Consider the following 71,147-nt stretch of genomic DNA (forward strand, 5'->3'; position numbering starts at 1 on the left):
AATACCAAATACTGTTGTGTGCCAGACTTTGAGGTGAGCACTATAAATACATATATGTGCATGTAAATATATATTCATTCTTATAACCTCACAAAATAGAATTGATTATATTTTACAAAGAAGAGACTGAGAATTAGAGTAATTGACCTGAGGTGAAATAGCAGAGGAGAAGGAAATAGTGTGTGTGTGTGCTCTGTTCTATCCCAGCTTTCACTGGTCTCTTGGCTATTGGCCCCAGAGTGGTTTTGAGATCAAGTCCTAAACCCCTGGACGTGCTAGTTCAACCATCATTGACATACTCTAAGAGTTTTATGGCTCTGATAGAAACAGGTTCTCAGATAGCCAGTGACTAGGTTAGAGTCAAGATTAGAAAGAAGAGTTAAAGGGTAGGGACCACAATGCCATTCTCTCCTCCTCTTCTTTTGCCTTCTGAAATTTTTCTTTCAAGGTCCAAATCAAGGCTTGCTTCCTCTGGAAACCCTCCCAGTCTTAAGACTCATTCCAGAGTATTTGGCGCTCTTTTCCAAAGAGCTTATATGTGGGTGAAGCACTCCCAATCACCCTGAGAGGAGGTAAGGGAGGATATCATTTTTCTACCACCCCTACATTTCCACTGTAGCCTTTTGACTTACTATACTTGGAGAATGTTTATAGAGCATCTAGTTTAAGAGTAGGTGGGCCCATTGTAGAAGTCCTAGATAAAATCATAGTAAGCCAGATATAGTGGGTATTCAATACCAATTTCTTTTCTGTACCTCATCATGCACTATCTTATGAGGCAGAGTCCACCTGCTGCCAGAGAAGTTGAGAAGATCAGAAAAGCTACATATTTGCCTTGTATTCTTTGAAACAAGGGCTTGGGCACATGAGTAGTTTCCATTAATTAAATTAATTTATCACTTTGAATCAGGTTTCAAATCTTAAGGAAAAAAACTATATGGAATCTTTTCTGGTGCTGGATATATGCAGCTGCAGCAGCTCTATTTACTATCCACAGGCAGAAGAGTCCAGTATCAGTGATGTGGTCACTAAAATGGTGCCATCCAGTTTATAGTGGCATCATGAGCAGTGTTTCCTCTTGGAAATTTCTTAGATGGGATTTGGGGCATCATTTTTGACTACACAGCCTCTGTACCTGATTCTCTGGCCCATCCAGGCTCTTTGGGCTACCCAATACTTGTTTACCCAATTCCTTCTGCTTAATCCAGTCAAAGTTTATTTCTATTGTTATTAGCTAAGAAATGACACATTGGGGATTCTAGTCCTATCTCTGTCATTGCCTTGTTTTGTCCTCCAAAGTAAATCACGCACCTCTCTTAGTATCACTTTATCTTCTGTTAAGAGTGGCATTGCCAAATTGCAGATTCTACCTGACTTACATAAAAGAGGAAGGGGCTGTGACAGTCATTGGTTACTATGAAGAAATAGCTACATGAAGATCACCCTCAAAGTCATCACTATTTTGTTACTTTATGCCCTACTTCTTAAGAAGCTCAAGTTTTGGGGCTGCATAGTTATAGTTTTAACTTCCTTGAATCTTTTGGTATAATTACTACTCCATCATTACTGTGTACTTATTCCTTTAATTTGGTTATAGTGTTTATTAGTGTTTTATTTAGTGTTTATTATATTAATTCTAATATAATGACTTGCTTGATATTCTATTCAGCATCTATTTCCTCCCTTATCCAATATGTAGAAGTCATATAGTTGGATGGGGTTGACACAATCCTTTGATCCATTAATGGGCCCAAATTTCCACTAGGCTAGTTACCACAAACACATATTCCAGGACCCAATTATTGATTCTGAGATGGGCATGTACCCAAGGTAAAGTGAAGCTCAGTACTTTTGTTCAGTGGTTGTTGCCAATGTCAGTCACCCTGTTATCAGGAGAGCCAACCTTAGGATAGAGTGGCTTTGTGGAGAGAGAGAAAAAAGCTGGATTCTTATTTAGTGACATCATTAAGCAGTTGGACTGGTTCAGTATTCTTCTGAAGCCCATCTTACTTCTGGATTCTTTTTTAATTATATGAGCCAATAAATTCCTCCTTATTAAAGCAGTTTGAGCTGGATTTTCCATTACTTGCAACCAAAAGCATCTTAACAAAGAAATCTATGAAATTTCAAAAGATTTGGAGAAAGAGGTAAGATTGAATAATGAACAAATACTTGGGAGACCTCAGATACCTTAAATGTATTCTCACCAAAGTCCGCTTCTTCTCCTGTGTTCCTCTATCTTAGAAAATGGCTTCAACATTCACCCTATTGTTCAAGCTAGAAATAAACATGGAAGTCATACTATACTTCTTTCTCTCCCTCACCTCCAATCAAGTAATCCATCATGACACCTTCTACTTTATCATTTATGCAAGGTTCCTTTATTTCTCTAATCCATTGCTTCTGGCTTAGTTCAAATACTATGGTCCATAATAATCTCTGTGACCTGGCTCCTGTTTCTTTTCACATATCTTCTCATGCTTCTCTCCTTCCCTGATTTCTCTATTCCTTTTATGCTGAACTATTTCCTGCACAAAATTTGGCAGTTTCATCTATTCCTTTGTAGAAGGTAAACTCTATGGAGTCCATGGACTGTATTCATTTGTTCACTTCTGAATTCTCAGCATCTAGCACATTGCTTGGTACATACTATGTGCTCACTAATATTAGTAGAATTAATGAATGAAAGAATGAATCTTTCAGACTTTACTCAAGATAACCTCTATATCTGAAATATTATTTCCTTCCATTGTCTCTTCTTTGACCACTTCTTTGTCCTTCTCCACTAGACTTGGATCTTGCCTCCTCTGGTAATCCTGCTCTGACTTTTGGGCTGGATTCTTTGATCATTAAGTATTCCCACAGACTCTTGTGTTCACCTGTGTCCTAGCATCGGTCATATTATATCATCATTGTTTCAAAGTCTATATCTCCAAGTGGGCTTATTGTACTAGAAGACAGGGCCTAGGGCACACAACTGTTTTACTCTGGAAGCCCACAATGAAAGTTTGTTGAATGAAGACTGTGCATGTGAGTGGAAGATGGAACATTTGTATGTATTTGTTCCCACTTCCTAACACCTCAACTTGCTCTTCTCTCCCCTCTCTTCTCCCTCATTTGGTTCCAAACACCTCCATTCTTTTCCACAGACTACATTTTGTTCTCCTGATGGCAGGAGAAAGCTTACATTTATTGTTCACATTCCCTCTTTCCAATTTACTCCTGCCATCCACCTTCCACTCTAATCACCACTCCCTCACACAGAGCACTCTCATGCCCTCTCCACTCTCAAGACTCAGAATTAGGTCCTTCTTCTGCTATATTTTCTTTTTCTCCTCTTTGCCAGAAGAACACTGATTTTGCAAGGCTTAGAATTGGGAGCAGCTCAGATTCTTTGTATTCTGTTGTCTGCATATCCTACTGCCGGTGTGTCCCATTTGTGAATCTCAGTGTCTTTGTGCTCCAATGTCTGAGTGATGTAGTATTGAGTAGATCTCAGTGACTGTGTGTCCAAGTGTCAGTATGTTTCAGCTACTGTGCATTCTGGTTTCTTTATGTCCTAGTGTCTGGGTTCCAGTGTCTCAGTATTCCAATGACTTGTGCCCAAGTTTTTCTCTATCTGCATCCAAGTGTCTATGTGTCTTTAGAATCAGTGTTTATGTATTCTAGCATCTATATTTCCTGGCATTGGTATTTGCCTCTTTGTATAGACGTCAGTATCCCTGCACCCCAGTGTTTGTGCACGTCCCAGTGATTGTATTGGGCAGTGTTTGTGTGTCTCAAAGTCTGTATATATCTCAGTCCCTTTGTTTTTCCTGTTTTCAATAAGTCCCAGTGGCTGTGCCTCTCATTGTCTGTGTTTCCTAGTGACTGTCACAGGGTCTGGGTATGTTCCAATAATTATGTCTCAGTTTTTGTGTTCCAGTGTCTCTTTGACCCTGTGTTTGTGTGTTCTAGGGTCTTAGTGTCTGTCTTTTGACCACATATGCTTGGGTTTGTGTGTCCCGGTCAATGTGTTCCATATCCCGATGCTTATTTCTCTTTCGTTTTTTGGGGAGAGGGGGGATACCAGGGATTGAACCCAGGGGCACTCGACCACTGAGTCACATCCCCAGTCCTATTTTGTACTTTATTTAGAGACAGGGTCTCACTGAGTTGCTTAGAGCCTCACCGTTGCTGAGGCTGGCTTTGAATTGCAATCCTCCTGCCTCAGCTTCCCGAGCTGCTGGGATTACAGGCATATACCACCGTGCCTGGCTCCAATGTCTGTTTCCCAGTGCCTGTGTATCTCATTGTATATGTGTCTGAGGGTTGTGTATTTCTCAATGACTATATATCTCAATGTGTGTCTTGGTGTCTTTTGTGAGTTCAAGTGTGTGTGCATGTATGTATGTGTTTATGAATCTCAGTTTCTGTGTCACAGTGTCTATGTACCCTGGTGTCTGTATACCCCAGTGTTTCTGTGCTCCAATGCCTTTTTCCTGGTGCCTCTGTGTCCTAGCATATTTATGCTCAAGAATCTGTGTATCTTGATATGTGCATATTACCATGTCATTATGTCCCAGATTATATGTGTGTGTCAATGCATTTGTATTTCTGTGCCTATATTTCTTTGTGTATTTATGTCAAAATGTCTGACTTTCTCAGATTCAGTGTCCCAGTGCCTGTGTATGTACCTCAGTGTATATGTATGTTTCAATGTTTGCATATCTCAATGTCTGGGTGTCTGATGGGCTATAAGTCACAATGTGTATTTATCAGGTCTGAGTCTGTGTGTCCCAGCGCCTGTGTGTATCTGGGTATCTGTATCTGAATTGTAGTATCTGTTTTTCATTATCATTGTGCCCTAGCATCAGCATGTCACATTTTGTCTTTCAGTTCCTCTGTGCCTCTATGTATCCCAGTGTCTGTGTGCTCTGCATCTGTGTATCCTAGTATCTGTGTGCCCCAGTATCTATGTGTCTCAGATGTATATCCCCCAATGTTTATTTTATTCCATATCTTTAAGTAGCAGTGTTTTTGTGTCCCAGTGTCTATGTTTTAATGACTATATGCCTCAGTGTCTCTGTGTCACAGTATCTTTGTAGTCTTAGTGTCAATATTGTTAAGCGTGTGTGTGACCAAGAATCTTTGTGTTTCTACAAGTCAGTTTCAGTGTATTCCAGAGCCTGTGTTTCTAATATATCAGTGTCTGTATGTTTCTGGACCTGTGTATGTTTCATTGTCTATGTTTCTCAATGTCAGTGTGTCCCATTGTCAAAATTCTAGTGGCAGCATGTTTCATTGAGTCTCCAGTTTCAGTAGTTCTGTGCTAAGTGTCTTTGCATCTCTGTGTCCCTATGTATCAGTGTTCTACATATATGTTTATATATGTTCAACTGTCTCTATGACCCAGTGTCTGTATATTCAATAATTTTGTCTTTGTGTCTGTTTATCCTTTTTTTTTTTTTTTTACCCAGCGTCTGGCATGTCTCAGTGTCTGGAATGCTAATAATCTGTATATCTCAGTGTCTGTGTATGTCCTGGAGTCTGTGCTATTTAGATTCTGTATATCCCTTTTCCTGTTTATTAGTTACTATACATCCAGTGTTTGTGTGCTCCAGTGGCTGTGTATTCCAGAGTAAACATGTTGTGGTGTATCTATGACTGTTTTTGTGTGTGATGGTTTCTGTACCTCAGTTTCTACATGTTTTTGTCTACATATCCCTGTGTCTACGTGTCCCAGTGTTTGTGTGTCCCAATGACTGTGTATCCTAGTGTGTGAATATTTTCCAGAGCCTGCATGTCCCAATTTCTGAGTACTCCAGAGTTTGTGATTTTCAGTATCTGTGTAGTAATGCATGTGTTTCTGTGTCTCTGTGTCCCAGTGTTTGTTTGTCCCATATCTGTGCACTACTACTTTTTTGTTCCCAGTATCTGAGTGTCCCAATGACTGTATCCTCCAGTATCTTTACATCCAATTGTCTTTGCATGTCATGGCTGTGTCCCAGTGTCTGTGTATCTCAAAGTTTCTGTATCCCAGTGCCCGCCTACTTCAATAGCCATAAGTTCTAATATTTGTGTTTACCCCTATGTACCAATGTTTATGAATCCCAGTGTTTTTGGATCTATGTGTCTGCTCTCAAAGTCTATAGGCACCAAATGACTGTGTATCAACAGTGTCTGCATATTCTTCAGTGTCCGAACAACACAACCTCTTTATCTGCCTGAATAACCCAGTGTCTGTTTGTTCTAATGATTGTGTCTTCCAGTATCCATCTCAGTGCCTGTGTATGTCCTAGTATCTGTGCTCCTCAGTTTCTGTATGCCAGTGTTTGCATATCCAGATGAGCTGCATGTCACTTTGTATCTCTTAATTTCAATCTGTCTGTGAATTTCCATATCTGTGTCCTAGTGTCTGTGTCACAATGTGTAGAAACCCAGTTCTATGTAATTCCGTGCCTGTATGTTTATGCCTCAATGACTATACGTCCCAGTGTTTATGTGTCCCAGTGCCTGTGTACTTCAGTGTATATATATATATATATATATATATATATATATATATATATATATATATATATCAGTGTTTGCTTGTTCCATTGTTTGTGAATCTCAGTGCCTGTATGTCTCAGTTATATATATCTCCTTGTGTCTGTGTGCCTCAGTATCTATATGTCCCAAGGTCAGCACGTTTCTGTGTCTTTGAGCTTCATTTTCTATGCCCCAGTTTCTTTGTGCTCTAGTGGTATGTGTGTCCCTCTGTCTGTATATGCCAGTGAATGTGTGTACCTGTACCTGTGTACCAAGGTCTCATCCCATTGTTTTTGTATGTCTTGCATCTGTTCTAGTGTTTGTGTGTGTTGAGTATTTGTTCATACCAGTATTGCTGTGTGTTTTAGTGGTTGGCTATATTTCCTTTTAGCTATAGGGATCTTATTATTCGTATGACAAGTGTCTTGCTGGGATCCAGTGTCTACATATTTCATATTTCAGTTTCTGAAGGTTTTTTATGTCTCAATGTCTCTGGAGCTTTCATTGTATACTGTGGTCCAGGATGTATGTCCTTGGTTCTTTAAGCCTGTGAATTTCTGTGTCACATCCTTTATGCATCTCTGTGTCATCATACAGCTTACAAGTCTCTGTTTCAGTATCTGTATATCCCCGTCTCTGGGTGACTCTAAGATTCTTATACTCTTTATGTCTGTTCTTTGTCTCTGTGTCCCAGGTCTCTGTGTTTTAGTGTCTCTTATCCTTGAGTTTTGCATATCTTGAGCCTCTGTTCTAGTATCTGTATCTCAGAGTCTGGTCATTCAGTGAGCTTATGTGTTTGAGAGTGTGTGTGTTCCTTTTGCTGTAGATCACTGAGTTTGTGTGTTCATGATACTTGACATGTCCCTGAATCTGCATATTCCTGAATCTTTGTCTATCCTTGAATCTTTGTGCATCCTTGAATCTACATGTCTCTGAATCTTTACATGTCCCCAAGTATATAGCATATGACCTAGTAGCTATATACCTCTATGGCTGGTTGCTTATGAAATTTTGTGTTCCATTATCCATATGCCCCATCTCTGTGTACTCCCAAGTCTTTTGTGCCTCTGAAACACTGTAATCCAGTGTACATGTGTCTCTGAGTCTCTATATTCTTGTATCTGGGTATCACTGAGTCTTCGTGTTCCAGTGTCTTAATGCTCATGGGTCTGCATATGCCTCCTTCCATGTACTTGGTGTCTGTATATCTCCAGAACTTTGTTGTCCATGTCCATGCCTCTATTGGTGCTTTGGTAGTTATCCTCTTGTCCATCTATTTCTCCCTTATTTTGTCAGTGTCTCTGTAGTTTTGCTTCATTTTGTTATTGTGGCTGTGTCTTAAGTTGCTCTGTTACTTGATGCCTTTCTTAGTCCCTAGGTCATTTTCTCTGGGTCTCTATGAATATGTTCCAGTTTCTATGGGTTTGTCTAGGTGTCTCCCTGTATCTCTTTCTATCTTACTCTATCGTGGTTTTGTTTTGATCTGATTCACCACATCTGAGTTCTCTGCCTCTCTGTATCTAGTTCCATGTTTTTTTTTAAATCCTTGAACCACTATCTTTAGGTTCCTGTGTTGAATTCACTGTTCCCATCCCTTCATTTGTGATATTGGTTTCCTGTTTATGTGTCACTATTCTCGGTGTCCCTTCATTCTGTGTGTCTTTGTATTCCTGCCTCTCTGGATAGATTTCTTTGTCTCTGTGTTTCTGCCCATTTGCTTATATTCTGTGTCTAAGTTTGTTTGTACCTGTCTCTACCTTTCCAGTTGTGTTCCTGTGTCTATCCTCTGTCTCATGTGACTGTGTTTGTGGGTTAACATTCCCATGTCTAACTGTTCTGGGTCTCTGTATTTGAATTCCTGTGTTCTTTTTGTCACTGGTCACAATGTACCTGGGTCTGCACCTTGCCTATCCTTCCTTATGTTTCTCTTATATGGCCTAAACCCTATCTCTTCTGTCGTCACTGTTCAAGTACCTTAGACTCTTTTCTTTGTCTCTGGATCTCTGAATATATGAATCTGTGTTCCTGTCTGACTCTTTGTGTTCCTTTGCATGTGTCTATGTCTCTGAGTCTTTGTTATCAAATCTAGGACCGTGTAATGTCTCTGTTTTTACATCTTTGTATGTCTTGGCTCTGTGTCTCCATGTTCTTTCATCTTCTTCCCTGTCTGCAGGTCAACATGTCAGTGTATCTCTGTTTTTTTTTTTTTTATCTTTCTGTCATTGGTATCTTGAACTTAGGTCCTGACCAGTGTCTCCCTAGTTGCCTTTGTGTCCCCGTATCTCTGTGTGTTTTGATTTTTCTGTTCCTATGTCTAGATCTCTTTGTGTATCTATTTCTAAGTTTATATGTTCTTATGGCTAAGTGTCTTCACATTAACCATTGAATGTATGTCCCTGAATTACCTTGTTTTTATCTCCTTGCATTGTTGTGACAGGGACAGTAACTCAAAATCATGGGGTCATAGAGGCTCAGCAAGAGAGCATCTGTTTTTCTCTCTAGATTTTTATTCCTGATTCTGTTGCCTTTGTATGTCTGACTCTTTCTTTGTATGTCTGTATGTTCCTATATCCATGGTTTCTTTTGTTCTGATATCCCTGTGGCTTGTGTTTCCATAGTCTCTGTCCCTGTATTTCCATGTTTGTGTCCTTGTTGCTATCTTTCTGTGTGTAATTCTGTGTCTTTCATTGTGAGCATATATATTTGTGTGTGTACTGCTATTTCATGGGATCTCTTTGTTTATTTCATTCATCAGCAGATATTTACTAAGCACCTACTATGTGCCAGGCACTGGGGCTACATGGATAATTCATAAAAGGCCCTTGCCCTGAAAGAGCTTACATTCTAAGTTAGGGATCCAGATGAGTAACTAGATGATTATTACACTGTATGATAAGTGCTGTAAACTAGGAGGGGGTGGGATTAGGTATAGGAACATGGAAGAGGGAGCCAAACTCAATCTAAGGAAAGGGTCAGAGAAGGCCTCTTAGAAGAGGTGGCAACTGAGAGGTGAAGGGTGAATTAAATTTACTTATATAAAGTAAAGAAAGAGTGTCCCATGCAGAAGGAAGAAATCATGCAAAGATCCAGTGATGGGAGGGAGTGTGGTTTGTTATGGAAACTCCAAGAGCCTTAAATATACCCTGAGAGCCAGAGAAAGTTGTGACCAGGACAAGAGACTCAGTTTTTGTTTTAAGAAAGTCACTTCCAGGGGTGTTGTGAAGTATGGATTTGGCGGGAGTAGAGACTGGAGACAGGAAGGACTGTGCAGAGATAGGAATCCCTAAGCCTGTAGGTCCACAGGTCTGCATATCTATATGTTTATATATCATAGTATATGTATCTCTTAGCACATGTGTGAGTGTATGTCTTTGTGTCACTAGGTCTTTGTCCCTGGATCACTCTATGTGCTGCCTTCTGGATGTCCCAAATTCAAGTCTTCTTGTTTTGGTGTTCAGGAACCATCACAGGACATAGGCAAGGTAGGGCTGGCCCAGCAGCTGCTCTACATGAGAGCGTTTCACCAGCCAGCAGGAAGCCCAGCGGGGCAGCAGCCTTGGTGACTCCTTCAGCAGCCTTTTGCCTAGAACTACAGGCACATCTGGATCTTGGTGCCTCCGCAGACAAGGCCCATTGGGCCCTTTCACTAGTTGGATATCTGTGTGCTGGAACTGTCCTGAGAAAGAAAATATCAGAGTTGTGTCCTTAGTCCCTGATCAGAGCTCTGAGAAGATCCTAAAGTAGGAAAACCAGAAAGAAAAGTAGGGAGGTGGATGGGAAGCAAAAGCATGGAGAAGGGAAGAAGATGGTCACTGTGGGAAATATGGAGGATCCAGATGTGACAGGGGTGTAGTATGGAAGTAGGAAGCTAAGACAGATAAGATAGCAGAGGAAGGAGGACAGCCAGATTTGGAGGAGAGATAGAGAAGATTGGAGGGAAGGAGAGAAGTACAGGGAGACCCAGAGGAGGAAAAAGTATCTATCCAACCCAATGTCACTGTCCAAACTGTTGGGGGCCTCTTCCTCAGGTTCTACTAGTATCTCTGAACCTGCAGTCTCCTTCACAGTAGGATAAAGATCCAGAGAGAACTTAATAATACTCTCATCTGACTGTGTCTCTTCTCTGCTTATAACCTTTCATGGCTTCTCATTGTCTTTAGGATAAAACCAAATTCTTCATCTTGGCACCGAGTTCTGACCACTCCAGTTCTAGCTTCTCCAATCTCTATTCCTTTCACCCATATTCTTGCTCAGCCTTCTAATGCAATGTAGGCAGTTCTCTTTTTCTCCTGTAGAAGGTCTTTCTTGAGCTTTAAGGCTGAGCAAGATCTCCCTTCCTGGGTTCTTCTAGTTCCCTAGACTACTTTCTATTCAGGATTGATCCCTCCCTGTGATCACTGTTCATGTCTGGACCTTTCTTTTTCTCAGACCAGGAGTTCCTCAAGGGTAGAGCCTGCTCTGATTCCTCTTTGTGATTGGGTATTCAGAGTGCTGGGAGCCCACTGGCCTTTCATCCTGCCAAAGGTCTCTCTTGGGACTGGTGTCCCTTTGCTCCTATCAGCCTTAGCAGTACTTACCTATTAGGCCACGGGCTGAGGAGCTGAGACCTGAGCCATTGGCCACATAGAATCCCAAGTGGGGTAGTTGTAGTGTGCTGGGATGTCTGTAGCGGTGCCGGAGGATGAGGAACTCAAGGTAGTTTCCAATGTGGAGAGTGAGGCGGGCTGCAGCAGCTACTTGGAGCTTTAGTTGGGGCTTCCTCACCAGTGCAGGCTGGTCCCAGGACAGGCGCAAGGTGCTCTCACCTTGCACAGATATGGAACTACGGCTGATGGTGATAGTGTAAGCCTGAGGTTTGTCTGTAGTGATTTTGATGATCTGGAAGTAGGTGCGGGTCTGGTCCTTGTGGCCTGGTCTTGGTGGTGCTCCAAGCAGTTTCCCAGTGACATGCAGCCCTGGAGCAAGGGGAGTATAGGTCCAGAGCATGGGCTTTCACCTGAGCATTCACATCATTATCCACAGTATGAGCAGGGATGAGGTCTTGGGGCCCAGGGTCCAGATGAACTACTACAGATTTGTGGCTAGAAGTCTAGCTTGAGAGAAAATAATTCCACCATGGTCCACCCTTAGTTTTTTGTGTGTGAGGACAGGCAATATGTGTGCACATGCTCACCCCAGTGTGGTGATTTGCACATATATGTATGTGTTTATGAGAGAGAGAGAGAGAGAGAGAGAGAGAGAGAGAGAGAGAGAGAGAGAGAATATGTTTGGTTATATTGGGAGGAGTATCTCTGGGCATGTAAGTGTATCTCCATGTTTGAAGAAGGTGGCATGACAGAGTGTGTCTTTTGTTGTATGTTAATGTATGCCTTGGATATGTTGGTGTTCTATGATTTGGTACAATAGTGTATGTTATGTGTGCCTGGTTGTGTGTTGTATATACCGATGTATATCTGGGATGTCAGTGTGCAGGATATGGATATGTGTCATCACATGTGTGAATATGTCTGTGCACCATTGCATTTATATGTCTAGAGTACTAGATAATGTGTGCTGTCTTTGTGTGCTGAATTCCTAGAAATTGGGATGAATCTGGGAGTATCAGTTCTTGTGTGTCTGAGTGTGTTTATTGTGTATATCTGGACATGTATCATGTGTTGCTGTGTGCCTGGATGCATATTTGCATATTTTAGTATGAGGAATGTAAAAATAATTTACCATATGCCCCAGTGTGTGTGTTTCTGACCTGGTGAATTTGATAGTTCAGTCAGAGAGGCAGGCATAAAGAAAATCATAATTACAAATGGTGATAAATGCTGTACACAAAACAAATGTTTTTGTGCATTTTTTTGTGTGTGTCCTCATGTGTTTTTATGGGTTACTGGGTGTTAGTGAGGTGCCAAATATCTGGGGATATTGACATGAGAATATTGGCTGTGGTGTTGTGTGGAGCTGAAGTTACTGTGACTCTCACCTGCCTTCGGGTCCTCTATGAGCTGCAGCAGATCTCCTGGGCGTCCATCAAGTGTGAAGCAGATCCTCTCTTCTGAGTGTGGGATGTGGATCACAAAGTGGGGGTCCCCATCCACTGTAAGGCAGGAGATGTAACTCTGAAGTTATGGTCTTGGAAAGAATGGGATGGAGGAGAAGGGAAGTGGCTATATCTATTGAGAGAGAGACAGAGAGAGAGAGAGAGAGAGAGAGAGAGAGAGAGAGAGAGCCCAGCCCTATCCAGTGCATGAGTTGTCCTGTACTAAAGAAGGAGGGTGATGGAGATGGCTGGCTTACCAGAGGATGAGAAGGTGAAGATTCTTGGAAATGTGCCTGCAAAGGAGAGAGAGCCTGAATAGTGAGGGACAGATCTAACACATTACTAGGAACCCTGAGACACCATGGCCTCTGAATCACCTCATCCCACACAAGGGCCAAATTCCTGAGCTCATCATTTCAGGTTTTTCTAGAATCTAGCCCCTTCCTAACTCTCCAATGTTTTCTTTATGCTGTAGCTCAGCTGAACTGACTATTCTTATGAGTGCCCTGCCTTCTGGAGTTATCTTTTTCTCCTGTTTTTCCTGCCACCTGGAATGTTTTCTTTTTCCTTAACTACCAAGGAGAAGTTCCTAGTTATTTTTCAAGGCCGGCTCTATTAATGGATTAATGGGTTATCAAGAGATGACTTTGTTATAAAAATGAACTCTGTCTACTTTGCTCTGTTTCACTGAACCACTTTGGGACTCTGCACAGGGTTCCTGTAACAAGGAGGTTCTCAGAAATATAGCTCTTCAACCTTGGACTTCTCAGAATTCAGAACTGTTGGATGAACAAACCTTTACTCTTTATAAATTACCTAGTCTATTGACATTCAGTTATAGCTACCTAAAATGGATTGAGATAATGGGAATTGCATTAAGCTGCAAAATTTATGGTTATTTACTATGTAAGCAATAGAAAATTAATACTTCAATTTTTCTCTGAGTTCCCATAATGACATTAAGAATTCTAATTAAGTGGAAATGAAGGCTTAAGGGCTCCTTGCTTACCTTTTGCTGAATCCACAGAACTTCCCTGAGTGTCCATGCTCCCTCCAGTTCCTCCCAGAGTTTCCTCAGAATCGCCATCCCAATGTGGATTTCCTGCCACACTCAAAGAAATAAGAGAAATCCTTCATACTCTCAGGGCAAAAGTTCTCTGTTCACCAAAGGGCCCGTCTTCCTTCTGACTAGGAAAGCCCACACTGGCTTCTCAAAACGACCATATCTAGGACTGGGAGTTTATGTTCTTAACAATTTCTTTGTCTTTCAAGCCCAGATATGTACAACGTTCTTCTTCATAGCATTCATACATACATAATACACTAATTCATTCAAGCATTGCTTAGGCTTCAGGGATATGATGTTGGAAAAGACAGACATGGTTTCTGACCTGGTAAATTTGATAGTTCAGTCAGGGAGGCAGGCATAAAGAAAATCATAATTACAAATGGTGATAAATGCTGTACACAAAACAAATAATGGATTGAAGTGGCCTGCGGGGGAGGGCTGATAAGGAGATCTGATCTAAGATCTAAGGCAGAACTGGAATTTTAGAGGCAATGGAAAGGAATGAAAGTAGTAGGAAGGGGGAGGGCAAGTAGAGAAAGTAACTTGAAAGAAGTTCCTGAGTGGAGGCTAGGAAAGAGCCCATGGGAGGAGCAGAGAGAAGACCAGTGGGGCCCTAAGTCTAGAAAATGAGTGGAGAGTGGGAGAAGATGAGGACAGAGAGTTATAGGGGTAGGGATCACTGAATGCAAGGCTTTGAAGGCCATGAAGAGGACTTTGGATTTCATCCCCAATGTGATGGGAAATGCTTGGGGGAAATTAAGTAGAAAAGTAACCTTAAGAGACTTGTGACTTTAAAAGATTCCTTTGGCTGCAGGGGGAGAATGACTTGTACCAGGACAGGAGAGGAAGCAGAGACCAGTGATGAGGATGGAACAGTTTTCTAGATGAGATGCAATGGTGTTCTGCTCTGAGATAATGACAGGGTTGTGATAAGTGGGTGGATTGGGGAAATATATTAGAGGTAACATTGCCAGGAACTGGGGATGGATGGGATATTGGGGGCGGGTGAGGGAGAGGGATGTGTTGAAGAAGATGTCATTTCCAAATTTGCATCTCTATAATTTACTGCCACACTCAACTGTTTTAAATCTTTCCCTATAAGATCACCCAGGACGTGTCACTCTTTCCTATAGGAAGACAGAAGAGTGGAGTGGTGAGGCACATTTATTTTGGGACCAGATTTTATGGGTTCAAATCTCTGACTAGCTGTGTAACATTAAAGAAGTTATTTTACCTCTGTGTAATTTAGTTTCCTTATGTGTAAAGCATTTATAAACAGTCTCTTGTGAGAATCAAATGAGAGACAACCAAGTACAATATGTAGAAAAGTACCTGCACATGGAAAGAGCTAAAAATGTTATTACATTATAGTCTTTGGGAAACTTAAAGGTAATTATCATCATCTTCCCAAATTTGTATGCCCCTCTTATTAAGCAGGGATGTTCCTGGAACACAGAAAAACCAATCAGACCTCTGCTGCCAGAGATCCTCCAATTTATAATCCTATATATCTCTCTCGCTTTGGAATTATCATAAATTCTCTTGTCCAACAATGCAAATTTCAAGACTACAGCTTGACTAGTTTGTTTTTGTTCAACTTTCCCAAGGTCTTTAATTCTGTGCTTATGTACTGAGGCCCAGAAATGTTAAGCAACTAGTCCAAAGTCCCAAAGCAACTAAGCAAACAGCTAGAATCTGCACATGCCTTTTAGATTCCCAGCTCCTAGTGGTCTTCATTCACACTCTCTTTTGCCCACCATGACTTGCCCTTTTGCTCACGGCACTTACCATCTTTATCAGGAGTGAGGAAGGTATAGAAAGCTGGTGGGTTCAAAGACTCCACAAACTTGGACTCCATCATTGACTCAGATAGCAGCTCTAGCTCCTCTGGAAGAAGGAGCAGACCGATGGCCTCAGAGAGGGTGCTGGAAGGCAGCAAGATTGGCAGGTTTGGAGGGCTGCCTTCTTGCTTAGAACTGGAGTTGTTGGGTAGGACCATTGTTGGGACCCCCAGCATAGATGGTCCCAGTGCTTGCCTTGTGCCCTGGGGCCTTAACAACAGGTCTTGCTGAGGCCAGAGCCTTCCAGTGAGTAGCAGAGAAGGTGGAGTAGGGGTAAGGCGGGCAGGGAGGGGTTCTTCAAGGACAGAGGTGGTCATGGTACTGCTGGGACCTGTAGAACTTGAGACTGTGTTTGAGAATGTGTTAAAGCTCTGAGAAGGTGGGGGCCTGGGTCTGGCAGGTCTAGGGGGTAGTGGAGTTTTCGGTGTATGGGGGGTTGGGGTTCCAGGTTTGGAAAGTGATAAGTTTATAGAAGTTTGGTGAGGTAAGGTACTAGGTTTAAGAGGTGATAGGATTTTAGGGGTCTTAGGCAAGAGGATACCAGGTCTAGGGTGTGGCAGGTTATTTGGGGTCTTGGGAGCAGTAATTTTAGGTCTGGTATGTGGCAGGTGTTTGGGGATTGGAAGTATAGAAACTCCAGGTCTGGGCTGTGACAGGCTTTTGGGTGATTGTGATGTGACTACCCCAGGTTGTGAGTGTGATGGGGAGTCTGTTTTAGGTCGTGATGGATTATCAGGTTTAGAATGCTGTGGGCCACCTTTAGTCTGGGCCAGGAAGCCAGAACTCAGAGGTAGAACTTGTGTCTTAGAATTCATGGGTGATGTAACACCAGGATTCTGATGTGATGGAGTGCCAGACTTTGTAAGCAATAGAGTACTAGAATTTGAGGGTGTAAGGGCAACATGTTTTGTCTTGAGAGTTGGGTGGGCCAAGGTGCCAAAATCTTGCACTAGAGTTTTGGGCTTTGGGTGTGCTGAGGTGGATAAGGCACTAGAGCTCTGACCCAGTGGCTCTAACTCGTTGGAACTGGACATCTTTGTAGAAGTCATAGCAGTTGAAGTTTGTTTTATAGGCCTTGATTTGGGGGAGACCTTGGGTACCAAGGCTGGCTGAGCTGTGCCAGTCCCTAAGCCATGGTTGCTGCTGGATGAGGGCATGATGGTGGTTGGCCCGGCTGTGGTGGATGGCTGTCTCTTGGCTTCCTCACTGGCTTCCTTGGGCTGCACCATGACCAGTGAAGTCAAAGGTGTGACAAAATTGTATTCCAGGGATAGGTTGAGGATTTTGGCAGCCAGCAGATGGCGAGTGGTGGTGTCACGGGCTTGAAAGCGTGCCTCCAGCAGCTCTCTAATGGTGACATAGGCCCAGAGGCGGCGGATGAATAGGGCTATGTTGAGGGCTGGCTCTCCTGGGCAACCAAATGCCTTCTGGCTGCTGTTGGTGGCTCCTTCACTGTGGCGTGCCACAAGAAGCTGACCCTTGGGGCCACGGGCTGCTAGGTGGATGCCCAGTTCATGCTCACCTGGCTGTACCTGGCCAGCTACCACTAGTTCTGAGCCACCAAAGTAGTTGGGGAAAAGAGTCCAAGAGGAGGTCCCAACCATGCCGCCCAGATAGTCCAGACGCACATCTGCCAGCAGAGGCATGGATATCTCCTCATAGAGGCCCTCTAATTGCAGGGCTGCATCAGTGTCCTCATATATGCGTCGGGCTACTCCCCGGTTCTCCAGGGACAGGCGACGCAGCAGTGGGAAATCAGCATCATCCCCAAAGGCCAAACTGAATAGGGATACTTTATGGCCCAGTGCCTGACGAATGTTGGAGAGGATCACACTGGGGGTCGTCACGCCGGCTGTGGGCTCCCCATCTGTTAGGAAGATGATCAGAGGGATCCTCCCCATACTGGGGCCCCTCCCAGGTTCCTGGTTGCTATGGTTCAGCACTGAAGCAGCCGCCAGCAGAGCTGCATTGATGTCAGTCCCTAATTGGAGAGAAGATTGTGAGACCACGTTCTCTAGTCACTTCTACCCCCACTGCAGACACACTGGATACTTCACCAATCTCCCAGGCTTAGTCATATCTCATCTTCTCTCTTTTTGCTGCTTATCCTTCCCAACTCCTTTGGCCCCATCCATATCTCTGAGACCTGATGGTAGGGCCCATACATCCTTGGCTTTTATAATTTTCTGTCTTTGATTGTTCTTCAATTGTTTTTTTTTGGGGGGGGAGTGTCTCATTTCCTAGTCACACTGGCAGCTACCCAAAGATAGCCTCCCCACTTTCTTGCTACAGGGGAAGAAGTTGACAGGAGGGGTGGGTGGGAGAGACTTCAGTAATTGAGAGGGGATTGATCAAAAGCAGAAATCTGCTCAAATACTTAAAAATAAATATCTAGATTATTGATTTTAAAAGTCTTAGCAAATTCTTCTGAGTATTTGCTTTGAGGAGGAAGAAACTCAGGACCTAAGATAAATGTGCCCTAAGATACATAGGGAATCAGCTTTCTATTGGGAAAGGGAGATGGGAGGGTAACACAGAGCATGAAGGGACATATTTATATAAAATGAGACGGTTTCAGGCACTGTGAGAGGTGAGGAGGATGGGAAGTAAAGAGAGGGTTTTGGGAATTTTCAAAATCACCAGTCTGCCCATTTGGGTAGGGAGGTCTAACACTTACAGCCATCAGCTTCCATGCGACCCAAGTAATCCTTGGCACTGTGGACATTCTGGATAGTAGCCTGGATCGAACCTCCAGCTTTCCAGACACTAATTGTGTCAGAAAAGGAGATGATGTTGAAGTAGTCATTGGCTTGCAGGTCACTGAGGATCACATTCATGGCTTTTTTAGTCTGTGGGATATGGATGAAGTAAAGAAGATGGGACAAGACTTGAGTTTTGTGAGCTTGAAAGGCTCTTTCTATGCAAGGCACTAAGGTCTAAATGCTGTATGGCTTTAAGACACTCTGACTTCAGCATTCAGTAAGTCTAGTATTATCAAGTCAAGATGCTCTATGGGCTTTTCAGTTCAAGGCCTAGAATTGTATTATCCAATATGGCAGCCACTAGTCACATGTAGCTATTTAGATTGAAATGTGAATTAGTTAAAATTAAAGAAAAATTTAAAATGTAGTTCTTTACTTGCAATAGCCACATTCCAAGTGTTCAATAACTACATGTGACCAGTGGTTACTATAACTAGATAGCACAGAATTTTAGAATATTTTCATAATCAAAGAAGTTCTAATAGACAGCAATAGTCTAAAAAGTCAAACTCTGTTTTTAGAGCCCTAGAATCCATGTGTTCTATGGTTCCTAACCTTATGACCCAGGACTCAATGAGTCCAGGACTCTAAAGTTCAGGAGTCTTCAGATTTCAGGTCTGTGTAGCTATCTCTCAATGACTTTGTTTTGGTTTTGCTCTAATCTGTTATCATTCTCACTCTCTGTTTATTCTAGGCTAGTCTTCTCAGCAGCCTCCAGATAACCGAGATTCTGCTTTATCTCTAAAACTATGTTCTTGTTGTGCCTTTTAGCACACCCTCCCACTTCCTCTTTATTTATTCAGATCTTCATTATTCTTTCAGGTGTTCCTTCTCCAGAAAGATCATCTTTGAGATGTCTACTTTTACCCTTCTCACCCAGATAGTCCTTGTCACAGACTGTTCACTCTTCAGACACTTATCAAATCCTCTGAGAACAGGGCTTAGAATGCTGCTTCTTCCTGTCTCTTTCCTCCATGACAATACCTAACATAGGGCCAGGCACATAGTAGGTTCAGGGAATAGGTTATGCACATTATAGTATTGAGTATCATTTATAGAACGCTTACTGTGTTCCAGACACATATTAAATACTTTAGATGCATCAGCTCATTTGATCTTTACAGAAACATAATGCAGAAGGCACTAATGTCACTCCTGTTTTTTACTGAGGCTCAAAGAGGCAAAGTGACTTTCTTATAATCACACAGCTAGTAGTTAATGTGTCAGGCACTTAAATTCCTATTTGAGAGATGCCAAATCCAGCGATCCTAAGAAAATATTGTACATCCTTTAGACAGGTATGGATTTCAGAGACCACAAGAAGGACATTTGAGATTTGCCTTCATGTACTCCTTAAACTGATAGATGTCTTGAATGCTGCTACGTGGTGTCTTTCTTACCACTGGGAGAGCTCATGGTTAGGTCATGGATCCTGGAGTAGGGAGCTGACTGTTGTTTCCCTTGTGAGAGGGCTGAGGCTTAAAATTATGGCCTTTCATATGACTATGCCACCAGTGTAAATCCACATTATGTACACCCACAAGAATGGTATCCTAATTGGAATGGGTTGTACTCCATATATGTCAAAATATACTCTACTGTCATGTATATCTAAAAACAACAAATAAGATTTTTTAAAAATGAAAAAAATATGGCCTTTCCCGAGAACAACAGTAGAAAAGTGAGTGGCTGGGGACCAAGAAGGTTGAACCTCTTGTCAATCAGGGACAAAATATGTTTTTAGAAGTCTGTTGTTTAATATCCACTTGTTTTGAAATTTCCCAGCTATCTTAGTTATTGACTACTAGTTTAATCCCACTTGGTCTGAGAGCATAGTTCGTATGATTTATATTGTTTTACATTTGTTAGGCTGTGTTTTATGGCCCAGAATGTAATCTGTTTGTAAATGTTCCTTGTGAGCTTGAGAAGAATGTGTATCCTGTTGTTGGTAGAGGAAGTATTCTACAAATGTCAATTAGATTCTGTTGATTGATGGTGCTGTTCAGGTCAACTCTATCCTTACTGATTTTCTGCCCGTGAGATTTGTCAATTACTGACAGAGGGATAGTAAAGTCTCTAATTATAATAGTGGATTCATCTTTCTCCTTTCGGTTATATTAATTGTTACCTCATGTATTTTGGCACTGTTGTTATGTGCATTCACATGAAGCATTGTTATGTCTTCTTGGGGGATTGGATTCTTTATTAAAATAGTATGCATTTGCTTCTCTGTTAATTTCCTTGCTCCAAAGTCCATTTTATCTTAAATGAATATATCTTCCCCAGTTTTCTTTTGCTTTGAGTTTGTATGGTATATCTTTCTCTTTTTCTTTACTTTTATTCTACCTGTGTTTTTATATTTGAAGTTTCATATTTTTAGAGGAAGAGAGAGAGAGAGAGAGAGAGAGAGAGAGAGAGAGAGAGAGAGAGTTGAATTTTGTTTTATTATCTGCATTGGCAATGCATCTCTCTCTCTTTCTCTCTCTCTCTCTCTCTCTCTCTCTCATACTGGGGATTGAACCCAGGGGTGCTTAACCACTAAGCCACAACCCCATACCTTTCTTTATTTTTTATGTGTTATAATTAGTTATACATGACACTAGAGATAGGGTCTCACTAAGTCACTCAGGGCCTCACTAAATTGCTGAGGCTGCCTTTGAACTTGTGATTCTCCTGCCTCAGCCTTTCTAGTTGCTAGGATTACAGGAGTACACCACCATGCCAGGGAATCTGTCTTTTAATTGGCATATTTAAAACATTCATTTTTAAAGTGATTTACTGATATACTTGGATTAATATTTGCCATATATAACTGCTTTCTGTTTGTTGCCTTATTCTTTATTCCTATTTTTGTCTTCTACTCATTTCTAAGTTCTGTAGTTTTAATTGAGTATTTTACACTATCTAATTATTTCTCATCTCTTATCATATCCAGTTGAAAAAAATTTAGGGGTTGTCCTAGATTTTGCAATGTGCACCTGCAACTAATTCAAGGCCACTTTTAGATAATACTGTACAGCTTCATGCATAGTGCAAGTACCTTGCAACACAGTATTCCTAATACTTCCCTCGCATCCCTTATAGCATTGTTTCATTAATTGTACATATACATAAGTCATGTTCACTTAGTGCATTTTGCTATTATGATTTTGAACAAATTGTTATCTGTTAGATAAATTAAAAATAAAAATAAAATATTTTATTTTACCTTCATTTATTCCTTCTCTAACACTTTTTCTTCCTTTATGTGATCAAAGTATTTAAATATACTATTTTTCTCCTTACCAAAAAACTGCTTTCAAAAATTCTTGCAAAAAAAGGTCAACTGCTGGTGATTCCTACAATTTTTGTTTGAGAAATTAAGTTCTTAGTTCTTTTACACTGGAAGGAAAATTTTGAAGTATTGACAATGCTAAGCTGGGGTGGTTTTCTGCTTTGACACAAAATATTTCACTCCGCTCTCTTTTGTTTCCATGATTTCTGAAGAGAAGTATCATGTAATTCATATCCTTATCCCCCTAGAGGTAAGGTGCTTTGTTCCTATGGCTTTTTTTTCAAGATTTTCTCTTTCTCTTTGATTTTCTACAGTTTGAATGTGTTATATATAGGTGTAGTATTTTTTTTTATTTTATCATGCTTGGTGTTCTTTGAGCTTCTTGGAGCTGTATGCTTTGGTGTCTGTCATTTCTTTTGGAAAATTTGCATCCATAATTACTTCAAATATTTCTTTTGTTACTTTCTCTATTTTTTGTTACTTTTTCTTCTCATTTTATTATTCCTATTCCATATGCATCATGCTTTTGTAAGGGTCTTAGGGTTGTTTCATGTTCTGGGGTATTTTTTCCATTCATTTTTGAGAAGTTTCTATTGATATATTTTCAAGCTCACTGTCTCTTTCCTCAACCATGTCCAATCTCCTGATGAGCTCAACAAAGGCAGTTTTCATTCTTTTTTTTTTATTTCTAGCGTTTTTATAGGGCTTCCATATCTCTGATACTTACATTAACCATCAGTTTTTGCATTCTGTCCAATTATTTCATTAGAACCCTTGGCATTTTAATCATATATATCTTAAATTCCTGCTCCGAAAATTCCAGCATCTTCTACAAATCTGAGTCTGGTTCAAATGATATAATTATGTCTTCAGATTTCAGGATTTTAAACCATTTTACATCCTTTTTAATTTTATGTTAGAGTAGACATGATGAAACCAGTAAATGGAAGTGAAGCAGATAGACTTTTAATGTGAAGTGTTATATCATCTACCTGAGACTACATTTGTTGTTGTCAGTAGTTGAAAGGGTCAGAGGCTAAAAGGTACTCCAGTGTTTGTATTTTCATCTCATCTATGTCTTTTGTTTTCCCTAAGGACTTTCTTCTTAAGGTCTAAAGCTTCTAGTGCTTTCACCTGTAGCCTCCATATATTGTGCAGTGATTGAGTTGATGTGTTCCAGTGTACGGTGAGAAGAAGTGATCTACAATATTTTGGTTAGGTCTACCTTTTGGTGAGCTAATGGCTCAAAACTGATTTTGAGACCCTACCCCATGCACTGTAATGGACACAAGAAGGCTGAAAAGTTCTGAAATTGAGTACATCCCTTTCCCTACACTGAAGACTGGGGATCTTACTACAGGTTGACTGATTGCTAAAACATAACTCAGTCTTAGGTCTCAAGTGCTCTGTGATTGAAAGCTTTAAGACACAAAGACACTACTTTATCAGGACATTCAAACATCATTCTAGAGCCTCTGAGTATTATGGTTTGAAATGCTGCTTCTAGAACTTTATAGATCAAGGCACAATGTCAAAGTTTCTGTTATCTATGACCCTAGAATGCTGAGTCAAGGGTGACTAATAGAAGTGGTATCATTAAAATTAATGAATCCCAGAACTTTTAAACCTATAACAAGGGTACAATATAAGACTAGGTCTTTACATTTAAAAACTTAACTAAGAAAAATCACACCAAAACTCATGACTTTGGTAAAAAAAAAAAAAAAAAAAAAAAAAAAACCCGTCTCCATTATCTAAAGTTTTATTGATTCAGAATTCTATGAACACGGGGCGATCTGGATTGAGGGTTTTATGACCTAAAGATAAACTGGAAGGGAGAGTTACTAGAATTTTCTGTTTTCATGTCTACATGGTTCCTGTTATGTAAGGTGCCAGGGACCAAGAGGAGACCTCGCTATAGGAGACTAAAGGGTATGGGAAGGAAGGACATTGAGACTTGGGGAACCTAGAGTTCCAGCACTCACAGCTTTATGAGCTTTATGAACCATCTAATGCCAAAACAGGGTCCTTCTTACCTGCTTCATCTTGGTACCAAACATGGAGCCACTCACATCAATAACAAACACCACATTCTTTTCCACAGGCTGGAGGCCTCGGGGGGCAAAGTAATGAATAAAATAGCCACCATAAATCTGAACAAAAAGAAGGGAAACCAAAAAGGACTGTGAGAGCAGATTTAATCAGGCCCATCTTATCCTCCTGCACGACAGCCCGCTAGGACTGCCAGGATCCTAGGACTTCTTTCTCACTGTTTCTAGTTAGAGGCATGTGTGCAATTGTTTGCTCAATGTCCTTCTCCCCCCACCAGAACTCTTCTGTTCAGACCTTCATCCCAGGCCTTGCCCAGAGCTGTGGAGTGAAGGAGACTGGCTTGTGGCCCAGGGCTCCAAGGATCAGGATTTCTGTAATATGTGAGTTCCTGTCCGTGAGAGAGCTGGGCTTGCACAGTCTTCAGGGTCCCCAGGGACACTTTGCCTGGGCTCCAGGAACTGTAAGTATTGTTTTAACCTCCCTCAATAGAGTGAGCCTGGGGCCCAGCTCATTGCTGCCAAGGGCTGGGAATTTGCAGGGCCTCCCTCTCCTCCTAAAACCTCCTTTCTGCTGTTGCTGGGCAGAGCAGGAGGGGAGGAGGCAGCAGAGGCCAATTGAGCTGTGTGTGCAGAGGGGATTGGTTACACCAGGTACAAATGCCTTGGGCTGCCCTGGCTGTGATTGGCTGCCGAGTCTCTCCCCCTACTCCATCTCTCTCTGGCTCTCTCTGCAGAGCCAGGGGGCTGGGCAAGCTGAGCAAAGGGGAGGGGGCCAGAAGGTCCCTCAGCACCAGTGTCTGCTCAGCCCAGGGTTGTCTGGGCTTGCTGAGCCTCTGAGATCCCTGAAGCCTGAAGCAGGCCTGGCTCTGGGAGACTGGCTCATCCTCCACTTGGCCCTCAGGTGCTCTGTGACCAGAAGGCTGGACACTGGCTCCTCCTACCTCACTGGGGAGAGAGGAGATGGGAGGCCCTTGCCCCCCTTTGAATGAGTCCATAGGTGCACATGCGGCTTCTGTCTCCAGGTGATCCTGGCTCTCTGTCACAGTTCCCCAAGGCATGAATCACTCAACCTACCATTGCTTAAGCCATGAGAGAACTCAGCTGGCCTCGAGTATGACACCCTACAGGGGTAGGGAGAACTGTCATGCATATCATGCCACCCATGCTTGGTCCCAAGCTAACCATATCCTATTGTGACACCTGGAGCAGTACCCAGCTCACCAACCTCTCGCTGGCTCCTCCACAATCACCCCACCCCACCTTCTCAATTCAGGAAGAATGTGAAGGGCACCAGGACACACACTTGCACCACCCACCTGCCCATGGCCCCATCCATCTTCTGAAGACCATGCAGTCTTAACACAGACCCTAGGCAATTAGGGCTCTCAGCAGTCTCTATCTCTCGTCTTCCTTTCACCATCTCCCCAAAGTGCAACCCACTGGATGTCCCTTAGAATATAAAATCAGGCGTCTTTCCCATCCATGGAGGCAACCCCTTGCTCTCAATCCCCCTCAAACTTCTATCCAGCCTCTTCTCTCCCCATGGCATTCCAGACTAAACACTGGGTCTCCTGAGATGGTCTCTCTTCTCCAGTTCACACCTGCACAACCACCAGGACTGATCCTGCTCCCAACTCATGGGGACACTGCTTTGCTCAAAGGCAGCTAGCTATGTGCTAGCTTACCTCCAAACTCAGTGTGTGTATTAGGAATCTCACCAGATTAGGCCTCACTGATGAGTTTCAGACTTGACAATGACTTCCACTCTCTCCCAAAGCCTTTCCCCTGGCATTCTGAGATCATCAGCTGTCCACATTTTCCTAACACCTCTCAGGCCACTTCATCCAGTTTCTCTCTCTAGGACCCATTGCCCACCTGCCCCTTTTCAGTGCTTCCAGTCGGCCAGATCAGAGTGTGCAAAGACAGTGATTAGGATTGTCTCCCACTGGAGTAAACTAGCGAGGCTCGGGGTGCTGAGCAGGCTTTCTGCTGTTGGTGGGGCCTGGCAATCTGAAGCCCCAGATCAGTGGCTGCTGAACAGGGAACTCCACCTGACGTGACATCACAGCCCGGGCCTCTGACTCCACTCATTCTCCCTGTGTGGACTCACTCTCTAGCTTGAGTTACACCGCTGAATCTCTACCCGTGTCCCACATCTCTTTCTGGGCCTCAGGGTACCCGTTCCCCCACCACAACTGCCAACACACTAGCTGTGGACCTCTTCACCTGGAAGGCTGAAGATGCTTCCAATAGATGCTGCTCAAACAACAACCTCATCAACTTCCCATGACGCAGCCCTGAGATTTTCTCAGGTGGGAGCCACATCATTGAGCCTAACCTGGATAAGAGTGTCACCTTCAATTCTGTGCCCAGCTAGTCTGCCACCAATTCCTGCTGGTTTTATCTGCTGGAGACTTCTCGGGCCGCCCCACCTCTCCCTCCAAAACAAAACAATCTCAAATTCAGGGCTACTTTTCCTTGGGTTCCCTGCTCTTTTGCAAAGTCCTCCATCTCTACAGCTTGGCCACAGCTAGCTCCTGGGTGGCCATACACACAACCTCATAATGTACTGCCTGATCACGGCTCCCCAGTCACCTACAGGACAAATAGTAGCTTCCTTTTCATGCCACTGCAGGAAATGCCAGCCATTTTCTGATCTCTTACCATTTTGCATCTGAAATCCATGCTCCCTGGTTCCCAAGCCATTTCTGACTCTGTGCGCACACTCAGAGATGTCAGGCCTCTGTTGCTTTTACCCTGCGGCCCCACTTGGCCAGCATGCCTTTCCCTTCCCTCACGGCCCCCACACATGGCCTGTTTCTGGCATTCCTTATGTCCCAGGTCAGCTCGACATCCTGCAGGGTGCCTTCCCTGGCTCCCTTTCCCCCTCATCTTGCTGGCCGCACACCTTGTGCTCTCATGGAAAGGGTATGTCTCATCCTGTGTCAGGGTTGTTTCCATCTGTGTGGCACAGAAGAGGCAGGATGCGTGTGGAATCCTCCAGAGTTCCCTGCACCAGCCCAAACTGGAAACAACGTCAATTAGGGGCCTAGGGAGTCCTGATGGAAGAAGTAGGTGAACGCACTGGGCTTGAAAGGTGGGCACAGTCAGGCAGGTAATGGTATGGGGATGGAGTGCTCCTGGCAGATGGCAGGAGGAGTCAGAGTTCACAGTTAGTGGAAGTCCTCATTGTCCAATTGAATGCCCAGTCCCATGTACCCAGTCTCTATGCTCACTCCAGGCCATGTGGAAAAGGTAAAGAACCAAGCAGCAGAGGATGTCTCCATGAACTAAACATACCCGGGTAGGTGACAGAAGGGCAGGTTATGCCCCTGATGCCACCTGCTGAAAGGGTACCCTCACTACTCCTCAGGGTAGGTCAAATGCTTCCTTCCCTCCTGCACAACAGGCTTGCCATACCTCTGCACCACTGCACATGCTGTTCCCTCTCTGGTGTGCTTTTCCCTCACCATGATCACTGACGTGGAAGCAATGCCATTCATTACCCTCATGCTCTCTGAAGTGCCAACTCCTTCTGGAAGACTGTTCTGAACCAGCCTTCTCTGGAACCCCCACTTTGCCCCACAGATATACACACAGTGCCTAGGGATTTGATGCACGTGATGACTATGTGGATCTGGCTGCATCAGAATGGGGAGATTAGGGGGTTGAGGCCACAAATCTCTGAGTTTCTAGAGTCTGAGGGCAGGATTTGTGTAGAGGGGCTCTGCTGAGTGGCCATGTGTCCAGGTAGAAGTGAATGCACAGCACACAGGAAGAGCCTGGATGAAAGCAGAATGTCTGGCAGGGGAGAGAGAGGAATTTCAGATGGGATGGAGTCATGAAGAAGAAGGGATTTGGCCCAGGATTAAGAGGAGGATGCTGACTGGTGGAGAAGGAGGAGAAAGACCCTCCCAGGGCAGCAGCTGGTCTGAGAAAATGATGGATCATACACAGAAGAGGGATCACGTGACCCGGGAGAAAGGAGTGTGTTGTGCGCTGGGGCTGCTGGAGGGTGGTCTTTGTGCTGGCTGCTGGGAGATGTGTGGCCCAAAGGCAGGCCAGGACCAGACCTATCAGGCTGTCTCCATCCCCCTGGAAAGTCAAGGTCTTGGGTCAGAGCTCCACGGCTCAGAAGGAGTAGGGATCTCTCAGGGTGTTCATGAGTGGGTGGGCTCATAACTGAAGGGCTCCCTCTTTAGGCATGTGGCTCTTTCGACAGGAAAGGCCTTTGCAGCAAATAAGAGACAGCAAGAAAGCCCACAAGAGCAGGACAGTATCAGAGCCACAGAAAGTCTGAGAGTCTAACTGCTGGACAGTGGTTCACTTTGCCAAAGGGCTAGCTCTGAGTGGGCTATGCCTTGGTCCATTCTGGGAATGGGTTCATTTGGTCCGTGATTCAACTCCTGTGGTTCCAGGTTCCCATCCCTTTGGGTATACACGTGGGTCCCAAGGTCAGAAGCTTTGAGACCTTACACATCATCCTATCCTTGCTTCCTAGTTCCCACTCATTCCCAATTGTGTACACCAGGACATTGTCCAGACCTGTCCCACTTCAGAACCCATGTTCTCTCCGAGTACCTGCACGTCCCCAATGATGTCCTCCATGACCACATCATATTGGACCATGAAGTCAGCCATGATGCCTGAGCTGGAGAAGGCAGACTGGTCTTGCAATGTGGGGCAGAAGATGATTCGGACACAGGTCTCTCCCTTCTCGATCCTGGTGGATGGGGGTGAGTCAGCCTCACCTGTGTGGAAGGGGACAGTTGGGGCAGTGTGGCATGGAAGGCTCTCACAAACAGAAAATCCAGGGACACAGACAGCACAAGGGCACCATCAGGAAAGGTGAGAAATCCAACCCTTACCACCACCTGCGTACATCACCCTTCCACCTGCCCCCATGCCACTCTCTCTCCCAATCCTGCAGCCAGCTCCTGCTTCACCTCCTCCATCACACCCAGCCTGACAGACCCAGGCACGTCCTCAGCTCCCAGCGCTGACTGTCCCTCACTCACAACCTCACCCTGCCATGTTTCCCATCCTCACTGGGCCAGCCTGGAGGAGTGTCACTGCCGAGCACACCCAGAAGCCCGGGTTCCCCTCCAGAGAGGCACTGTGGTGCATGTTAGGGCAGAGACAGACACATCCACAGGGCCGGGGTCTCCTCCCACCCCCTTCCCTCTGTGGGAAATGGCAGTCTAGCAAGGTTCTCCTGTGGCATAGAATTGCCTGTGCTTTCTTCCCCCGTGCCTCTGACTCCCAGCATCACGTGTGTGAATAAGCCTTTTAGCGTCTCATGAAATCACTGATGACTTTCTGGTCCCGGATGTTTGCTGAGCTGGCCACAAGATCAACTCCTCTGGAATTTTAGTCCAAGACAAGTGTCCATTTAGAAAGGTCTGTGTGCCTCCTTTTTTCCCACAAAATGGAGGCCTGGGAATTCTGCTCCCCCTCCTTCCTGCTACAGCTGTCAGGAAGCTGAGGGGCAAACTGAGCCCCCATACTCTCTGAGGCGCCTGCTCACATACATTCCCTGGGCTTCCTTCCTTTCAGAGCGCTTTGTTCTCTTTTATCCCCACAGGATTGGTTCTATCCTCTGTTTTAGCCTTTAAGGGGAAGGGGGAGGGAGCTGCCATTTATAGCTTGGGGCTTAAGAGTGCAGGCTACAACACTCAGATGGCCCTTGGGCCCAGGTCTCTCCTGCTGTTGCCTTGTGTCACTGAAGAACTTAGTCCCTCTCTGTTACCCTTAGTCCCCTCATCTGTAGTATAGGGATGATAATTACCCTGGTTTTTAGACAGTGATTTGGGGACTAAATAAGTGCATTTATTAAAGTATTTGGAACCATACCTGGATCTTCATGAATGCTGATTAGTGACAACTAGTACAATCATCACCATTCATTACTCTGCATCAAATGATTTCAAGATAAGAATGTTCTCAAATTCTCACAATAGTTCTGTGCCATAGAAGACACCTCCTCTATTTTAAAGATGGGATATTTGAAGTAGAGGGTGAAGTGACTTGCTTTGCTGACCCCATATTAGGAGAGTATCAAAGCCAGAATCGATAGCAGTCTGTTGTCTGTCTGTTTCCAATTTGTCCTCCACCCCGCCTCTCCAGGTCAGCAGGTTCAAATCAACCAGGACCTCCAATGCTAAACAGATCTGTGATGGTGGCCCCTTGAGCTGGGGGACTTCTCTGTGCCTGTCCACTCACATCTCAGCAGATCTGTACAGGTCTGCTCAGTGGTTTCCAGCCTGGGAAGACGTTGAGTCCAGAAGCTGGTTAAGGATTAAGATTCATGGGCCCCACCACAACCTAGTGAACCTGGTGCCAGAAGTGTGAGGCCCAGGAATCTGTTTCTGAAAGCTCCTGCAGTGATTCTGATGAAGCCAGCCAGGCCTTCCTAGTCTTCGGATGAAATCTAAAGTAAGCCTGGCAGCCAGGTTGCCTCTCTGCCCAAAGGGTCCCGCAAAGGTAACCTCCAGGGCGCCTATGCTCCCTGTCTTCCCATGGTCCTTCCACTCTCAGCAGTGATCCTGGGGAAAGCCGGATTTGGCCAGTGTGGCTTCACTGCCCATAAAATTGTAAATATGTGATTTTGTGATCCAATCCAACAGAACTTTCCCTAATATTGATTCTTTTAATGAGATAAATCAAATATTTTGGAAGTTTGAAACATGCCCCAAATGTCTTCAACTCCAAACATGCCTTCTCCTCTTTGAGGTGGGAAGGGCCTTGGCTGTTAGCACAAGGCAAAAGCATCACAATTGTAATGCTCAACAGTAAGCAGATGATTCCCATTCAGGAAGGCCAGTGTGGTGGTTGACCCAAAAGTGATGTCCACATACTTGTGCGGTGGTTGGTGTGCAGGCGGCTGGTCCTCAAAGGTGGTACATGCACATAGGAGATGCCTGTCCTTTCTGACACTGTGACTTCTATGTTCAGCTTTGACACCAATTGACCAGGCCTCACGCTTATCATCAACTGGTATTGGCCCTGGTGTCGCTGCAGCAGCTCCTCATAGGCCAGGGCAAAAGTCACTTCTGTCCCTGCTGCCAGGCTAGTGGAGATTTGGAATTTCTCTGATTCCCGGTCCCTGGGTAGGAAAGACAGAAGGGTGGGAGGGAATGGGATTTATGGAGGAGTAGGGGAGCTGTTAGATGCTGTGAAAGTTGACCTGGTTCTGCTTTTCTTCACCATTGTTTCAGTAGACCTAACTAGGTTTCTGGTTCAATTAAGTTCCCGACTCATAGACAGTCATGCAGGCATCCACTAATTAGCCTCTTTCCCTCCCACATTCCTCCTTTTAAACATTCTTCTTGAGAAATTATATGAAAGGTAGTTCACCCTTAAGTAAACTCATTCTGTGAAAATTCGAATCTAGAATGGGTTTGTTTTAAAAAAAAAAAAAAAGTTTTCAATTTATGCCTCTTCCCCTTCAAAATAGCTCCTCACACAACCCCTCCCCTATGTGTTAGACTGAGCTTGTTTATATGGCATTGACTCAGTTTGCAGGAGCCAAATCTAAACTTTTCCTGCAGGACAAAATTCTCTTGGAATCTGGGAGGAAATATTAAAAGAAGACAATGCATTTCTGCCAACTGAATGAAACTCAGAAAACAGGATTCAATTTACAAAAATCTCACTTGCACATAACCTTCCTGGAAGGAACAAATTCTTAAACAAGCTACATCCTGAGAGCAGGAGAAAAGTAGAAATGGTGAAATAAACTTCCATTTGTTGAAAACACTATGTTGCATACTTTGATATTCATTAACCCTCATCATCTTCATTTAATCATATGAAGTACAGATCATTGTTCCCACTTTACAGAAGTAGCCCAGAGAGAACATGTCTCCCTTGATGATGAAGCTCAGAAGGCTTAGTCATATTCCGGATTTCATGGGGCCTTACCTGATGCCTACATGAGCAGCTGTCTTTCCCTGGTGATAGGCTTCCTCATAGATTTTCTTTGCTTGGTGCTTCTCTTTGACTTCTGCAACATAGACTTTATTGTTGATGGTCCTGATGGTACAGGAAAGAGAAGGGACAGAGGAGGCAGAGAAAGAGAAAGAGATGATCAGAGACATGGGAAGACATAAAGAAGGAGGAGGAGAGGAATGGAAAAAAAGGGGAAGAACAAAATCATATCATAAAGCCCAAGTTTGAAAGGGAAGAAGAGAGGAGAGGAGAGGGAGATAAACCAGGGTGAAGTTATTACAATGATCTTCATTTTTCAGATGTGGAAATAGACATCACACAGCATATGATAGACCTAGTCTTATAATTTTGTATTTTTCAAGGTATTGAATGAGTTTTGTCTTTTGATACACAAGGTGTTTTTAGGTGAGACATAACTGAACATTTTTTACTATTATTATTATTACATATTTTCTATAGCATTTATTTAAAAACATGACATTTTGAACCCATGAGCTCACAGATGTTTTACTTAGGATAAGACTAACTTAATATCAAAAAATGTATCTATTTAAAGAAAATACATTAAGTAAACAACATGGTTGGGGGCATAGGTGGTAAAAGTTGTGAAAGTGGTGTGTGAATTACTGCAAAGTCTTCTGAGGCTGACTAGGGACCTTCCTGTTCTCGGGGATTTCAAAGATAGATGAAAAGTGAGAAAAACACTTGCTATTCTTCCAATTTCTCTAAGGCCATAAACTATAAGAGAGAATAAAGAAGGAAAAGGGAGAGAACACTTTTTCCCAAGCCTTCAAGGAAGGGTCCTGGAGGAGGCGGCCTTGGAGCTGGTTCTGAAAAACAGGGAGGCTATGGATAATAATCTGCACTGATCATGCCTTCCCAATATCTTTTGTTGTCTTCTCCTCTTCCTGACCTCTAAATCTTTGGAACAATTTGAGGCTCTATTCTTGACATACTTTCCTCTTGCCTTTCTTTACTTATCCTCTCTCTCTCTCTCTCTCTCTCTCTCTCTCTCTCTCTCTCTCTCTCTCGTCCTCTGTACTTCCTATATTCATTCTCTAGGTAATATCAAGTCCTATTGCCTTAATACCGATTTGCAGCCAGGCATGGTGGCACTCCTGTAATGCCAGTGACTCAGGAGGCTGAGGCAGGAGGATCACAAGTTCGTAAGAAGGGGTGGGAATGTGAGTCACTGGTAGAGCACCCCTGGACTCAATCCCCAGTACTGCCAAAAAAAAAAAAAAAAAAGAAGAAGAAGAAGAAGTTTAAAATGCTATTTATACCAGATGACTCCCAAATGTATTTCCAGGGTGGATCTGTCCCCTGAACTCCAGAACTATACATCCAATTGCTTACTTGACATCTCCACTAGAATGTTCAATTGTAACCTCAAGCTTAACATACTCCAAACTGAGCTCCTAGTTTCTCCCTCCACCTCCAAAATCTGCTCCTTCCCAGGTCTTCCTTATCTCAGGAAATTTTTACTCCACCAAATCTTAGAGCCATGCTTGACTCCCCAATCCATCAGGGATTTTCAGATCTATTTTTAGAATATATCCAGAATCTGACCACTTCTCACGACCCCCACAATTCTTTCCCTGGTTCAAACTACCAATGTCTCTTGCTTGGGTAAATACAGTAACCTACTAACAGGCCTTCCTCTTTAAACCCTTGCTCCTTGTAGTCTGTTGTCATAGCTGTCACAGAGATCCTGTTAATCCTAAATCAGGCCACGTATTTCCTCTGCTCAAAACTCTCTGTGGCTTGCATCCCCACTCAAAGTGAAAACCAAACTCCTCACCGCACCCGCTGTGATCCTACACAATTTGGCTTGCTGTCACCTCTCTAATGTCACCTCCTCATACTCTGTCACTCATTTTGTTCCAGCCACACTGGCCTCCTTGTTATTTCTTTTGACAAAGTTAAATTTATTTTAAAGAAATACATAAAATCATAAAAGTTGTTCATATTAATGGGTGTATTCATTGTGTAATGTTTAAATCAAGTGAAACATTTATCTTCTCAAGCATTTATTATTCCTTTGTGATGAAAACTTTCAAAATATTTTTGGAAATATACAGTACATAATGTTATCTGTAGTCACTATACTGTGCAACAGTACCACAGAGCTTCTTGCTCCTATGTAAAAGTAACTTTGTACCCATTGATCAACACTCCCTCATCCCTCCCCTAGTCTACTCTACCCAGCCTCTGGTCACCAAGATTCTATTTTCAACTTCTGCAAGATCAACTTTTTTAGATTTCACGGGTGCATGAGATCATGTAAATACTTGTCTTTCCGTGCCTGACTTACTTCACTCAACACAATGATCTCCAGCTCCTTCCATGTTGTCACAAATCACAGGATTGCATTTTTTTATGGATGAGTAGTATTTCATGGTATATGAGTGCCACATTTTCTTTATCCATTCATCAGCTTAAGGTGTTTCTATTTCTTGGTTGTAGTAAATAACACTCCTGGCTATTTCTTGAGCTTGTTCAGCATACTCCTATTTCAGAGCCTTTGCAATTACTGTTCCCTTTGCCTGGAATGTTCTTCATCCAGATCTTTGCAAGTTTTCACACCCTCTCTTTTTTTAAATTATTTTTTGTTGTTGTAGATGGATAGCATGCCTTTATTTTATTTGCTTATTTTTGTACGTGGTGCTAAGGAGTGAACCCAGTGCCTCACAGTGCTAGGCAAGCACTCTGCCACTAAGCCCCAGCCCCAGCCCCACATACCCTCTCTATTTTAAGATCTTTGTTCAAATGTCAGTTCCTTAAAGAGACATCTTTGGTTACTCTAAAGCAGCACCTTCATTCACTCTGTCCCTTATTCTGATTTCTGTTTCTTTAGAGTACTTCTTATCTACAAACTGACATATTTATTTTTTCCATGTCTGTCTTCTCTATAAGACTGTGAGCTCCCTGAAGGCAAGGATTTTGTCTTTCTTATTTGTTGTAGTATCTTTGGTGCCTGGAATATAGTCTGGCATACAATAAGCACTCAATTATTGTTTGCAGTCTGGGCATCCCAGAAAGACAGTAAGGAAACACAGTGTGTTTCAGGGAATAGAAGATCAGAGGGGCAGAGAAGGTACGTGGAGAGAAGGTTACAGTGCTTGGGCAGGCCTAGAGAATCAAGGCTTTGAATACAAGCTCAACGAGATTACACAGCAGTCTCTGTTTCACAAATAGAGTAACTGAGGCACAGATATTGAGAAAGATTGATCAAGGAAGCAGCTTCCAGGAACACTGGGGGTGGGGGGAGGATATAGAACTGGCAGAAGAGACCACTCAGGCGAGGAGTGTTTCTAAGTAGCTGAAACAGTATTGCCGTGGCTGGACTAGTGTGGGGGTGGGCCAATCTGGCAGGGTCCCAAGGTCTCTTGGGGGGTGTGGGGGTGTAGGGTGGAGTTGCTCTGGCAGCAGCACACTGGGGCCTCTGTGTGTGTGTGTGCTGCCTCCAGCCAGCATACTTTCCACAGAGTCTGCCCAAGAACATTTCCTCCAGCCTGCTTTGCTTAATTTTTAAAAATTTTTCTGGTGTTTTTTCTATTGAAGCAAAAATCCAAATTCTGCCTGACTGTTTGGCCCTTGTATCATTTGACTGCCAACTTTTTGAGTTAGCCCCCATACTCCATACCATTCCTGCTTTTTTTTTAGTCCCCCTTTGGTTCTGTTGGTCCCCCTTATGCAATGATCCTGGTCCCTTCAAATCTTACCCATATGGAAATTCTGCTTCCAGGAAACCCTCCTGGAGTACCTCAGGGCCTCTCCCTCATACTTCATGCCTCTGATTCCCCACCCATCCCCTTCTCTAACCTAGCTACTCTCCAGAGCAGCCATAAGAGCATATTGATGAGACAGATTGTTTATGGCATGAGAACTTTCTCTCCACTAACAAACAGGGTTGGGGGTTGCTGATCAAGGGCAGAGATTCTGACTGTGGGGCTCGCTAATCTTTCAGGTCTGAGAGTGTTTACACTCAAAGTCAGAGGCTTTTTTTTAAATAATTCACTAGGGTGTTACATAGGCTTATGAGGCCTCCTCTAAGCTTTCACTTTCCTGCTCCTCCTTTCTTGTTTATCACCTTAGCGAAGGTCCTGTCACCTACCAGATATGACAAGCCCCCCCCAAAAAATGTAGAGCCTGTCTATATTTACTTACTTCCCACATATAGTCAGGTTATCTCTTCCTCCACTGGTTTCTCAAATTCTACCAGCACTGTAGTGTTCCAGCCTCCACATGGACTCTTTCCCTATTTCCTTACTCAGTTTCCCAACTTCCTGACTGACCCCTTCAGCATATCCCTACTTCATTACTGTCACTTCTTGCTTATAATCCTACCATGTCTCATCATTATGGGCCACAATTATTTCCAAAGTGAGGTATACATGCCCCTAGGCATGCTACAGACAAATCAGGAGGGAGTGGAACGATTTTAGCCCTCTGTTTATAGAGTACTTAATATCATTGCTATAAAATATATTTATATAATGTATACATTAATAAATAAACATATTTTGGGCATATATGATCAAGTTTGTCTTTGATACACAAACACATAAGATGGTCTGGAGACCATAAGTAAAACCCAAGTGCTCATTCTAACATTGGAAGCCTTCCAGAGCCTAATCTTTCCCTTCCTCTCAGTTCTCATTTCTGACCATTCTTCTACCTCCTGCTGGTACCCTATGTTCCAGTGGCATAGAAGTACATGCAGTTCTCCTAATGAGGGGAACATCTGTGTGTTTATTCCTTGAGTCCACAGCCATGCCTTCACCTTGCTTGGCTGGTGAACATCTCATATTTCAAGTTTCAGTTTAGGTGTTACATCTCAGAGGTTTTATCCAGCTGACTGGGGTTAGGAAACTGACCACTGTCTCTTTTTGGGCCTCACCTTCCTACCATTCCACATTTGTATTTCTCTTTCTTTATAGCATACTTTATTAAAATCATCTGTTTCTTTTTCATGTCCCTCATTAGACAGTGCTTTTTGGGAGCAGGGACTATGTGCAATGCATCTTCTTCTTTCTGTTGTACCCATAGTGCAAGTCACATAGTCAACATCAGGAAATTATTGTTTAAAAAGTAAAGTTAGGGCTGGGGATGTGGCTGAAGCAGTAGTGTGCTTGCCTGGCATTTGCGGGGCACTGGGTTTGATCCTCAGCACCATATAAAAAAAATAAAATAAAGATGTTGTGTCCACAGAAAAACTAAAAAATAAATATTAAAAAAATAAAGTTAATATTATCAAGTACTTATTATGTACCTGACACTGATTTTAGTGTAAATTTTCACATATATTAACTCACTTAACCCTTGAAAGTGGATTAAAATTTTATCCCTATTTTATATATGCATATAATGAAACTCCAAAGTAAAGTAACTTGTCTTGAGTCCCAAAATTAGTAGAGCCAGGATTCAGACTCAAGAAGTCTGATCTCAGAGTGCATTCTTGCAATTACCATGTTCTGCTGAAAGAACAAGCAAAAGAATGTATGCTCAAATGAATGAAGTGGTGAATTTGGAACCTTTCACTTACATAGTGAAATTGGAGATAAAAGCAAGGTGAGGCAGATCCAGGTCAAAGATGGCTTCGTGGGCTTCAGCATGTGGATTGAACAGAACAGAGGTGACCAAGGTGTGGGCATAGCGAGATACCACGGTGGAGCGTATGGAGTAGCTCGTCATCAGCAGCTGAGAAAGAAGACAGGAGGAGCATTAGGTAGATTTAATCTTTGGCTTAGGTAGATAGTAATTGAGGTCCCAAAGTTCCTGGACTGGCCTCAGAGTACATTGGGGAAGTTGAGGCCCAGAAGGGGAAAGTGGCCTCTATCATTTCTTTAGCGGACATTCTTGATAGTTTAGTAAGCTTTAGCAAATCTCAGAACCAAAGGGTCACAGAAGATTAAAAATCAAAAGACCTCTGCACAAGTGCTTCCCCAATTTTAATGTGTACACAAACCTCCTAGGTATCCTGTTAAAATGCAGATTCTGATTCAGCTAGTCTGGGGTAAGGCCCGAGTCCACCTTTCTAACATACTCTCAGGAGGATGCTGATGCTGCTGGTCCATGATTTCACTTTAGAATGTATACAACACTAACAACACTTTAGAATATAACAGAGCATCAGGGTTCATTGAGCTCTACTCTGTATAAGGCATTTAGTCTTTCCTCTTTAAGAGCTCAGGTGTAAAGAATTACATTTCATAAGTGCAATTCTGCACTGCAAGCACAATACACATTTGCCATTCATGATCTTATTTAATCCTGACATCAGCCATACGATGTAAATGCTATTATTGTCCACATTTTACAAATGTGTTAACTGAGGCTCAGAGACTGAGGTCCCACAGTAGGTATCTTCTTCTTCACCTTTTCTGAAGTTATGATCCCTCTGTCTATCCACACATAATACACAGTTTATTTCCAGAGTGGGGCAGTGGGAAATGGGGGATATTTAGGATCAGATGGATCTATGTTCAAATTCTCTTTCTGCCACTTCCTGTGTCTTAACCTCTGAACATCTGTTTTCTCTTCTTTTTTTTTTTTTAACAAATGGGGACAATAATAAATAGAGCCTGGCTTATAGACATGCTCTGAGGATTAATTGAAACAGTAACTTTAAGACCCCTGGTATAGCACCTGACATGTACTCAGCAAATAGTAATGCTTCTGTGTTCCTAGTTTCTCAGTCATAGGACTGAAGAAACAGACTGAACAGCTTCCCCTACTCCCCCACAAAGACATATTTTTTTTCACAAATCCCAGAGCTTTGTTCCCTCATTTCAGAACTGACCTTTGTGCTTGATGAAGAGGGGCCAGGAGGTCCCTGGCATGTCAATTCAAGGAAAATGGTCAGCAAAAAGCTGACACAGATGAGGTACCTCCACCCAGACATAGTGCCACTTCTGGTCTAGGTCTGCTGTTCACTTCCAGAAGGTCTGAGCCTGATCTCCAAACCCTTGCTCTTTTAAAACTCCAGGTATCCCTTCTCTTGAGAGGGAGGGACCATCCTGAAGGGTGTGGAAGGCTCTGAATGTGGCATTGAAGCCCACACAAGTCAGGATTGTCCAAGAGTTGAGGCTGGCATCTTGCCTGGAGAAGGGCCAGTTCCATGCCTCCCTTTTTCCCCTCATCCAGCTGTAAGATGAATGGAAACTAAACATACCAAAGTGCTGGGTCTGTCTGTTTGCTATGTTGGCTCAGGGTGGGGTTTTTCTTTCCTATAAACATCCAGTGGAGCCCAATAACCAGGGCCAAAGGAAGGTCACTCAGCACTGAGCATCTTAAAAAGGTAGCAGAGATGAAAGAGGGGTTGGAGATCCAAGCCCCCAATCTTGGTCCTTTCTGGTACTGACTTTAGTCTTTAGATGAGTGGGACTTACTCAGGGCCCATAACAATTTAGGAGTCCCACAGATGTGACACATGTAATCTCCAGAAGAGTCAGAAGCCAAGGTGGGCTAAGGCAGAGCAGTGGTTCAAAATATAGGCTCTGGACTCAGATCATCTGAGTTTGAATCTCAGTTCTGCCAGCTACTGACTGTGTAATAATGGGCAAGTCAACTAACCTCTTTGTAACCTTAGTTTCCATATCTGCAAAATGAGATAATAATAGCACCTACTTCATAATGTTGTTGTGAGATTAAGTGAATTTGTACTTTTGGAATGCTCAGCATAAGGTAGGTGTTCAGTAAACAGCTGCCAGGATGAGGGCAAACATCAAAAGTATGGGTAGCTTCTTGTCTCTCCAGTGGCTGAATGAGCTGGGAGACACCAAGTTGAGGTGCTCTGGACTCAGTGTTTGCAGGTCCTATGGAGGGTTGGGTGAAAAGTGAGGCTGAGAAACTGAAAAGTACTTTGAGGTCTGCATGGGGGCCATCAGCATTCATCAGAACCCTTACCTCTCTCCTTTCTACTCGCATAGTTTACACAAGCTTCCAGCACTTACCTTCAGGGCAAAATCTCTGATGACTAACTTCCCCTGGACACTCAGATTTTTCCTATAGAATTTGACATTGAATAACAAAAACCTCTTATTCTGACATTTGGGGGTCCCAAAACTTGTCAGTTGCCACCTTTCCTAAGTCCACACTAAGTTTCCTGTTGGAATTTCTTCAGAGGGAAAGCCCTAGCTACAGAACAACTTTCCTTATACAGCAACAGAAAAGTTACATCAACTATCCAGTCACTTTCTCTTGAACATGAATAGATAACCAAGGATTCAGAGGCAAATTAAGGAAGTCTGTAGCACAAGAGCAAAATACTAAAATAAATAGAACAACTGACCCTAGAGCAATTTGAGAACTTGGGAAACAAAAGAGAACTTCAGGGAAAAATGGTAATGTTTCTCAGTGCGATTTAAGACATGCATAAAACAAGAACTAGATGCCAAAAAACAGGACCAATCAGAGAAAATAAAGACTCCTCAGAAATTGAAAACAAGTTGTTAAAATAAAAAAAGCAACAGACAGACTGGAAAGTAACATGGATGAAATATTCCAGAATGTAAGGTAAAAAAATCATAGAAACAGAAAATATGAGAGAAAATGTTAAGAGATATAGATCAATCTAGCAGATTCAGCATTTACACAATAGAAGTTCCAGGTCAAAAGAACAGAAACCATGAAGAAAACTTTTAAAAAGGCATATTAGAAGTCAATTTCCTACAGCTAAAGAAAGATCTGCAGAGCAGGCTCCCAGAACAGCGAATCCAGGAAATACTGGATCCAACTCAAACAGTTGCTGCAGCAGTCCCCACACTGGTCCTTTGTCATCCCCTCTTCTGCCCCATCCCCCTTTAGTATATTTTCAGATCCTTTAAAAACTCAAGTCGGATCCTCTCTCCTTTGTCCAAAACCCTCTGGTGGATATCACCATGGTTTACACAGTCCTATGTGAGAGGGATTGGCGAGGTGAGCCCTTATTACCTATACGACCTCATTTCCTATTAGTTTCCTCCCTTCCTTTCTCTACCACTGTAACAACCCTGGCTTTTATATTCTTCAAAAATGCCAGGCATGGGGGAAAATGCCATGCACGATCCTGCCCCAGGGCCTTTGCACTGGTTGTTCTTTCTGCTTGGAATATTCTTTCCCTGGTATCCACTTGGCTAGCTCTCTCACCTCATGCAAGTCTTTGCTCACATGCTACCTTTTCAATGAATCATTCTCTGACCACCCTATTGAGAACTGAAATAACCTCCTACCTTCACTGGCATTCTCCATCCCTTTTACCTTGCTTTATTTTTCTCCATAACACTTATCTTACATTTTAATTTTATGTGTTTTACATATTTATCTGATTAGTTTTTCTCTTTCCCTCACTAGAATTAGCTCAGTGAATTTCTTACTTCTTCACTGTTGTAGCTTCAGCTCCCAGAACAATGCCTGGAACATAGTGAACACTCAATAAATATTTGTTGAGTGAGTGAATATAATAAAAGCAATGCAATTCAAGGAAAAAGTTATTATAAACTCTGTATGTATAATTATGCAAGAAATTCATGGTTGAAATGTAAAACAAAATAGAATATGACTATATGCAGTTAAAAGAAACTTCATTTGACCTTGTTTGTTGCTAGAAACCTTCTCCTTTGACAGGTCCAGAGATTGTGACATTGGGCTTGTATAGAAGGAAGTGTATTCGTGGCTCACTACTTGGCTGGACTTTGAAAAATATTTACATAGCCATGATAATGTAAATGTTATTTGTTGGTTTTTCAGATTTTTGAGTCAATCATTAGAGGCAAAGCAGGGAAGACCTAGTGTGGCTATGGAACAGAATGTAAATATTAATAATCCGGATAATGCAAAAGCAAAGATAAAACTGATAGTGAAAGACTTTGAATGGGCAGGAGGAGGGAAGTGTCCCTAGTATCCTTGCCTCAAAAGTGGATAGAATAAGAAATGAGGGTCTGAGTATTTTTTTCAAGATGCAAAATTAACCAATAACAAAAAGGAATATTGATGCTAACCATTGCAGGGGTTTAGAAGTAAAAGTGAGGGGGCAGTGTACATAAAATTCTCATTGGTATTTTTGGAAGTGAATAGGATATTGTCTAAATTTATAAACCAAGAAACATTGCATACATATTATCTATAGAGTTGTGAAGGGAACCACTGGGAGAACTAAAGCCAAAAAATCTTTAAAAAATGGTTTGAAGGGATAGAATGGAGATGAGGATAGTCAAGGCAGGGGACTATTTTCATCACATGCTTTTCTGTATTGTTTGATTTGTTGCCATGTAAACTCATGAATTTAATAAAAATCAAATGTTAAAAACCTTATGTTGATCAAATAAATGAAATAATTATATACCCTATTGAACTTTATGACAATATCCACATAAGCATATGGACATCCAGTTATACTTGCTTCCATAGATGAAAATCATATGTAATATGTCTAACATGTTTATGAAGAGGGTTGGTGTATTACCTTGTTTTCTATTTCTATGACAAAATACCCAAGGCTGAGTACTTTATAAAGAAAAGAGACTTATTTAGTTCACAGTTTTGGAGGCTGAAAGTCCAAGATCAGGTGGCCACATCTGTTTCTCATCTGGTGAGAGCCCCCTTGAATGCATGAAAACATGGTGCAGAAAGTCATCTTGATGGGGAGACATGCAAGAAGCAGAGATCATATGGCAAGACAGGAAGCCAGAGAAATTCAGGGGCTAAGCTAACCCATTCTTGCAGAAACTTACCAGGGCCTCATGAGAGCTACATTAACCCCTTTTAAGAGTGGTGCTCTAAATGACCCAATCATCTTCCACTAGGCCTCACCTCTTAAAGGTTCCACTACCTCACCATCATCACTCTGAGGCCCAAGTCTTTGGCACATGAACCCTTGGGGGACAAACTACATCCAAATAGAAGAGTTGGAAGGAATATTCTGGAACTAGCCTAATGTAGAGGCTAAGGGTATGGTATTTTGCATCCCAGTGATCTGGGTTCAAGTCCTTTCCATGCCACTCAATAGTTGCTTTCCTTGGGACAATTTACTCTTTTTATTCCCTAATGCTGTCCTCTGTAAAATGAGGCTGGTGTTCATACAGCAGAAATGTAAGTCTTTTATAAGCAATGGCCACCTCTGAAGAGACACCTAATATGTAGTCGGTCCTCCTTTTCTGTTGAATGGGTCAATCTTGCCTCACAGCCTTGTTCTGAGACAGGAATCTATGTACAAAAATCAGGGGAGAAGCAGTGTTAATCCAAAAGTAAGTAGTGGATTTTCTTATCTACAGGGAATTTCCTGTTTGTTTAACAAAATATAGTCATGTTGTTGTAGATATATGGCCCTCGGGGTTTAGAGTGACACAAAGTGAGTTAAATTGCCTTACACATATAAAAGGGTAAAAAAAGATTCCAACAGCAGATCAAAGAGAGAACTCAGGAGCCTGGAAATGGAAAGCAGTGGAGCTGTCAGTATGTTGGAGGACAGATAGGGCTCACAGGAATCGGGAGTGGCAACCAGGCTGTAAAGAATAAGAAAGTATTATGTCCAATTTAAATTTAAATTTGTTGTGCTGTAGAGCTTAGATGATTAAAGAAATAATAGGAATCATTGGAAGGAAATCTTTGTCACCCTCTGCCAGCATTACCTCTGAATTTTCCAAAATTCAGAGATACTGATTCTGTAGCTTGGGAGAAAGGAATTTTGCTTAGGACAGTACTGGTGTTAAGGATATTCTGGGCTTCTCATTTGATATTCAGGAGTTGGGAGTCTTGAATGCTCTGGGATTAGAAAAGATTCATCCTGACATTATGCACTAAGCAATCTTTCACCTACTTTTTCTTATCTCCTAAATGGGGATGATAACTCATCTTTTCATCTTTCTATTTAAACGATATGTAGAATCCATATGATCTCAGTTTTTTTCTTGCCAATCTATGGATGCTGAAAAGAGGCCCAAGACCTAGTGTCCTAGGTTCTTCAATGTTTATGGGTGAACACTGATAGGCAAAAGATTCTAAGAGTTCATGAGAAGATGGGAAGAAGATGGGAAGAAAACTCCCGGATAAAAGGATGAAGATTATGAACATATTTGTCTTTTCTCTCCTGATAAGGTTGCCTTCTGTCCTCCAATCTCCAGATCTCAAGGAATTTTACAGTATTATGAAGGTGATAGAACTGAGATGGGACTGGGGAAGTTAAGGTTTCAAAAATCTTTGGGAGTTGTCTTTCTGATTAACTGATACTGAGATTTTGCTTCACTCTCTTGAATCTCCTGAAGTTTCTAACTCTGTTACTCCAGGATCCTAAAGGCTTAAAAATGTTGGAAGCTGTAACAGAGGGTAGATCTAACAGAGTAGTAGATGTAACCGAGGGTGTTTTATGGAGAAGAATTCACATGATCTAAAACTTCTAGGCAAGAGAAGGCAAGGCACATCTGGTAATGGTGAAATATTCCATTTAGGTGGAATCTAGGCAACTGTATATAGTTCTCAGAAAAAAAAAAAAAACAGAAAAAAGGCTAAAAAAATTGTGAGAGCTAGATTTTGGGAAAGCCTTAAAAGCAGACTCAGGTATTTCTTAAAAAACTACTCATTGGGCTGGGGTTGTAGATCAGTGGTGGAGCAACTGCCTCACACGTGTGAGCAACTGGGTTTGACTCTCAGCACAACATAAAAATAAGTTAATAAAAAGATTTTTAAAAAATCCACTCATTGTCATGAATACCTTACCTGCCACTCACATCTCAACTCACTGCAATCAGGAAACCACTATGGGAGAGACTCCAAAACAGCAATGGCTTAGATAAGACATTCATTTATTTAACTCATTAAAAGGAAGCCAAAGGCATACAGTCTGTAGTGGATATAAAATTGTTAGGGATCCAGGTTCTTTTCACTTTACTGCTCCATCCTAGAGTGTGACTCCAGTCCTCATGGCCTTCATTCCCAGGGGAATTATGTATCCATCTAAAAATGAGATGTTCTATTACTAATGGGGAAGAGGAGAATGGATACCAGTGTAAGTAATTGGCAATCAAACCACAAATATCTGCCCTGAACATATTCCTTCCAAGGTTACCAGAGACCCCACCAAATTGTCAAAATTCCTACATATTTTCAGGCCTCACTTTTCTTTACATCTTAGCAGCATTAAACACTATTGACCTCTCTCTCCTTTTAAAAACATTAACTTCCCTTGGTTTTATGGCACTATTTTCTTCTGTTTTTTTTTTTCCTCCTAATATCTTTGGGAACTTCTTATCAGCCTCTTTCATGGGATCTTTTTCTTCCACCTATACCATAAATGCTGCCGGTCTCCAGGGCTCTTTCTTAGGCCCATGCCTCTTTTAGCATAATACATTCTTCCTGAATGCTCTTGCCCTTTCCCATGAATTCAAGAACCATTTATATACTGATGACTCCTAGATATAGAACTTCCGCCCAGACCTTTTTCCTGAGCTCCAGACATGTACATTCAACTGCTTGTAGATAATTTCCATTTGTATGTTTCACAAGTGCCTCAAAATGTTCAGTTTTCCTCAAACCTGTCCCTTCTTCACTATTCCATAACTCAGTGAAAGTGGTCACCATCCACACAATCTCTTAAATCAGGTCCTCACAAGTTTCCTCTAACATGCCCTTCCTACTAACCCCTCTCTACACAATCCAATTACTACTCACAAAAATTCTATTTTTCATTTCTTTTCTATCTACTGAATTCAATCACTCCTAATTACCTCCATTGCTACCACCATGGGAAAACCCACAATCATTGCTTACCCGATGTCTGTGTCATACTCTCCCCTTCTCCACAAGACATACTCCATATAGCAGCTAGCACGTTCTTTCTTGCAACACAAATCTGTTTTATCCACCCCCTGAGTCCTTCAATAATCCCTCAGTATTCTCAGGATTAAGACTCAGTCTTCATCTTGGCATTCATGACTTGTCATAATTTGGAAGGGATAGGTAATTGAGGTGCCAGAATTGGAAGAAAATGAGGGGCTATATCAAGCATTGATAGAGGCAAAAACCTGGGAGACAAGAAAGTGGTGAGATGATATCACAAACTTGGAGGAAATAGAAATTCAGGGGAAAAGAGGAAACAGGAGAATAGAAACCCACCTTGAATACTTGGGGAAATTTGTGTGTGTGTGTGTGTGTGTGTGTGTGTGTGTGTGAGAGAGAGAGAGAGAGAGAGAGAGAGAGAGAGAGAGATATGAATTATTTATAAAACAAAGGGATTCATAACATTTTATTTGCTTTTTAAAGGTAAAGGTGTTCTCATGAACCAAAACACTTGTAATCATTTGAATCAAATTTAGATTCAGGAAATGTATTGAATGTTATTTCTGCAGCTAACCACTGTGCTAAGTTAACTATGGTATTTAACAAGTTTTTAGTTGACAGTTTTTAGTTTTCCAGGTCTGTGTTAATATACTTTGCAAACAATGATGATTTTATCTATGTGCCACAATTTTTATATCTTAATTTATTCTAATAGACCCCCATTGCTTATGTTAATTTATTGTGTGATTGCGGTGCCATTTCAAATGAGGTAAAAGATTATTTATTTTCCAATGGCATAGGGGTAAGATACTATGATTTTGGAAAATAACCAAGCTGAATCCTTATACAAAACAAACTTTGGAATGATCAGACATTTAAATTTAAACAATAGAGCCATAAAAGTGCTTGAAACAAACAGGGATTGTTATAAATAGAAGTGGTGAAAGCATCTTTCAGCAAGAAGCAGCATCCAAATGGAACCACCATATGACCCTGCTTATACCACTCCTCCGTGTTTACCCAAAAGAATTAAAGTCAGTATATTATAGCAATACACGCATACCCATGTTTATAACAGCAAAATTCACAATAACCAAGTTATTGAATCAGCCTGGGTGCCTGTCAACAGACAAATGGGTAAAGAATATGTGGTAGATATACACAGAGGAACTTTATACAGTCATAAAGAGGAGAATTGCTTCATTTACAGGAAAATGGACGGAATGTAGGAGCATAATGTTAGGAGGAATAAGCCAGACTCAGAAGTCAAGGATCATACGTGGAAGCTAGAGAGAAAAAAGGAGGAAATAAGTGGTAGTAATCTCATGAAAATAGAAGAGTGACCAGTAGGGTAGAGGAAAAAGACAGGGGAAGAAGGAGGGGAGGTAATGGGGAATAAAACTCATCAAATTATGTTATGTGCACATATGAATATGTCACAATGAATCCAAATACTGTGTATAATTATAATGCACTAGTAAAAATTAATTAAGTAAAAATCAAAAAAGTAGAATCCAGTCTCGATAAAGGAAAAAGGGATGTATTTAACTACATAATAATTAAACATTTTGTATAGCAAACCCTTTTGTATATCATAAGTAACATGAAAAATACTTATAACATGACACAAGAGACATTGTTAGTGGAAATGTTATTCGGTGTACTTTTTGAAATAAGTTGACACTTTGTGTCATTTGAGTTATATAGTAATTGCATTAACAAAAAAATGATTTTGGGATGTATCCTGTAGCAATGTATGCAACAGTGAGGGGATAAGAGGAAACAATCAGAATGTCCCTGAATGCTGGACTGGCTAAATAAGTTATGGGACATCTATACAAGGAAAGATTATGCAGCTGTTAAGAAAAATGTACACTAAGGGAAAGAGGTTTAAACATGTAACTAGAGAGAAAAACAGGTCACAGAAGAGTTAGTATGGTGTACCATGTATGGTGAGAAAACCCAAATAATTAGTAAATCAATGGAAAAAAATCTAGATGAATGAGTATCAAAATGTTAATAGTGGTATTTTGGGGAAATGAATAAAGGTTAGCTTTTCTTTGGTCTGTTACATATTTTTGCATTATTCAAATTTTGACAACATCAACACATTACCTTTGTAATAAGAAAAAATAAAGATATAAAAATAAATAAATTCAATGAATGACTCGCTTTCAGGGGGTGGTTTGGGTTGGAAGGGCTTCAGACCGAGCCTGGTACAGTGGCATAAACATGGGCTTTGGCGTCAGACAGCCCTGAGCGGGGCCCCATTGCCCCACCCCCGAGGAAGGCGAGGGGGGGTGGCAGGGGGCTGCGGAAAGGGGCTGGGCTGGGCTGGGCTGTCTGCAGCTCTAGTCCAGGAGCCTGAGAGTTCGGAGAGGGACTGAGAGAGGGCAGACGCATCCCAGACTCGCTCGAGGACAAGGTGAGTGGCGTCGAGATTGGAGTTTTCGGGCGGCCAGACAGTGATTCCAACACCTCTAACCTACAGACAGGCAGGTGGGCAATTCTTGTTGCACCACTGCAGCTGGAGCAGAGATGACCCGAAGTGGGCTGAAGGCAATAAGGACGACTGATAAAGTAGTAAACTGTATATGGACTGGGGAACAGAGACTAGCGGAGGAACGGAGAAAAACGGCTAACGGAGCATGTTGTGTAGAGGACAAGGAATACAAGGGAGAAGGGAATACTGAGGGGGAGTGGAGATTCATAGAATAGAGTAGGGGATGCAGAGAGGGGTTAAAGAGTACTGGGGGAGGGTGTGTATAGTTAACACAGAGGAGGATGTAAAGAACAGGGATAGGGAATTCTGTGCAGAAAATAGGAAATGCGATGGGGGAATAGAGAGTAGGGAGCAAGGCAGAGGGAATAGGGAGGGGGATAAGGAATGAGGAGCAGGGAGCGGGGGAGGGGCAGACAGGCTGGGACGGAGGCCCCCTAGGGAGGCGGAAAGGGGCGGGACCACTTCCGGCCTAGAGGGGGGAGGGCAGTCTCCGAGTTTCGGAGGGGCTTGGAGAGAGTGGACGCACTCGGGAATTGTAGGAGGACGAGGTGAGCAGTGGGGCCGGGTTTTGGATGAGAGCCCGCTAGGGGTCGGCCCCACCCTCTGGGATCTGGAGAAAACCTGCCTTAAGGACCGGATCATACCGGATCCTTCCGGCTGGAAAGGGAGGGACTGGACCCAGTTTGGCTGGGCCCAAGATGGAATCACTAGTTAAATTTGAGGAGGGGGTGTAATAGGAAAGGGGCGGAACCTAAATGTGTTTTGCCCGTGTTTGAAGGGGGGCGTGTTAGGAAAAAGGGCGGGACCAGGAGGTACTGTGGACTTGGTGGGGCGGGTGTGATTAGGGGAGGGGCGGGGACCACCAGAAGCTGCGACAATTTGGGAGAGAGGGTTGTTGGGGAGGGGGCGGGACCGAACAGCACTGCGGACCTGGAGAGAGGCGTGTATTAGGGCTGGGTGCTGGACTGAGAGCTTAATTATCACGCATGCGCGTCGTGTATCGCTATAAAGGGGCGTGTGAGAAAGGCCAGCACCAAGACGGGCCAGCTGCCGAATGCGCATGTGCACGGTGGACATCAAAGAAAGGGCTTGTGCTGGGAAAGCAGGCGGGGCTGAGATGGGCCCTGCAGCAGACGCGCATGCGCACTGTCGACCTGCGGCTGGGGGGGGGTGCATTGGGAAAAGGGGCGGGGTCCTCAGAGCTGCCGCGCTGGCACATCTTCCTGGAGAAGGGGAGGGTGCGGCTGCAGAGAATTGAGACCTAGTCTTTGGATTTCTGTATCTGAGAACAGAGTCGTTGGGGGTGGGGGAGGGGTTTGGGATTGGGGCCCTAGAAAAGGTGAGGATCAACCTCTAAGCCAAACGGGAGACAACGTGCATTGGGCTCACCACTTGACCCAGGCCTTTTCCCCTTCAGGCTCAGCTCTTGCCAGGCCAACTTGAGACATGTCTGACACAAGCAAGAGTGGTGCGGGTCCAGCTCGCTTCCAGGTAAGGCCTCTTTCTGTCTTCTGTGCAGCTGCTTTTCCTCTCCAGCCCCTGTTACTGCTCCAAATCCCTTGGCACTTCCCTTCCCATCCCACTTGTCCATCTCCACCCACTTCCTTGCCTGGGTTCCCTCAGGAGGGAGGAAAGGAGGAAGGGAGAGGGTGGGCCCCTCTTCTATCATAAATTCTTGCTCAGAGGAAGGGGAGGCTGAGGTGGTCAGAACACACTGCAAGTCAGAGTCAGAACAGATCAGAGAAGTGTGGCCTTGGAATTTTGGAGCCATTTGCCTGCTTGGGTGTGGGGAGAAGGTCAGTGAGCTTCCCTGTTTCCCCTTGCAGGCAAAAGCCTCAGAAAAGAACAGTAGCTCGACGATGCAGACCCTGTTAACAGTGACCCAGAACTTGGAGGTCTCAGAGACACCAAAGGGCTCAGAGGCTGCAAAGGTCTCAAAAGCCTCAGGGGTCTCAAAGGCTACAGAGGTCTCAAAGGCCTCAGAGATCTCAAAGGCCTCAAAGGCTCAGGAGTCAGCTACCACCAAGGCCTCACCTACTACCACTAAGCTGACTGATGCTCAGGTTCTGGCAGCTGAAAAGAAGAGTCCAGCCACTGACACCAAGACGCAGAATGCTGACCTGCAGGCTGTGACAGTACCTGCCACTGAGACCAAAAAGGCCAGCTGTGTAGCTGATACAAAGGTCAATACAAAGGCTCTGGAGACTGAGACTGCTACCTCTCAGGCTCCAGCAGATGAACCTGAGCCTGAGGGTGCAGCTGCCCAGGCTCAGGAGAATCAGGATACTCGACCCAAGGTCAAGGCCAAGAAAGCCCGAAAGGTAAGACTTCTGCAATCATCACCCTTGTTTTTCCATTCCTTTTTTCTCACTTGGTTTGTAATTCTCATAGTCTCAGTTTTATAGAGGACACTGAATCCAGGGTGGTATACACAGAGCCAGTGGGGCACATAGAAAGAGGAAAAGATTCAGGCCCCACCCTTGGGTTATTCCTGGTCTGCTGTGGGGATGAAACTCCCAACTGGAAGTCAGAAACAAACCCAGCAATCATTGAGACCAGTATCCAGTGAATTAGGCTGTTACTACTGGGGCAGGATTAGGGGGTGCTTCCTGAAAGAGATAAGGTGTAAAGAAAGGACCTGCTTTACATAGTGATGTTGAATTTCCTTTCTATTGATGCAGGTGAAACATCTGGATGGGGAAGAGGATGGCAACAGTGATCAAAGTCAGGCTTCTGGAACCACAGGTGGTCGAAGGGTCTCAAAGGCCCTAATGGCCTCAATGGCCCGCAGGGCCTCAAGGGGTCCCATAGCCTTTTGGGCCCGTAGGGCATCAAGAACTCGGTTGGCTGCTTGGGCCCGGAGAGCATTGCTCTCACTGAGGTCACCTAAAGCCCGCAGGGGCAAGGCCCGGCGTAGAGCTGCCAAGCTCCAGTCATCCCAGGAGCCTGAAGCACCGCCACCTCGTGATGTTGCCCTTTTGCAAGGGAGGGTGAGAACTTTATCCTTTCTATCCTGCTTTTTCCACTGCCTTGGCTGAACCATTTTCTGCTAAACTCTCAGGTTTTCTGTAGACTTATATTACTCTTTTCATCTTACCTTCCTCTTCCAGGCAAATGATTTGGTGAAGTACCTATTATCTAAAGACCAGACAAAGATTCCCATCAAACGCTCAGGTAGAGTCTTACTAACCTTAACCCTTCCCTAAGCTCTGCCCTCCGTTGCCCTCTCTCTGTGGGCTGGGAGCACCCCTCACTCTTAAACTCTTACCTCTTTCCTCCCAAAGTTCTAATTTGGCAGTGCTAGAACCTGGTTATGCCACCCATGGCATGGTTGGCAAAGGGTCAGTACCTTGGGCATGGGGCATCTCTTTAGCCCAGGTGCTGGCAACACTCTCCCGTTGCAGACATGCTGAAGGACATCATCAAAGAATATACTGATGTGTACCCTGAAATCATTGAACGAGCAGGCTATTCATTGGAGAAGGTGAAGGGGCAGCCCTGGGGGATGGGTAGATTGGGGAAACCTTGAATAGAACAAAGGTATACAATGTCACTTCTGGGTGAGAAACCACAGAGATGCACTAATAGATCCCCATCACTGGGAAGATGGTCAGACAGCAGCCTAAGGAGGGGCATAAATCAGCCATGGGTCATACAGCAAGTCAGTGGTGTAAGCACAGCCAAGATCCAATGCACCCAACTTAGTCCTGGCTTCTGTCTTCCGCTGGACGTGTACTTTTGTATATTTTACATACTCTCCTGTTTCCCTAGATTCCCACTAATCACAAAGATAATGATAATAGTACATTTATTGCTTGTTTACTTGTGCCTGGCACTTAGCTGTGTGCTTTGTGAGCAGTATCTCACTGATTTTTCACACATTCAAAACCCTTAGGTACACGGTTAGCTTCAGGATGTTTGGGAAGCTGAATTTTGTGATCTCACAAGTTTTTCTCCCATCCACAGGTATTTGGGATTCAGTTGAAGGAAATTGATAAGAATGACCACTTGTACATTCTTCTCAGCACCTTAGAACCCACAGATGCAGGAATACTGGGAACGTAAGCTGGAAAAAGGATGGGGTTAGAGGGGGCTTCTACTTTCATACATGGTATTACCCTTTCCTTGCCTTCTCTCCCCATGTCCTCTTAGAGGGTCAGGAAAGACAAGACCTAAAAAGCCCCTGCCCCAGCTCCCACTCATGGTTAGAGTCCTGCATACAGTAGTAGTTTCTGATTATGATTGACTGAAGAGCATAAGAGCCTAGGATTGGACATTCCTGCTGTTAGGTTAGTCGTCTCCTCAGAAGCTTCCCAGGCCTATTGTGGCCTGATTTTTTCCTATTGAATGCCTGGCCTGGCCTTGGCAGAGTGGTTCTCATGGGAGGGCTTCCTGGTGTGGGCAGATCATGATGCTCCAATGGCAAGAAAGGTTTGGATATGCTGTGCATACATCTGTGCATAGTGCTTACTATGCATGGATAGGAAGATTGAAGCCTGGAGGAACCTGGAAACTTGCCCAAGGTCATGGGGAGTTTCGTCACTGGGACTTTGCCTAGAATTCTCTCAGGTCTGAGGGCTCTGGGAGAAGAAAGGACTCACATTGACTGGGTACCTGTGTTGTTACCTGGTCAACTTTTGACAGGTATTCTTCCATCTTCTTGGCAACATGGGATAGAGATAGGATATGATTTTCCCATTTTACTGAATGGGACACTGTGGCTCATGTGTCTGAGTGACTTGCCTAGGGTCATATAGAGCTGGAAACATAGACTTGACAGAATTCTCACATATCAAAGGAATCTAAGAGAGGCTAGCCTAGTCAGCTGGCCAGTGTGTCTTGCACATGGCTTATGGACATCAGGTTTCTCTGTCTTATTATTCCCTTAGGACCAAGGACTCACCCAAGCTGGGTCTCCTCATGGTGCTTCTTAGCATCATCTTCATGAATGGAAATAGGTCCAGTGAGGGTGAGTGGCTGGGCATGCAGCTGAATGGGTGGCTGTGCTCTGAATTCCATGTGTTCATTTTCTGTCCCTATCCCCTCTTGCCTCCCCTTGCAGCTGTCATCTGGGAGGTGCTACGCAAGTTGGGGCTGCGCCCTGGGTATGATTGGGCTCTCTCAGCGCTTGCTGTCCGTGTTGTCCTTTGGCAAGAGAGGACGGTCCCAGGATTGCATCAGCCTGGTGGTCTGGTGGAGCAGGCGGGGGGTGCTGGGCTGGGTGGATGGGCAAATGCTCTTGAACTCTGTTCCCTTTCTCACTGTCTCTTGAGCTTCTATAGAGCTTCCCCCTGTGCTGAAACTTGTTTTCCATCTTGGAAATGCCTCTGCCCATGTCTGGGAAGTGCTACTGTTCTTGTGGCATTGATTTGTTTGTTTATTTGTCTTTCTTCTGCTCTTAGGATACATCACTCACTCTTTGGGGATGTGAAGAAGCTCATTACTGATGAGTTTGTGAAGCAGAAGTAAGTATCTTTGGCTAGCGTTGGTGTGTTCCATGCATTTCACCTGTGTCAGAACTGAGCAGTGAAGGAATCATAAGTGAATTCCTATATGCATGTGTGTACAGGTGTGTATGTAGTGAATGCATGTATGTGTGCAGCTGGTAGGTTCTTTGGGGGGCATTGATAGGGAACAAGTGTAGTGTATATTTCCTGCTCTATTATGTGGACTCTTATGTGCCTTGAGAGCAACTCTACAAGGGAGAGTTTGTCATTACCAGCATTGTACATATCATGGAAACTGAGGCTCAGAGAGGTGAAGTCATTTGCACAGGGTTACATAGATATCAAATGGAAGAGTTGTGTTGGATCTTGACTCTAATTCCTTGGTTCATTTTATTGTGCTAAGAAAAAACTCATAGAAATTAATTTCCATAAAGAAATGCCTCAGTATAAAAACTTCATGTAGCCAGTTTTGCCATGCTGGTGACATGACTTGTACAACTGATTTCATTTTCATAACTACCCTGCAGAATGTCTTCCCATCCCCTTTTGTATTTCAGGGACTTGAGGCTCTGAGAGGGGACATTTGAATATCCAATAGCTAGTAAAAGGCTCTTTGGGGCCTGGAGTCCAACCCTCTTGACTTTTTGACCAAGAGCCACCCTATCATTGTTCTTTGGAGAACTTGTGATGACTCACACAGATAATCACACACACACACACACACACACACACACACACACATACACACACAATTGGTAGTATAAAGAGCAGGTTGCTCTTGGTTGACTGTTTCTTCCCTTATCATCTTTCTAGTCATTTTCTATAATAGATCTTTACAGGGGCTCAGCCAGGCTTCAGAACCCTTGTGGTGGGGTGTGCTCAGAGCAGGGGGCCTGAAGAATGCTTCTCTGTTTACAACACACCCAACAGGAATATGGGGTTATTGTGACAAGGGGCACAAAAATTGTGGCTTCCCTATGAACAAATGCCCTACATGTGTACCCTCTATACATCCATGTGACTTTCAGAAAGGACCAGTGAGACAGAGCTCAATACTAAGGGGAAAGCTGCAGTATTTAGTTTGGGAGGTGATCACCTAGAGCCTGTCTAGTTCATGCATGGGTTGACCTTGGGTGGCCCTGGAAATAAAGACTCTAAACCTCTCTTTTCAAGGTACCTGGACTATGCCAGAGTCCCCAATAGCAATCCCCCTGAGTATGAGTTCTTTTGGGGCCTGCGCTCCTACTATGAGACCAGCAAGATGAAAGTCCTGAAATTTGCCTGCAAGGTAATTGGAGAGCTGCTTGAGCTTGGCACATCAAGAGTGTGGGGTGCCCCTGGCTGGGACAGGCTGTGTGCAGAGCAGCCTGTAGTCATATCTAAACATTCTGAAGTCTCTTCTTAGTTTTCATTTTACATTTAAGATCACTTACAACTGACATGGTATTATCTTACTGCATGTGAGAAAACAGGTCCATAAAATTTGGTAGCTGATATGTTCCAGTTATGGAGCTAGAAAGTGTTAGTGCAGGGATGGAATAGTATAGTAGGTGCAGAATTACTATTAGAACTTACTGTATGATTGTTTTTACCTATAGCATGTAATATAGTGCCTAGCAAATAGTACATACTTCATCCTCTGATTATGATTCTTCTGATGGTTGTTATTTCCATTTCAGGTACAAAAGAAGGATCCCAAGGAATGGGCAGCTCAGTACCGTGAGGCAATGGAAGCAGATTTGAAGGCTGCAGCTGAGGCTGCAGCTGAAGCCAAGGCGAGGGCTGAGATTAGAGCCCGAATGGGCATTGGGCTTGGCTCTGAGAATGCTGCTGGGCCCTGCAACTGGGATGAAGCTGATATTGGACCCTGGGCCAAAGCCCGGATCCAGGCGGGAGCTGAAGCTAAAGCCAAAGCCCAAGAGAGTGGTGGTGCTAGTGGTGCTGCTGCCAGTACCAGTACCGGTACCGGTGCTGGTGCCAGTGCCAGTGCCAGTGGTGGCTTCAGTGCCAGTGCCAGCCTGACCGCCACTCTTACATTTGGGCTTTTTGCTGGCCTTGGTGGAGCTGGTGCCAGTACCAGTAACAGTTCTGGTGCCTGTGGTTTCTCCTACAAGTGAGATTTCAGGTATCTGTCATAATTTTGGTGGTAGAAGCTGGGGCTCATGGGAATGAGATGAGGAGCTGAATGAAGCCTGGTTTTGAGAATGATACTGAGAGTGTGTAAAAGACACTGCTTTGGGCATTTTATTTCTTCCTGATTGGTGAATATTAATTGAATTTTTAATTTTCTTTTACTTGTGTTTGCAGATATTGCTAATCCCAGCAGTCTTTCTCTTCAAGCCAGGGTGCACCCTCAGAAATCTACTCAAAACAGCACTCTAGGCAGCCACTATCAATCAACAGACATTGATACTCTGCATTAAATCTATTTGCCATTTCTGAATTGGTTGCATTATTTTTTTTGGTGGGCTGTCACATATTGAAAGAAATTGGAAAAGTTTCAGTTTCAGTCTATGCGTAGTTTGAGGTGACAGTGTTAGCTTTAGGGAGCAAGTTTAGCACATCTTCCTGGGAGAAGTTCAGCAGGGGAGGGAGTCATGGGGATTATAGACATAGAAGACACTTTTTTTGAAGAAGAGGTGTGAGGTGGGCAAGTCCAGATCAGAAAGCAGAAGTGTAGGAGACTGAACATATGTATGGATTCTCCTTTTCAGAAATTTGGATGAAACCGGAAGGAGAAGTAGGTAGCTAAAGAGAGATACCAGAACAAGGGACCATTTTCTTGGGGAAGGAAAAAGTGACGTTTAACAGGGCAGGAACCAATGGAAAGGGAAAAGTTGAACATTGACTCATGCAGCCTAGTGCCTGAGGTGAGAGAATGGGTTGTGGGAATCTCTTGGAGAATACACTGTCCAGACAGGACTCAGGGGACTGATGTCAAGAAATAGGCCCCAATAAGAAATGAAACCATGAATTTTGGAAGAATATGGCAAGGTGCTCAGTATTAGGGCTATAAGAGCCAAGAACAAGATTGATTTCTTTCAAGATTCGGGTTCTGTTTGGATTTGGGATAAAGAATGAGTGAATCTAGACCCAAGGACAGTCAATATGGGTCAAGATCTTTCCTACTGTGTCCCTGCCTGACAAGTAGTACAGATGTAGAGTGTGGAAAAGGTGGACCATGGGACCTATGTAGGCTTGGAGAAGAAGGATAAGAATATGAAATTGATTGGGAGACAACATGAGGATCTATGGATAGGAGACTCAATGAAGCCCATGAATGGGGGCATAATGTTTAGTAAACATCCTGAGTAGCTGCTGTATATCTAACAGTGGTCCAGGTATCTGGGGAGGAGTGATGAGGGGAACTGGAAGGTTATACTGGGGTAATAGTTAGGGGGATGATTGTATTTAAGAGGATAGCAGAGAGAGCTCTGGTAATGGTGATGTCCAAGAAATGAGTGGTTGAAGGGGAGAGAAGATGATGGTTCCTTGCAGGTGAGAGGTCAATAGCTTGAGAGGCCTGAGTATTGGCTGTGATATCCATGTGGATAGTCAAAGCACCTGGACTGTAGCAGGAGTTGAGGTAAAGGGGGGACAATATGAGTCAGGTACCAAAGTCCTCTCCTATACTGCCAACAAAGAGACAGGGACCTCAAGCTGTCAGAGACTTGCCTCCTTGTTTTGGGTGGTACTGCCCTGGACCATTTTTTCCAAGAAGTCCTCACCATTTCTAATCCCTACTTTACCAGGCACCTAATCACTGAACCAGTCTTGCAGACAATGAGGCCCTTGTAATGGCTACCTCTTCCCTACTGTAGATTCTAGAAGCAATAAATGCAATATGTTTATTGCATAGGAAACAGGATTTTTTTTTAAAGTTCTATCCAGAGTGAGACAGTTCCTTGCCCATAGCTGTGAATTGAGACCTGCTTTCACTGCTGAGGTATCCTTCACTGGAAGCAGATGTTCTTACATTAATAAACAGGACAAGGATTCCTCAGGATGCTGTGTAGTTCCCAAGGTCAGAGGCAGCTTTGGCCTCCTAGGAGGCATTTCTGGTGGATAGCATGTCCAAGGATCCCTCAGATTCCCAGGTGCTGTCCATTTGAAATTGGAGGGGATGAGGAATAATGGGAGATAGTGAAGAATTCAGGGACTGTGATTATAATAACAATTTAGTAAAAAGTACTTGATAAAAGGTGAATCAATCATGAAGAATCCTGCCCTTCCTCCACAGACCCCTGGATTTGCAGGACTCCAATAATTCTTCTCTCCCACAAAGCCTAGAATTCGACAGGACAAGGGGTTGGCTTTTCCTCACTTCTCAAGTATGGGGCCTTGAAGGCAGTGAGAAAAGAAGAGAGCTAGTCTGATCCCTGACAAGTGAGGGATTATCGGAATAGGGAAGAGGAAGAGGAATATTGGCAGGGGAAATGACAGACTCTGGTTCTTGTTTTTGCCGCCTTTATCAGCACGGATGTCAAATGTGATTGGACTCACAATTTCCAGCCTTTCCTTTATATCATTCATTAAATCTAAGATAATTCTTTATTGTTTCATGTATCTTCCTCTTGGCTAGGAATGGGCAGAGCTCCTTGAGCAGTTTCTCCATCTATTTATCACCTTCTAAGAAGCCCCTAGACATTTTTATCCCAATTGTCCCCTGCCCATGAAATTTGATTTCCACAAGTATACTATATATCTAATAGCTGTGTATTTATGCCTTATACTTAGACTATACATAGAGTAAATAAAAAAGAGTAAGATGATACTTATTCTTTTTTTCAATATAGGGTTAGTTAATGACTAAATGTTTTAAGTTAAAAGTTAAACGTGAAGGTAAATCCATGTTGAATCTAGGCATAACGTGTCACTTCTACTATGGCTATTTTATTCATTGGCTTATTTAAAAGTCACTGTGGTATCTGCAGAACAGTTAACAGGATTGCACCTTTAGGTCATTATTGTCCTTTTGGTGAGCATGCACATGGGCCCATTCTTACAGATTTGCTCACTGTCTCTATATGCAGGCAAAGCAATTAGAACTGTGCCTTGCACACAATGTTTACTCACTACATATTTTATTGCATCATTGTTATTGCTATCAGTCCTCCAATCTCATTCCTTCCTGGTCTCTGACCAACTGGCCTGACTTAATCCATACTGATCAGTGCTCCTGGCAAGGTTTCTTTCTGGATAAGGAGATCAACCAGATGTGTGGCCCCTAGGAGGATCTCCCTTCCTTACTTCCTATCGAGGTCACATCTGAGTGTGGTTGTAATACCACAGATCAGCTTCAGGCTAGTTCTTGGTTATCATGTGGTGTCATCTACCATCTGTAAATCATGGTCCTGGGCTGCTTCTTCAGGAAGCTGGTTATATGGGAACTTCCCACATGGCCCTAGGGGATGAGCTGAGGGAAGCAAGCAATGGGGCAGAAGTAGGTAGGATGGAGGGTGTGATTCCTGTAACTTGTGTGGCTTCAGGATATGCTCTGGTCTGATATTGTATAGATCACTGTTCTTTTGTGATGGAATATTGTCATTGTCTGACCAATTTACAGTTTGGTGAATCGGATGGCAAAATCCCAGGATGGGTGGCTTGGGTTGCAAGATCACTTGGGGGCCCCATCATTCTTTGTTTAAACTCCAAACTCAATCAGGGCCCAGTAATTTAATGTTGAATTGATTGTGAAGTGCCAGCAGTTGTTTCTTAAAAGGAGAGTAGTTATTTGATGAAAAGAGCATGGATTTTGTGCCAAGATGCTAGGAGCTTATGCCTTGATTCTCCAACTGGGACTTGTCATACACCATCCTAATCTGTCACTCAACACATTCAACCAACATGTCCTAGTGACTACAGTGTTCATGCCCTGTGTTGGGAGCTGGGTGTTCTTGTTATTAAGACATGGCCAGTCTGGGGAGGGAAGCAATGACAGCACTGAAGAACCACAAATGGCTGTGGGAGCCCAGAGGAGCAAGAGATCAGCTCTCCCTCTATGAATAAGTGTGTAATTAATAATAGATGTTGTAAGCAAGAAATGTCCACACAAATGCATGCAGGTGCATTTATACCTACAAATATAGGCATTTAATGTTACAATTGATAATGAATATGAGTCAGCAGTCAGTGTGTATGGGTGGAAGGAGCCTGGGAGGTCAGAGACATGGTTTAACCCACCAGCTCCCTTACACATAGGATTGTGTGTTCCCTCAGACACATTTCTGTCATGCTATGGCCTTGTATCCTGCCTATAAGATTTGAGCAACATTCACTCACCAGCCTGGTCTCTGTGTCACTTCGGATGGTGAGTGTGGAGCACCCAGAGCACTCCCTGATACATAGTAGGTGCTGCATGAGTGAGATCTAGGGTGATGGGGAGAGTGGTGGCAATAATTGGGAAAGTACTATTAATCCAGGATTGGTGCATTGCCTGTGAGCAATGGAAGTTGAGGCCTGGTGTGTGTCTATGCATATGGGCACATATGTGTGTGTGGGACACACGTGTAGAGAAGAACACATGTCCAACTGAGCTTGGGGCTGTGTGGGCAGAGTGGGGACTAGTTCCAGCCAACTTTCTTCAGGTGCAGGTGGTGCCAAGGGACAGGAGGACACTTCCAGTGGTCTCTATCTTCACTCTGAGAAACAACACTGGGAGTCACATCAGAGTCTACCTCAATAAGAAGCTTCTAGTTTAGAGGGAACAGAACAGAGCCTTAGGTTCAGGACATCAGGTGAAGCACAGTACCTGGGACATTTCCTACCTTTACGGCAGGGATTCTGAGGTCAGGTAGGAAGGCCTGGTTTTCAGGCTTGGTCTGCCTTATATCACTTGTATGACCTGAGAAAGCATTTTTACCATTTTTTGGACTTCGTTTTCCTAATCAATAAATAGATGATTATGATAGCCATTCCACAAAGATGTTGTAGAGATTAAATGAGGCCACATATTATCCCTGTGATATAGATGAGGGGACTAAGGGTAACAGAGAGGGACTAAGTTCTTCAGTGACACAAGGCAACAGCAGGAGAGACCTGGGCCCAAGGGCCATCTGAGTGTTGTAGCCTGCACTCTTAAGCCCCAAGCTATAAATGGCAGCTCCCTCCCCCTTCCCCTTAAAGGCTAAAACAGAGGATAGAACCAATCCTGTGGGGATAAAAGAGAACAAAGCGCTCTGAAAGGAAGGAAGCCCAGGGAATGTATGTGAGCAGGCGCCTCAGAGAGTATGGGGGCTCAGTTTGCCCCTCAGCTTCCTGACAGCTGTAGCAGGAAGGAGGGGGAGCAGAATTCCCAGGCCTCCATTTTGTGGGAAAAAAGGAGGCACACAGACCTTTCTAAATGGACACTTGTCTTGGACTAAAATTCCAGAGGAGTTGATCTTGTGGCCAGCTCAGCAAACATCCGGGACCAGAAAGTCATCAGTGATTTCATGAGACGCTAAAAGGCTTATTCACACACGTGATGCTGGGAGTCAGAGGCACGGGGGAAGAAAGCACAGGCAATTCTATGCCACAGGAGAACCTTGCTAGACTGCCATTTCCCACAGAGGGAAGGGGGTGGGAGGAGACCCCGGCCCTGTGGATGTGTCTGTCTCTGCCCTAACATGCACCACAGTGCCTCTCTGGAGGGGAACCCGGGCTTCTGGGTGTGCTCGGCAGTGACACTCCTCCAGGCTGGCCCAGTGAGGATGGGAAACATGGCAGGGTGAGGTTGTGAGTGAGGGACAGTCAGCGCTGGGAGCTGAGGACGTGCCTGGGTCTGTCAGGCTGGGTGTGATGGAGGAGGTGAAGCAGGAGCTGGCTGCAGGATTGGGAGAGAGAGTGGCATGGGGGCAGGTGGAAGGGTGATGTACGCAGGTGGTGGTAAGGGTTGGATTTCTCACCTTTCCTGATGGTGCCCTTGTGCTGTCTGTGTCCCTGGATTTTCTGTTTGTGAGAGCCTTCCATGCCACACTGCCCCAACTGTCCCCTTCCACACAGGTGAGGCTGACTCACCCCCATCCACCAGGATCGAGAAGGGAGAGACCTGTGTCCGAATCATCTTCTGCCCCACATTGCAAGACCAGTCTGCCTTCTCCAGCTCAGGCATCATGGCTGACTTCATGGTCCAATATGATGTGGTCATGGAGGACATCATTGGGGACGTGCAGGTACTCGGAGAGAACATGGGTTCTGAAGTGGGACAGGTCTGGACAATGTCCTGGTGTACACAATTGGGAATGAGTGGGAACTAGGAAGCAAGGATAGGATGATGTGTAAGGTCTCAAAGCTTCTGACCTTGGGACCCACGTGTATACCCAAAGGGATGGGAACCTGGAACCACAGGAGTTGAATCACGGACCAAATGAACCCATTCCCAGAATGGACCAAGGCATAGCCCACTCAGAGCTAGCCCTTTGGCAAAGTGAACCACTGTCCAGCAGTTAGACTCTCAGACTTTCTGTGGCTCTGATACTGTCCTGCTCTTGTGGGCTTTCTTGCTGTCTCTTATTTGCTGCAAAGGCCTTTCCTGTCGAAAGAGCCACATGCCTAAAGAGGGAGCCCTTCAGTTATGAGCCCACCCACTCATGAACACCCTGAGAGATCCCTACTCCTTCTGAGCCGTGGAGCTCTGACCCAAGACCTTGACTTTCCAGGGGGATGGAGACAGCCTGATAGGTCTGGTCCTGGCCTGCCTTTGGGCCACACATCTCCCAGCAGCCAGCACAAAGACCACCCTCCAGCAGCCCCAGCGCACAACACACTCCTTTCTCCCGGGTCACGTGATCCCTCTTCTGTGTATGATCCATCATTTTCTCAGACCAGCTGCTGCCCTGGGAGGGTCTTTCTCCTCCTTCTCCACCAGTCAGCATCCTCCTCTTAATCCTGGGCCAAATCCCTTCTTCTTCATGACTCCATCCCATCTGAAATTCCTCTCTCTCCCCTGCCAGACATTCTGCTTTCATCCAGGCTCTTCCTGTGTGCTGTGCATTCACTTCTACCTGGACACATGGCCACTCAGCAGAGCCCCTCTACACAAATCCTGCCCTCAGACTCTAGAAACTCAGAGATTTGTGGCCTCAACCCCCTAATCTCCCCATTCTGATGCAGCCAGATCCACATAGTCATCACGTGCATCAAATCCCTAGGCACTGTGTGTATATCTGTGGGGCAAAGTGGGGGTTCCAGAGAAGGCTGGTTCAGAACAGTCTTCCAGAAGGAGTTGGCACTTCAGAGAGCATGAGGGTAATGAATGGCATTGCTTCCACGTCAGTGATCATGGTGAGGGAAAAGCACACCAGAGAGGGAACAGCATGTGCAGTGGTGCAGAGGTATGGCAAGCCTGTTGTGCAGGAGGGAAGGAAGCATTTGACCTACCCTGAGGAGTAGTGAGGGTACCCTTTCAGCAGGTGGCATCAGGGGCATAACCTGCCCTTCTGTCACCTACCCGGGTATGTTTAGTTCATGGAGACATCCTCTGCTGCTTGGTTCTTTACCTTTTCCACATGGCCTGGAGTGAGCATAGAGACTGGGTACATGGGACTGGGCATTCAATTGGACAATGAGGACTTCCACTAACTGTGAACTCTGACTCCTCCTGCCATCTGCCAGGAGCACTCCATCCCCATACCATTACCTGCCTGACTGTGCCCACCTTTCAAGCCCAGTGCGTTCACCTACTTCTTCCATCAGGACTCCCTAGGCCCCTAATTGACGTTGTTTCCAGTTTGGGCTGGTGCAGGGAACTCTGGAGGATTCCACACGCATCCTGCCTCTTCTGTGCCACACAGATGGAAACAACCCTGACACAGGATGAGACATACCCTTTCCATGAGAGCACAAGGTGTGCGGCCAGCAAGATGAGGGGGAAAGGGAGCCAGGGAAGGCACCCTGCAGGATGTCGAGCTGACCTGGGACATAAGGAATGCCAGAAACAGGCCATGTGTGGGGGCCGTGAGGGAAGGGAAAGGCATGCTGGCCAAGTGGGGCCGCAGGGTAAAAGCAACAGAGGCCTGACATCTCTGAGTGTGCGCACAGAGTCAGAAATGGCTTGGGAACCAGGGAGCATGGATTTCAGATGCAAAATGGTAAGAGATCAGAAAATGGCTGGCATTTCCTGCAGTGGCATGAAAAGGAAGCTACTATTTGTCCTGTAGGTGACTGGGGAGCCGTGATCAGGCAGTACATTATGAGGTTGTGTGTATGGCCACCCAGGAGCTAGCTGTGGCCAAGCTGTAGAGATGGAGGACTTTGCAAAAGAGCAGGGAACCCAAGGAAAAGTAGCCCTGAATTTGAGATTGTTTTGTTTTGGAGGGAGAGGTGGGGCGGCCCGAGAAGTCTCCAGCAGATAAAACCAGCAGGAATTGGTGGCAGACTAGCTGGGCACAGAATTGAAGGTGACACTCTTATCCAGGTTAGGCTCAATGATGTGGCTCCCACCTGAGAAAATCTCAGGGCTGCGTCATGGGAAGTTGATGAGGTTGTTGTTTGAGCAGCATCTATTGGAAGCATCTTCAGCCTTCCAGGTGAAGAGGTCCACAGCTAGTGTGTTGGCAGTTGTGGTGGGGGAACGGGTACCCTGAGGCCCAGAAAGAGATGTGGGACACGGGTAGAGATTCAGCGGTGTAACTCAAGCTAGAGAGTGAGTCCACACAGGGAGAATGAGTGGAGTCAGAGGCCCGGGCTGTGATGTCACGTCAGGTGGAGTTCCCTGTTCAGCAGCCACTGATCTGGGGCTTCAGATTGCCAGGCCCCACCAACAGCAGAAAGCCTGCTCAGCACCCCGAGCCTCGCTAGTTTACTCCAGTGGGAGACAATCCTAATCACTGTCTTTGCACACTCTGATCTGGCCGACTGGAAGCACTGAAAAGGGGCAGGTGGGCAATGGGTCCTAGAGAGAGAAACTGGATGAAGTGGCCTGAGAGGTGTTAGGAAAATGTGGACAGCTGATGATCTCAGAATGCCAGGGGAAAGGCTTTGGGAGAGAGTGGAAGTCATTGTCAAGTCTGAAACTCATCAGTGAGGCCTAATCTGGTGAGATTCCTAATACACACACTGAGTTTGGAGGTAAGCTAGCACATAGCTAGCTGCCTTTGAGCAAAGCAGTGTCCCCATGAGTTGGGAGCAGGATCAGTCCTGGTGGTTGTGCAGGTGTGAACTGGAGAAGAGAGACCATCTCAGGAGACCCAGTGTTTAGTCTGGAATGCCATGGGGAGAGAAGAGGCTGGATAGAAGTTTGAGGGGGATTGAGAGCAAGGGGTTGCCTCCATGGATGGGAAAGACGCCTGATTTTATATTCTAAGGGACATCCAGTGGGTTGCACTTTGGGGAGATGGTGAAAGGAAGACGAGAGATAGAGACTGCTGAGAGCCCTAATTGCCTAGGGTCTGTGTTAAGACTGCATGGTCTTCAGAAGATGGATGGGGCCATGGGCAGGTGGGTGGTGCAAGTGTGTGTCCTGGTGCCCTTCACATTCTTCCTGAATTGAGAAGGTGGGGTGGGGTGATTGTGGAGGAGCCAGCGAGAGGTTGGTGAGCTGGGTACTGCTCCAGGTGTCACAATAGGATATGGTTAGCTTGGGACCAAGCATGGGTGGCATGATATGCATGACAGTTCTCCCTACCCCTGTAGGGTGTCATACTCGAGGCCAGCTGAGTTCTCTCATGGCTTAAGCAATGGTAGGTTGAGTGATTCATGCCTTGGGGAACTGTGACAGAGAGCCAGGATCACCTGGAGACAGAAGCCGCATGTGCACCTATGGACTCATTCAAAGGGGGGCAAGGGCCTCCCATCTCCTCTCTCCCCAGTGAGGTAGGAGGAGCCAGTGTCCAGCCTTCTGGTCACAGAGCACCTGAGGGCCAAGTGGAGGATGAGCCAGTCTCCCAGAGCCAGGCCTGCTTCAGGCTTCAGGGATCTCAGAGGCTCAGCAAGCCCAGACAACCCTGGGCTGAGCAGACACTGGTGCTGAGGGACCTTCTGGCCCCCTCCCCTTTGCTCAGCTTGCCCAGCCCCCTGGCTCTGCAGAGAGAGCCAGAGAGAGATGGAGTAGGGGGAGAGACTCGGCAGCCAATCACAGCCAGGGCAGCCCAAGGCATTTGTACCTGGTGTAACCAATCCCCTCTGCACACACAGCTCAATTGGCCTCTGCTGCCTCCTCCCCTCCTGCTCTGCCCAGCAACAGCAGAAAGGAGGTTTTAGGAGGAGAGGGAGGCCCTGCAAATTCCCAGCCCTTGGCAGCAATGAGCTGGGCCCCAGGCTCACTCTATTGAGGGAGGTTAAAACAATACTTACAGTTCCTGGAGCCCAGGCAAAGTGTCCCTGGGGACCCTGAAGACTGTGCAAGCCCAGCTCTCTCACGGACAGGAACTCACATATTACAGAAATCCTGATCCTTGGAGCCCTGGGCCACAAGCCAGTCTCCTTCACTCCACAGCTCTGGGCAAGGCCTGGGATGAAGGTCTGAACAGAAGAGTTCTGGTGGGGGGAGAAGGACATTGAGCAAACAATTGCACACATGCCTCTAACTAGAAACAGTGAGAAAGAAGTCCTAGGATCCTGGCAGTCCTAGCGGGCTGTCGTGCAGGAGGATAAGATGGGCCTGATTAAATCTGCTCTCACAGTCCTTTTTGGTTTCCCTTCTTTTTGTTCAGATTTATGGTGGCTATTTTATTCATTACTTTGCCCCCCGAGGCCTCCAGCCTGTGGAAAAGAATGTGGTGTTTGTTATTGATGTGAGTGGCTCCATGTTTGGTACCAAGATGAAGCAGGTATACGTACCTATGTTTCATACTTGGTCTTGGCTATAGGAGGCCCAGAAAGCTGAGAATTTTGTAACAATAGTACCTCATGCCTATTGTTACACTTTCCATCAATCTTGTTCTCCTATATCCATGTCTTTTCTAGGCCCCTTATACCTTACACAGCAGGAATGATGTAAACATGATCTCACTGTTTTGTAGGAACATTTTAACTTTTGTCTATGCAGCATGAAACCATGATACCTTTTGCTACCAATTTCCAGTTTTCAATTTGTTCCTAGCTTGTAATTCCTGCCAGGTAGAGTATCCTGTGTTCCTAGATTTGTGAATTAATAAAACCTTAAAATTACAAAGTTGTGTTTTAGCATGCATTTATCCTGTGGGAGGGGAAGCATCCCAACCTAGCGCTCTCACCTTTGGTGTATAAAAGTAATATACCCAACTTCAGAACTTTTCAGCCTTCTTGTGTCACTTACAGTGCATTGGGTAGGGTCTCAAAATCACTTGTGAATTTCATAACCAGGGCCATTAGCTCACCAAAAGACTGAGACCTAACCAAAAGGATTATAGAATGCTTCCTCTCATTCTGCACTTCAACCCATCAACTCAAGCATTGCATAATATTTGGAGGGTACAAGTGAAAGCACTGCAAACCTTAGACCTTAAATAAGAAAGAAGTTCTTAGGAAAGCTAAGGAGAAAAGAGGAGCCAAAACATAGACAATGGAGTACATTTTAGTTTCTGACCCTTACAACTACTGTGAAAAACAAGTGTATCTTAACTCTCAGTTGAATAACATAACACCTCACATTAAAGTCTATTTGTTTCACTTCCTTACATTAAAGTCTATTTGATTCATTTCTTTTTAGCCGATTCATCATGTATACTCTCAACATAAAATAATAAAGAATGTTAAAAGGAAAACCTTTCCACAATATGAAGAGATAAGTATAGCATTTGAACTTGCTACAGGTGTATGGAAGAGCAGGAATTTAAAATAAGTATGATTAATATGCCAAAGGCTCTAATGAAAAGATTGGACAACGTGGAAGAACTGATGGTTAATGTAAAAAGCATAAATATGGGAACCATTAAAATAAAAGAAAATTGTAGAAATAAAATCCAATGTAATAGGAATGAATAATGCCTTTGATGGGCTAATCAAGAGATTGGACATAGTAGAAGAAAGAAGCAGTAAACTTCAAAATAAGATATATCAATGGTCAATAAATATATGAAGAAATGTTTAACATCAACTGAAATTAGGAAAATGCAAATCAAAACTATACTGAGATTTCATCTCACACCAGTCAGAATGGCAGTCACTAAGAAAAGAAATAATAATAAATGCTGGAAGGGATGTGGAGAAAAAGGAACACTTTTACGCTGTTGGTGGGATTGTAAACTAGCACAACCACTGTGTAAATCAGTATGGAGGTGCCTCAAAAGACTAGGCATGGAACTTCCACATAACCCAGCTATACCACTCTTTGATATTTATTCTGAAGAATTAAAGTCATCATACTATAGTGACACACACTTTATAATAGCTCAACTATGGGATCAGTCTAGGTGTCCATGAATAGATGAATAGGTAAAGAAATTAAGTGCAGGGGCTGGGGTTGTGGCTCAGCGATAGCACTTGCCTCACATGTGAGAGACCCTGGGTTCAATCCTTAGCACCACATAAACATAAATAAATAAAAAATAAAGATATTGTGTTCAACTAAAAAATAAATAAAAAAGAAATTATGTGTATATACACAATCGAATTTTTATTCAGTCAAAAAAGAAAAATGAAATTATGTCATTTGCAGGAAAATAGATGGAACTAGAGACCATTATGTTAAACCAAATAAGCCCAACTCATAAGGTCAAAGGTCATATGTTTTCTCTCATGTGAAAGCTAGAGCAGAAAAAGGAAAAGAATGTTGGGGTGGGCAGATCTCATGAAAATAAAAGGGAGATCAGTAGAGTAGAGGAAAGTGACCATGGGGAGGCAGGAAAAAAAGGGAAAGGGAAAATATTGAGGAATGATATTGTCCAAGTTATATTATTATATTGTATGAATATTGCATGTGTATGTGAATAGGTAACAACAAATCCCACCATAAAGTACAATTATAATACATCTATAAAAAACTATGGGAAAAAGTATCAGTGAGCTTTATGATATATCAATGGAAGTTTCCCAAACTGAAAAGTAAAAAGAGAAAAAAAGAAAAAAGAATGGAAGCCAGGCACGGTGGTGCATGCCTGTAATCCCAGTGGCTCAGGAGGCTAAGGCAGGAAGATAGTGAGTTCAGAGCCAACCTCAGCAACAGTGAGGCACTAAGCAACTCAGTGAGTCCCCATCTCTAAATAAAATACAAAATAGGTCTGAGGATGTGGCTCAGTGGTTGAGTGTCCCTGAGTTCAATTCTTGGTACCACCCCCGCCCCGAAAAAAAAAAAAGAAAAGAAACGAAACGAGAATGGAAAACTGTGGAATAAAATAAGAATAAAGTATAAGGGCAACAAATAGAAAAGTTTCAAATATACCAAATATTAATATAACCATATATCAATAATAACTTTAAATATTGGTGGTTTCAATATACCAATACAATAGAAACTCTCAGCAGGGTGGATAATTAGACAACAACTTTATGTTGTCTGCAATGATCCCAATTTAATTATAAAGGCAAATAGATATTGAAAGTAAAGAGATAAAGAATACCATGCTAATACAAATGCAAATAAAGTTGAAATAATTGTATTAATTACAGATAAAATAGACTTCAGATCCAGGAAAGTATTTATGAATTATTATTAAGAGAAAGAAAAATCTCAAGAGCACCCAATGAAAGAGAACTATTATCTTTAAGCAACAATAATAAGTCTTATATCTAAACTTTGAAAATTAACTATGGAAAATGGAAGGCAATGGAATGTATGTTAAGGGAATTAGAAAAAAAATTACTCAAGTTAATATTCAGCAAAAATGTTCCTTCAAAATGAAGGTAAAATAATGACATTTTTGGGTAAACAATTACTGAGACAACTTGTTGCCAGCAAACTAAAACTACAAGAAATATGAAAGGATGTTGTTTAGGCTGTAGCAAAATGAATCCAGATGGACGAAGTGGAATGTGAGAAGAATGTAAGTTTCTTGGAAAATATCTATGTGAATAAACATGAAGGAATACTGACTCTTTGATGAAACAATATTATTTGCTATGGAAGTTATAGACTGCAGAAGCAAAAGATATCAAAGTATTAGTTTTGATGGCATAAAATAAATAAATGTACTTAAAATAATTTATATATTTTTTAATTGTTTGGGAAGTGGTAAAACGGCTATGATAGATCCCAAATCAAGTGTTACAATTTGGATCTGGAATTTTTCTTAAAGGCTCATGTGTTGAAAGCTTGATCCCCAATGCAGCAATGTTCAGAGGTAGGGGCTTGGGGAAGTGATTACATCATGAAGACTCTGACCTCATCAGTGGAATAATTCATTGATGGATTAATAATTTAATGGCAATATGGATAAAGAAAGTGAGGCATATGGATAAAGAAAGTATGCATGCACAATGGAGCTATAGAGATTTCAGCCATAAAGAAGAATGAAATTATGTCATTTGCAGGAAAATGGATGGAACTTGAGAATATTATGTTAAGTGACATAAACCAAACTTAGAAAGTTAAAGGTTGTATGTTTTCTCATATGTGGAAGGTAGAGAGGAAAAAGGAAAAGAAAGTTGGAGGGATCTCATGAAAACCAGTAGAAGAAAAGACAAGGAGAGGGAGGAAGGAAAGGAAAGGGAAAATAGTGGGGAGTGATATTGGCCAAATTTTATTGTCATATTGTGTATATATGAATATGAAACAACAAATCCACCATGATATACAACTATAATGCACCAATAAAAATAAGGAAAAGATAATTTGGTGGCTTTATTGGAAGGTGTTGGAAACTGTAGGAGGTGGTGGGGCCTTGTTGAAGCACACTATGTTGTACCCTGGAAGGGTCTAACTTGAACCTGGCCTCCTTTTTACTACCTCTCTGCTTTCTGGCTGACATAAGTTGAGCAGTTTTCCTCTGTCATGTCCTTCTGTCATGGTTCATCTTCACCTATGGCCCAAAGTAATGAAATAAGCCAACCATGGACTGTGACTTCTGAAACCATGAGACAAAATAAACCTTTCTTCCTCTAAGTTGTTTATGTCAGTTACTTTGGTCAAAATGATAAAAAGATAACACATCAAGCATGCACAATACAATTTTTAGGGCAAACATTATATCAGTAGTACAGTAATACACAGTATAAAATCTAATACATGAAATAAAATTGAAGAGTAGAATACTAATTAATCTGAAGAGGAATAAAGATACAAAGTTATGTGGGACAGATATAGTAATATATAGTAAATAAACCATGCAAGTGTTAAACACTAAACATAGGTAGGGCACACACATCAAAACAATTGATGACCTTAAATTTAAGAACAAAAAAGGCTAAAAGTAAAAGTCCACTTTGTGTGCCTGTATTATTGCCAGCCCAAATAGACTTTGGATCAAGAAGTATTACCAAAGACAAAGACATGTCTTTGAAATGACATAGGGGTCAATTCAATTGTAAGACATAACATTTATAAATTTGTATGCAGTCAGGCATGGTGGCACATGCTTGTAATCCCAGCAATTCAAAAGGCTGCAGGAGGATCATGAGTTCAAAGCTAGCCCCAGCAACTTAGCAAGGTCCTAAGTAACTCATTGAGACCCTGACTCTAAATACATTATAAAAAAGTGCTGGGAAATGTGGCTTACTGGTTGAGTGCCTCTGGATTCAATCCCTGGTACTAAAAAAATTAATTAATTTGTATGCACCCATTATTATAGGTATTAAATATTAAGATATTGATAGAAATTAGAGGAGGCCTGAACAATCATAAGTAGATATTTTAACAATTTTCTCAGTAACTGGTGAAACCACTTATTAGCAAATATGTAAGTTGATTTGAATATATATATATATATATATATATATATATATATATATAAAATTGTCAATGGATCTTTAATTTATTTGCCTATATGTGGTGCTGAGAATCAAACCCATTGCCTCACACATGCTTAGGCAAGTGCTCTACCACTGAGCCATAATTCCAGCCCCCCAAAAGCATATTTAACACTTTGATGTAAATGACATTAAGGGAATACCACATG

General features: G+C 43.5%; 2 protein-coding genes and 1 non-coding gene across 5 annotated transcripts; 2 read left to right on the forward strand and 1 right to left on the reverse strand.

The window, feature by feature from the left end:
* Window positions 1–9,977: 9,977 nt before the first annotated feature.
* Itih6 (inter-alpha-trypsin inhibitor heavy chain family member 6) lies at window positions 9,978–38,398 on the reverse strand. Of its 2 annotated transcripts, XM_077107538.1 has the most exons (14): window positions 38,297–38,398; window positions 37,040–37,194; window positions 31,465–31,575; window positions 30,399–30,646; window positions 28,123–28,292; window positions 23,527–23,643; window positions 18,132–18,303; window positions 15,650–17,435; window positions 15,402–15,538; window positions 13,554–13,646; window positions 12,802–12,837; window positions 12,488–12,601; window positions 11,091–11,468; window positions 9,978–10,189 (listed from the first exon to the last, which is right to left on the reverse strand). In XM_077107538.1, the coding sequence occupies exons 1-14, from the start codon at window positions 38,396–38,398 to the stop codon at window positions 9,978–9,980; spliced, it is 3,831 nt and encodes a 1,276-aa protein (XP_076963653.1). The 2 variants fall into 2 exon arrangements, with proteins under 2 accessions (XP_076963653.1, XP_076963652.1); XM_077107537.1 differs by having other exon boundaries at window positions 15,402–17,435.
* Window positions 38,399–47,612: 9,214 nt separating this feature from the next.
* Window positions 47,613–55,639, forward strand: LOC143638769 (melanoma-associated antigen D2). 2 transcript variants are annotated; one of them, XM_077106613.1, is made up of 13 exons: window positions 47,613–47,671; window positions 49,167–49,240; window positions 49,576–50,070; window positions 50,431–50,739; window positions 50,860–50,923; window positions 51,154–51,233; window positions 51,716–51,810; window positions 52,639–52,718; window positions 52,812–52,854; window positions 53,152–53,214; window positions 54,370–54,484; window positions 54,876–55,321; window positions 55,504–55,639. In XM_077106613.1, exons 2-12 carry the CDS (start codon window positions 49,196–49,198, stop codon window positions 55,311–55,313), a joined length of 1,827 nt encoding a protein of 608 aa, XP_076962728.1. In that variant the 5' UTR covers window positions 47,613–47,671; window positions 49,167–49,195; the 3' UTR covers window positions 55,314–55,321; window positions 55,504–55,639. The 2 variants fall into 2 exon arrangements, with proteins under 2 accessions (XP_076962728.1, XP_076962727.1); XM_077106612.1 differs by lacking the exon at window positions 47,613–47,671 and adding an exon at window positions 48,218–48,297.
* Window positions 54,067–54,194, forward strand: LOC143639587 (small nucleolar RNA SNORA11). Its single transcript, XR_013154733.1, has one exon. It is a non-coding gene; the product is annotated as a small nucleolar RNA SNORA11 (small nucleolar RNA).
* Window positions 55,640–71,147: the final 15,508 nt, after the last annotated feature.

This window comes from Callospermophilus lateralis, chromosome X (assembly GCF_048772815.1).
Source record: "Callospermophilus lateralis isolate mCalLat2 chromosome X, mCalLat2.hap1, whole genome shotgun sequence".
NCBI classification, from domain to species: domain Eukaryota; kingdom Metazoa; phylum Chordata; class Mammalia; order Rodentia; family Sciuridae; genus Callospermophilus; species Callospermophilus lateralis.

Coding starts and splice junctions, on each gene's coding strand:
- LOC143638769 (XM_077106613.1), top strand. CDS start 49,196: ATGTCTGACACAAGCAAGAGTGGTGCGGGTCCAGCTCGCTTCCAG. Junction 51,234..51,715: donor CAGGCTATTCATTGGAGAAG/GTGAAGGGGCAG, acceptor TCCCATCCACAG/GTATTTGGGATTCAGTTGAA. Junction 51,811..52,638: donor GATGCAGGAATACTGGGAAC/GTAAGCTGGAAA, acceptor TTATTCCCTTAG/GACCAAGGACTCACCCAAGC.
- Itih6 (XM_077107537.1), bottom strand. CDS start 38,398: ATGTCTGGGTGGAGGTACCTCATCTGTGTCAGCTTTTTGCTGACCATT. Junction 12,838..13,553: donor TTCTGTGGATTCAGCAAAAG/GTAAGCAAGGAG, acceptor TCTCCTTTGCAG/GCACATTTCCAAGAATCTTC. Junction 11,469..12,487: donor CATAGAGGACCCGAAGGCAG/GTGAGAGTCACA, acceptor CCCTTGCTCCAG/GGCTGCATGTCACTGGGAAA.